The sequence below is a fragment of the Scomber scombrus genome, chromosome 20 (assembly GCF_963691925.1).
Source record: "Scomber scombrus chromosome 20, fScoSco1.1, whole genome shotgun sequence".
Classification (NCBI taxonomy): Eukaryota; Metazoa; Chordata; class Actinopteri; order Scombriformes; family Scombridae; genus Scomber; species Scomber scombrus.
The window spans coordinates 11,417,433-11,477,526 of NC_084989.1; the positions used below are offsets into that span (position 1 = coordinate 11,417,433).

General features: G+C 40.2%; 1 protein-coding gene across 1 annotated transcript; it reads right to left on the reverse strand.

The window, feature by feature from the left end:
• Positions 1–7,130: 7,130 nt before the first annotated feature.
• On the reverse strand, positions 7,131–55,219 carry mllt10 (MLLT10 histone lysine methyltransferase DOT1L cofactor). Its single transcript, XM_062441357.1, is given in 21 exon segments — positions 7,131–7,934; positions 8,309–8,399; positions 8,744–8,767; positions 9,100–9,401; positions 9,603–9,658; positions 9,997–10,146; positions 10,791–10,984; positions 12,238–12,328; positions 14,692–14,809; positions 18,768–18,896; positions 18,898–18,929; positions 25,183–25,680; positions 26,465–26,683; positions 27,501–27,837; positions 28,139–28,234; positions 37,095–37,188; positions 37,629–37,732; positions 37,850–37,959; positions 40,265–40,319; positions 43,408–43,487; positions 54,861–55,219. Coding segments are annotated over 21 exon segments (3,228 nt in total). The 5' UTR covers positions 55,024–55,219; the 3' UTR covers positions 7,131–7,649.
• Between the last annotated feature and the right edge of the window lie 4,875 nt (positions 55,220–60,094).

The following is a 60,094-nucleotide window of genomic DNA, read 5'->3' on the forward strand; positions in this document are numbered from 1 at the left end:
CAAAGAAAAAATGGTTTTTCTAGATGAGTTTAATTGAATTTATACATAATTTAGTGCATTTCTGTTTGGGTCATGTGGCTTCCCTGCAGTTTGCCCTCCTGGTCGATGGACTTCAAAACAACAGACTGCAGGTCTCCACAACAGACAGAGGCTATACATTTTACAAAGACATCACAGCAAAACTAGAAAGGAATTGATAACTTATGGAGATTCAGTGAGCTATCATTATAATATGTTGTAGAATTAATTTAATAAATTTAAACAAGGTTGCCAGAACCTCACAATAAGATCAGTTTATGAATATTATAAAATATTAGATTAGAAAAACATAAATTGACTGATTATTTTTAAGTAGCCTATAATTCAGTATATCCTGACTATACATGTCACATTATAGAAAAATATGATGCTGACTGATTATTTTTAAGTAGCCTATAATTCAGTATATCCTGACTATACATGTCACATTATAGAAAAATATGATGCTATATTCTTAATACAAGCTCCTCACAAAAGGAAAATATCACTTTATACGATACTGTCAATTAATTCTGATATAACCGTATTTTTTTGCTCGGGTTAGTAGGTGAAAATTACGTTTATTTTCAGCCTTTTCCAAGATTTGAAACAATTTTAGATTTGCAGAAATTCTTTTAACACGAGTCACCATGACCAGTGTGCGTCAGATAGAAACAAACAGCGGGGCTATTGCAGCTGACTCTCCGCTGCAGAGCTGCAGAGCTGCATTTCCCCTTTCAAAGGGGAATAGCAGACAACAGAAAATCACGTATTCAAATCCCCCTCCCTTTACCGCTGAATTAATATGCTCATTAGCGCGCAGTGGAGTCTTCCTCCCCGCTCGTGTGTGGGGTTTTTTCGGGGCTCCTTTATTCTCGCCGGTAGTAGAAGCCGCAGGCAGCGGGGCGGGGACAGCTCGCTGCCCGCGCAGTGCTTCACTACACCCGGCAGGCGAGCGACAGAGCGCCGCTGAATATTAGAGAGACGCTGCTGGGCGCGGGGAGAAGAAGGAAGTGGTTGTAGTCTACTGAAACCATTTACTGTGAACCATTTTTCTACTTGTGGCGTACAGACAACACCATTTAAATCAATGGCCTACAAGTTATTCATATATACAAGCACACTTTTATTTTTTATTGTAGGATGTCTTTGTTTATCCAATTGTTGTGTAGGCGACTAAGCCTTTAAGCCTTTATTTAAAAAAAAAAAAAAAATGTAAATATAGACATAAGTAATGGAGTTACTTTTATGTAGTCTACTCAACGTAAGCCTATTTATTTCATATTTATTTCTTTTTTTAGACTACTAGGCGACTACATAACAAAAAGGATAGATAGATAGATAGATAGATAGATAGATAGATAGATAGATAGATAGATAGATAGATAGATAGATAGATAGATAGATAGATAGATAGATAGATAGATAGATAGATAGATAGATAGGAACTAGGAACTGTGTGGTGTCAGCGGTTGCTGAAGAAAAAGAAGGTTTGAAGGTTTTTCTGAGCCACAAACTTCTTCATCATCCAAACGGTCCAAATATTTATTCTAACTGCACTCATTTGTTCTTCAAAGCCTATATCAGTTTCCTCTTATTTACACATTTGTGTTGTTTTCAGCTTTGCAAATATTTATTCCTTAAACTACAAACTGTATTATATTAATTTATATCAAATGTGATATAATTCTAACATTGTTTTTTGCCCCACAATTGTCTACTGTTTTATATACTGTAGTAGTAGCTTGTTTTTTTTTTTCTTCTCGCTGCTGCTGTTGTTCATCACATCCTAAACTGTATGGTTTCCTGTGTATTCTGGGTGTTTCAGTGTGAATGTTGATTGTAAAACAGTTTGAATTGTGTGATTTAACATGAAAGTCGTATATTTTTAAGTAAACGACATCCTGTTGGGGAGTTTTCCTTATCCAAATGGATTGTTGTAAAGCCCTCGAGGAATAAAAACAAAATTGGGCCACATAAATAAAATTGGCTTGTATGTGTGTGTGTGTATTTGTGACGTCAAGGTTTAAGGAGAGAGAGAGAGAGAGAGAGAGAGAGAGAGAGGAGAGAGAGAGAGAGAGAGAGAGAGAAGAGAGAGAGAGAGAGAGAGAGAGAGAGAGAGGGTCTTGGGATGGGATTTGTGTGTGTGTGTGTGTGTGTGACAGAGGAGTGTCACTTAGCAGAAGAATACGAGCTGTCTGGGAATGAAGAGGGATGAGGCTGAATCTGCTGCTTCTCCTCACCACCATTATCCTACAGGAGGGAGACCTGTGGGGGGGCAAACACACACACACACATCCACACAAACACACACACAGTCAGAACTACATACCCTGGGAATCTCCTCAGCTGTCCCCCCCCCCCTACCCTTTTCTTCTTCGTCCTGCCCCGGCCCTAAACACCTCTGTTTTGCCGGATCTGGTTCCACTCGGCACCGGATCAGGGCCCCTGGCAGCTGACTGCAGGTTTCTGGCCAGGATTAAGCCTCCTAATGGCAGCCACTCTGTGATGATTTACACTGCATTACTGTACACGCCAGCGGTTGCCTCCTCCTGCTAATGGTTTATTACACCTCTCTCTCAGGTTTATTGCTCTTTGCTCTCTCTCTTTGAGGCTGAGGTCTAATTAAATAATTTAACTGAATTACCAAACATATGCCCAAACCTGTGTAGGAATTACTCATGGAACTTGGTTAACTCGTTTTATGGTTTTGCTTTCATTTCTTGCTTTGCTGGAGTGAAAATAAATGTATTTCAAAATGTAATTGGATGGATTTTGGGCTTGTGATTGTGGTTCTACTGTAAACTTGTACAAGTGGGTTCTGTCTCATAGCACAAATGAACAGAGTTTTAATGTTGTCCTCTAAATGCTCCTTTTTTTGTGCCAGACTTGTAGAGCAACTAATTCTCATGGTTTTTTTTTAAATCAGAATTTTTCCCCCTACTATTTGTTTCATTTAAATAAATTGTTTATTTACTCGAACTGAAACAATATTACAAGTAAGATCATTCTGTCTTTTAGCAAAACTTCATTTTAACTACCCACATAAACTGGATGTTTTACTTAAATAGTCAATAGTAATTTGTGTGTGTACTGCACAACTGTCAAACCTCTGGAGTCAAATCGTTTCAAGCTGTGTTGTTGAACTTTAACGGACGCAATCAGGAAAAATACAAATATAAGACTGATTGGGTCCCAGAGTCAAATTAAGCTGTACTTTAAATCAAGTTTCACTCTGCTTCAAGCGTTCTTGATTGCAGTTTTGCTCTGCTCCAGCTTTGTCTGCTTAGTCCTAAAAAATGCAAAACAATTAAAATGCATTAAAAAAAAAAATGTTGAAGAAAATACTGGAAAGCAGTAACTCAAACGTACTGAGGCTGCTCAGTCAGACGCAGGTATCTGTGTTGCTGCAAAGCATTCTTCAGTGACAGCAGCTCAGCTCGCCTCTGAAGCCACAGATATCTGCCCTACATTTGTCTAATCATCCAGGGCTTAACCCTCCTGCTGGCCCGCTATCTGCTCTCACCTCTCTCCGTGTGTGTGTGTGTGTGTGTGTGTGTGTGTGTGTGTGTGTGTGTGTGTGTGTGTGTGTGTGTGTGTGTGTGTGTGTGTGTGTGTGTGTGTGTGAGGGAGAGAGAGGGAAAAGGCGGGGTGGGATCTCCTGTATCCTTACACCAGGGCTTAGTAATGTTTTGACTTTGTGATCAGGCACCTGGTCGGCAGCACACAGGGGTCCTCCATCAGCTGGTAAGCACCCCCCCCACCCCCCCACACCCCCGGGGAGGGTTTCTGGGTGAATGTGATCGATGATGGACACAGCGGCTCTGCTCTGTGTGTGTGTGTGTGTGGCAGTGGTGCTGCTATTACGGGAGTGGAGGGGAGGCAGCTCTGATGGTGGAGGCTTATGAAAGAGAGGGTCCTGGGTGGTTGTGGAAGTGGTGTTGGTGGTATGAGGAGGAGGGGGGGTGTATGCTGTTTAAACAGCCTGGCTTTGAGTGACAGGGCTGATAGTGAGTGGAGGGGAGGGTGGGGGCATGGTTAGGGATATTTAGGGGTGGGAGGGGAGAGTGAGCAAGTGCTCGGTAAAGAGAGGAGAAAGGGGGGGGGGGGGGTTATGTGTTGTTGAATGCAGGTTAGATTATGTGTGTGTGTTTGTGTGTGTGTGTGTGTGGGTTGAAAACTCCTGAAGTGGGTGAGGGGGATTGTATTTTTGGGGGAGCAGGGGCGCAGGAGGAAAGTGAGCTTTTAATTACCAGGGCAGAAGCAGATGTAGCAGAGTGGTGCCCCCACCTCTAAACACACACACACACATACACTGGTGTTTCTTGGCAGCTGGAAGTCATCAGCTTTGGGGGATGTGTGTGCATATTTGTTAGGACAGGAGCCTTGAAGCACATTGTTTAAATTTAAAGATGTTCAGCCTCTATTGGCACTTCTTAGCTCGATGATTATTCATTTTCCTCCCCCTTGTTTCGGAATAAATCCAATTTTCACTGCACATTGTTGCTGCTGCCATCACTTCCATGATTTCCAGTGTAATTAATGCCATCTAATACAAGCCCTGTTAGTCATCTCACCATACTTTATAATGTGGTCTACAGCATTGTCAGATGCTTTTAAAGAAAACACTGCTTACACCTTTAGATCTTAAAACTGACATCACTAGAAAAAGCCACTTAACTGCTACGTTTTTTTTTGTACATTTAAATATTTTTATAGATGAACCCTCATCTTATCAGAACAAAACGTTTTTTATTAGATGAATCCATATATGTAGTTTTAAAAAACATTTTATTTGTAGTTCATGCAGTCATATTTTCTATAACATTGTGAAATTTTAACATTTTTTAGGTGAAGGCTTCAAATAAGTCCACTTAGGTTTTCTGGCTCTCCCTGTACTGTATTTTATTTATTTGTAAGTTTTTGTGTAATTTTTTAATTTTGCAAAAATAAAATAAACTAAAAAAACTAAGCACTCTATGTAATGTATTATTTATTGGTGGATGCTGATTTCAAAATTTGTGTCATTTTTAGGGTATTTTTAACATCTGGTCAGGGACAACAGATACATTCTGGCTCATTTACAGTTTAAAAAAACCCCATAACAATAAATGTATAGAGCATATATGCATGTCTATTACTATATAGTAGGATTTTAGATCAATATAATCATTATTCCTGTAATTAATAGAATTCAGACTTTGTCAGCAATAAACATTATTTTTGAAAATAGTTATACTACAGGTATTACATTGTTCTAAAAATGTTTGCATTACTGTATTAAAAACATAACATTGTGTGTACTTTATGTGTAACCTTTACAAACAACACAGTGTAATGTCAACAAGAGAGAATGCTTCTGTTACTTTATCCAGAGTGTTTCTTTAATTTGGTGTTTTGGATACAATGACAGATCCCCCCACCTCCCCTCATTATTTTCCACTTGTACAAAATTGATCCAAACAAATGTGTGCACAGATGAAAAAACGGTGCCCCCCCCCCCCCACCCCCAAGTATAAAATGAGTTCTCATCAAGAAAAATGGTGCAAAACTTAAAAGAAACACAATGTCCCTGCACATATAAAAATAAATTAATACTTTGTGTGTCCAGTCACTGTCAACCTTTTTTTTTGTCTGGTCCTATAGATTCACACACACAAACTGAGGCTTCATTGGCTTTCCTTCACACCAGCACGGCCAATCACAATCACTTATGTACACCAACGGCCAATGAGAAAGGTCTATGTACACTTGACGAGGTAAAAACTGTGCCACCGAACACCCCTGACACTCCCCTCAGACCCCTTACAAACAGCTATATACAGCCATAACCCCCCCCCCCCCCCTCCCCCCATCAGCCAACTATCAAGAAGTTTCTAGCTTTCAAACACATGACACAGAATAGAAGTCATTAAAAGGGTTTTACAGCAAGATTCAACTGTATGGAGAAAAACAAAAAACTTTACACAGTAGTACAAAATGATGTTAAATTGCAACACCAGTGGGCTTTTAAAATATATCATCTTATGCCCATTACACAAACAAACTCCAAATAAATAAAAAGCACAATACAAAGTTGGCTTCGATATTTGAGAATGCAGCAGAATAAGATTTCCTGGTTTTATTAAAGAGACGGCACGTCCACCTGACGTTACCGAGTGTTTTGTAATCTGTTGCCTTAGCAACGCAGCTTAATTACCAGTAGCGTTGTGAGTGACAGGGACACAGGTAAAAAGTTAAATAAATCCTGCCTCCCCCCTTGGCCTCAGGCACTTGGGTTTGGACCCTGATTGGCCAGTCCTGACTGCTGTGGGTTTTTAGTGGGCCGCTGCTGTCGGCCCTTTAGGTCCTGATAGGCTGGTCCTGCTCGAGAGGTAGGTGCAGCAAGAGGCTCAATCAGGAAGATGAAACGTAATGACAACCGACTACATTGTTTCTTTTTGTGAGTCGGTGCCGTGGGAATTAAAGGCATGGCTCTGTTTATTTTTTTTCTCTTCCTTATTTCACATTTCACTTCCCTGAGTGAGCCCCCTGTATCTGGCCCAGAGAAGAGACAGTCGAAAGCAAGGCTTCTGCAGTGACCGTACCAGGCTTGGCTCACTGACATTAATGGATCTACACAAACGGAGTGAAAGAGACACGAGGAGAGAGGCAACAGTGATAACATGTGGGGTATTTGCACAAGCCTCTAACCCAATATTTCCCTTGGGACCGCTGTGAGATAGATGTCAAACATACATCTGTTACTGTTAAGTCCTGTGGTAGGGAATTGTAGTTCTTTAATATATATATTTATATACGTATATATTTATGTTATTTCTGCATTTTTTTCTTTTTATGTTTGTAGTTCTGTGTGTGCTAGCTTGTGTGCTGAGTGCACAACTCGGATTAGCTGAGACCCCTGAGAGAGTGAAACAGCAGATAGACCAGACGGAGAGGGATAGGAGTGTGGAGGATGAAGCAGCTATGAGATGAGAGACACGTGGAGACAAACGGAGAGAGCAAAAGACATGACACAGCGACAAGAGAAACGAGGACACGGAGAGGGGGAAAAAAAGGTAAAGAAGCGTAAGAATGAAGGGATAAGAGAAGAAAATATTGAGCGACACTGATTAAAGAAAAGGTTTCTGGGGAGCTGACTTGTTGGTCAACTCACCTGTTGAGAGAAGAGCAGGGAAACATCATGTGTCTGATGCTACATACTGACACTAACATACCTTAAACTGCTACCAGTGATATTAAATGAAAAACATAACCTCAACTGTGACAAAAAGATTTTAAAGCAGCACTAAAACTAAAAACTCATCTAAAATTGGATGGAAATAAACTATTACTAATTTCACAAATATTGAAATATTGAAAAATTGAAATTTTGCAAAAATAAAGCTTACTTTGTTGCAGTTAGTGACTGCAAAAGACAAAAAAACCTATACATATATATAGTATTATTTTTGTCTTCTGCTATTACATCTGCTATAAATCACTGGAAAGAATAATCTACAAGGGACACAGATTTTTCTGCTGCCAATGTTCTCATCACTGAATTGCTAAGTTGACCAACAGGCTGATCCCAAAAACTCTGCATATTTATTCAAAAAATAACAACCAAAAAAACAAATAAACAACTGCCGTCATGTCTTCTCCTGCCCTGCGACGCCCACGGCCTTCTCAGCTAGCCGCGGCTTCTGCGCCCCTGAGGCATGTGTGTCAGTGTGTGCGTGCTGTAGCGCCAGAAAGGGGTTGGCGGTGATGGTGCCTTGGCCCTGGTTCTGGGCGCCGGGCAGCAGGTTGTTGATGGGCAGCTGAGCGGAGGAGAGCGGGATGGAGGGAATCTGGCCGGAGGAGGAGAGGGACTGCAGCTGCTGGAGGTCCTGATGCTGCTGCATCAGATGGTAGAGCAACATCTGCTGCTGCTCCTGGAGAGATGGATAGAGGAGGAAATCAAGAGAGGGAAAGAGAGGAGAGAATGAGGAGCAAGAAGAAAATGCGGGTGAAAAAAATGAGGATAAAGTGAAGGTTTCGGACAAGAGGAAGAGAAAGATTAGATGGAGAGATAAAGAAGGGACGGAGTCAGTAAAAGTGATAAGAAGAGTGACAGCAAGGACGAAAAGGGAGGAGGAAAAAAAAGAGAAGAGTTAATATGTTTGGTGATTTAGGCCATTGTCCAAAGGAAAATTGTAGCTCACTGTCTTTGTGTGTGTTTAACTATGTGATAGCAGTAAAGGCAGTGATTAGCTGCAAGCCTGCCAGTGTGTGTGTGTGTGTGTGTGTGTGTATATGTGTGTCGTACCGCTGAAGGCTGTGAGGACAGCAGCTGCTGTAGCTGATGCTGCTGCAGGAGGAGTTTCTGTTGCTCCGACAGCAGGCCGAGCCGCGCAGTGCTGATGAGACAAAACACAACTCGCAGTCAGACAAACACAATAAACACTCTGTCCTCACACTATCATTCCTCAGCACAACATGTTTTAATACACCTACTCAAAACATCGGAGGTTTATACGGAGCGGGACATTTAAGAACTACTGACTCTGTAACCCAAGTTAAGTACAGGTAGTGGTTTAAAGCTTCCTTAAATAAATGTCTTAACCATTGCACTTTTAAACAAAGCACAAAAAATGTCTCATTGCTATGAATTCACACAAGTAAACACACACAAAAACATTTCAGGGGCATGAAGGAGACGGAGCTACAGGTTGCTGTAATGTTGTACCGACTTCAGTCTCACCTGTTCTTACTAGTTGCTGAGCTGCTACAATCCAACACGCAAGCAAAAGGAAACAAGAAACAGAGGACCCAATCAAATTCACATTCAAAGACAACTTAAGAAATCTAGAAACAAAGTTACCAGACAAGCATGTTACCAGACATTTTGAATGATTTAGATGTTTTCAATATGTTAAGTGAAGGAAATCTGGCCTCAAATCCACTGAGAGTAACCTGCTTTTTGGAAGAGGGTGATATGATCTGCTCCTGTCATTCGGCATTCAGAGCTCCTACAGTCTGGTCTCACTTGTTTACATAATATTTATCCAACAGGAAATGTTTATTAGCTTGAAAAAGACAGAACACGTTGGTCAGTACCTGTTATTGACGGGCAGTGTGACGGCTGTAGCTGCTCCAGTAGTGTGTGTGTGTGGGCTGGCGGTGCCCCCCGGTGTCTGGATCACCCCGTTCAGGGCCCCGACGATTCCCCCCATGCCCAGAGCGCTCCCTGCACCGAGAGCGCCCATCAGTCCTGCCACTCCACCCAGCCCGGCCGGGTTTGTCCCCACGGCGGCGACCCCGTTGAGCTGCGGCTGGGGCGGGCTCTGGGAGACCGAGGGAGGGGTCGAGAGAGAGGAGGTGGAGCCACCGCTGCTGTGGCCGCCACATGAAGCACTGTCCTGAGAGAGAGAAACAGAAACATGAACATCTTTAATGACCATTATCTCTTTTAATTCTACATTTAACATAAACTATGTAGATTTTTGGTGTATATTTTACTTGTAAAATTTTGTTGCTGATACAAATAACTTTTATTATGTGTAATAATATAGTTATTACATGAACAATGAATGAGTCATACCATCTTGTCTGTGTCTTACCTGAGCTGCCACAGGTAAAGATGAGTCAGTGGCTCCGAGCTGGGCTCCCTTCACATCTACAACACAAATTACAGACAGGTTTAGATTTTCTCTTTATCTATTTATATTTTATGTCTTAATTAGCCCCGCCCCCGAGTTCATTCATTCATTAATCAGAGAATATTTAAAATGTGATAAATTACTTTTTCAAGTTCTGAAATGCCAAAGTGACATCAAATATCTTGTTTTGTTGGATACTCAGTTTTAAATTGTAAATAACAGAAAATCACTGCATCTTTACGTTTAAAAAGCTGAAACAAGATAATATTTATGTTTATATTAAATAAAGATATCACCAGCATTAAGTGCCCTCACTACAAATCATTTATCTTGAGTTCTAAGTATGTGTGTGTACCTGAGGATGCCGTGGTGGGGGTGAAAGGCACTGATAGCTGAGCGCTGAGAAGTTGCAGTCTCTCTTTCTTCATGGTCAGAGTTTTGATCTGCTCTTCCAGCCTCCTGTTCTCCTCCTGCAGCTGATGGAGAGACTTCAACATGCCCACCACTGACAAGAGGGAGAGAGAGAGAACAGACACATTTGATTGACTGATCAGAGTATAAGAGAGTTTAGTCACAGCAATTTCTGCTCTTAATAGTAATTGCTTTGATCTGAGTTTTTGATATTTCCCTCTCGTGAAAGAAAACTACTTCAAATTGGCTCTGATACAATTAAAATAATCATCTGTCACAGTGTGAGATCGTGATTCTGAGGTGGAGCGACCTCGAAGCAGGCAAGAACATAGAACTCAGACTTTCTGCAACTCTGCTCAGCCTCCACGCCTTTCCGCTCATATACCCAGTGACTCATTACACAGAAATACTCCACAGAGAGGTCAGAGGTCAAGATCAGCTACAGAACAGTGACCCTTGTGGAGTTGTCCAGGTGAAGGAAAAACTTTGTAACAACCGGGCAGCCATCCACCTTTTCATTTTCACTCTGTTTATCTCTGAAAGTATGTTCAGGTAACCAGATAACTAACACACATCTTTATTAGTACAAAATTAAGTTTTTCCCAGAACTTTTATACTTGAGACATTGGAAGTGAAAGTCAGGTATCAAATCATCTTTAGAATTGAAAAATTTCATGATTTCCAAACCTGAGTGTGTGTGTGTCTTTGGGTGTGTTTATTTCATGTGTGTCCTCTCACCATCTCCCTGTGCTCCCTGCTGCAGCAGGAAGCTCTGCCCCTCGTTCCACTGCCTCTCCAGGAGCTGCTCTATGCTGGTGGCCACCGGGGGCAGCGTCTCACTGCCGCCTCCCCCCGCCCCTAGCAACCCCAGCCCTGGCCCCGGCAACGACCCCGAGGAGTCATAGCGGATCTGCAAGCCACCAATGGGAGAGCTGAATAGGGGAAGAGAGAGAGAGAGAGAGAGAGGGAGAGAGAGAGAGAGGGGGAGAGAGAGAGCATGGATAGAAAAGGAAAGATAGAGAGGTCAATAGGGAGATTAATGACCCAACATAAACGTCAGACAAACATAGACACTGCTGGCTATAAAACTACATCAATTTGTTGTTACAGTGGCCTCTAATGAAAAGGGGCCAGGCTTTCTGTGTGTGTGTGTGTGTGAGTGAGAGAAAGAGAGATAGAAAAAGGGGAAGAGAGAGCAAGAAGGAGGACATGCAAGTGAGAGAGAGAGAGACGGAAAGAGGGAAGTGGACTGTCTTGATGCGATAAATCTTGGTGTGTGTGCTGAGACAGTCTGCAGAGTGTGAGATAGGGGAAATGAGGGACAGAAGGAGAGGGTAGAGGACAGAGAGATGGGTGCATGATGTTGGGGGGAAAGAAAAGTTAAAAAAGAAGTGATACATTTCGCTAGTTTTAGGTCACATAATTTTATGAGCACCAATGTAAATACACTCCTTTTAAATGTTACAGAATCATCCAAAAAATGTGAAATTTGATGCATTAAATGTACAAAAAAATGTTAAAAGTTTCAGTGGAAATTGTTCAGGTTTTTAAATACCACAGAAATCTAACATTTTCTGTCACTGTGTTTTTGTATTAAAATATTTGGTTTTAAAAGCCATTCCCATATAAATTAAGTAAAAAAAACATGAAAAATACAGGTGCAGCATTTAAATATAAATGCTGAAATTGGATGAAAATGTAACCAACCTCATCAAGTGAAATTATCCATCCCACAAAGTAGTAGAAACAAACAAAAATACATCTGTATCATCAATATTCCCATCTCGAGAGATCCGTGCAAACATTCCCAAATGGAAAAGATGCAGAAAATCATCAGGCTGATCGTCCATGTGTGATTAAAACGAGAGAGAGAGAGAGAAAAAAAAATCCAAACTGCAGATGAAGGATGGTTACCACCTTCAAAAACACAAGTTATCGTTGGCTGAGAGAGCGAGGATTGCCTGTAGGGGTAGGAGCGAAAGGGAGAGTGTGCTTGTGTGTGTATGAGGAGTGAGAGGAAGAGAGAGGAGACGAGGGGGCCAGCGGAGGGAAAAGCAGAGAGAGAGAGAGAGAAAGAGAGAGAGAGAGAGAGGGGGGGGTGGAGGGGGTCAGTGAGGAATGTAAATGGAGAACGGAGGGAGGGGGGAGCATCTGTGTGTGTGTGTGTGTGTGTGTGTGTACTCACCGCGGGGTGGTCTTGGGAGAAGCTCTTATGGAGAAGCCCTGAGCTCCGCCGCCGCCGCTGTTGCTGCTGCTGCCGTCTCCCGCCTCCTGATCTACACACACACAGAAAATCGATCGGACACTTTAAAAGTGTGTCCGCACTGAGCTGCATGAATTTAAAAAAAGCACTGTTTATATGTGACGACGATGTGGGTCAGCAAGTGTTTTCAGCTCATTTTCATAAAAATCTTTCCACACTAAAACCATAAACCCTCTTCTTCTGTGAAACTGTACATCACAGCAAACATCTGGTGAAGAAGTGGGACTAACGGTACATTCACACTGGTTTAAACTCACTATTTAGTTTTTTTGTTCCTGCTGTCAGAAAACAGAACATTTGAAATCACGGCTCATATCAATTACCTGTTAATCAGGCGAACGGTGCTGAGATGCAAATGAGCTTAATGACAACACCTGCATCGTGTGATCAAGATTTAAAACGCGCGATGACAGCTGGTGCGGGTGACCAAAAGTTCTTAACTTTACAGCTACAAAACCCCCCCAAAAAACAACCCTCAAACCAGACTTATGTGATCATTTTTCAAATCAACTCTGTAGTCCATGTCCACAATAAAAACACACCGCCATCGTTTTCAGATTAGTCCAATCAGCAGCTCAGATTTAGGTGAGAGTGACGTTGGCTGAGTGTGGATAGAAAACCAAAACAAAAAGAGAAAAATGTGGATTTTCAAGTGAAGTTGGTGTAGTGTGGACGTACTGTAATACTTGTACAAACTCTGTCTCTCTTCCTTTGTATCTCTTTCACACACAAGCCTTCATTCAAACTGCTTGTGCATTTCTCTCTCTTCCTCTCCTGTCAGTCTCTCTCTCTCACTCACTCTCTCTCTCTCTACCCCGTCCTCCCTCTGGGCCCCTGGCCAGACGCTTCTTTTCATTTTCCTCAGTGAGAGTAATGAATCACACATGCACACACACGCAAATGCACACTTTTGCATTTACACACTCACACAAACTCCCCTCTACTTAAGACAGTCAATCCCAGCTTTTACCCCCACCGGGTCACCACTCTAGTCCCTCGCTCGCCTTCTTTTTCAAAGTCGCTTTCCCCTTCGTAACCCTTTCCGTCCTGGCACCTCCCTCTAGACACTCGAAAGCAAAGAGAAGCGGCTGCCAAAGTAAACAGGCTACATGCATACAAACACGCACACACCTTGCACGTTTGCGCTCACATGACCCCTAAAAAAACAAAAAAACACAACTTCACGCTTGTGTAGCTGTTAATTACACTTTAAACATTTTCTGTGAGAATTTGCTGCTTTTTTCTGTTTGATAGAATTGTAAACAATGTATTTGTGTTTAAGACTGCTGGCTCAACATTTGGAAATATTGTTCTGGGCTGTGAGAAATGTTCTCTATTTTCTCACACAGAAAAAAAGATCAATCAAGAATATAACTGGCTGATTAAACGATAATGAAAATAATCAATAGTGGCAGCCTTATTATTGATGAAACTATCATTTTATTACCTAATTACGTTCAATTTTAAATGATATGAAAGTAGAATAGCAGAAAATCCTCATATCTGAAATGCTGGAATCACAAATGTGGACATCTGGGTTTAATAAATACAGATGAATGATGCTGATTATCAAAAAAATCAAATATCAAACAAGCAATGAATATTTTAATAATTTCACCACTGATTTTCATGGTATAATAAAAAAAATGTTTTGTCATTAAATCTAATATTTCCTTAATAAAGTGAAAAGGTAGAAACCACAGTGTGACTATTTCCAATGCCACAAAGTTTTGCTCTCACACAAATTACACACAAATTGATTTTATCTTCTAACACAGAACCGTTCGCGTCTGTATCTGTTGCACACACACACAGCTCTGTGTCTCCCTGTCATTCAGGCTGATTAGTGAATTGACCTGCAGGTCAGAGTGGATCTGGCTCTGATGACTGCTGATCGGCAGCAGGAACTACCTACCTTCCTCCTCCGCGCTCTTAACTCTCTCCCTTCTTTTCTCTTCCACGTTCAACCAGATGTCTTGGATCAGGAAGTGGCTACTCTGATTACTAACGCCACCTCTTTCTCCCTCATCGGCTCCTCTGCACCGGACAGACAACAAACCACCTCTTTCTGCTCCTCTTTCACATCACTACCTCCAAAGCTTAGTGTGTAAACAGTATATATACAATGTGTGTTCATTTGACTGTGTGTGTATATATGTGTGTGTGTAAGAGAGAGAGAGAGCGAGAGAGCGGGTGACCGATCAAGGCGTGTAACTGGAGCTGAGTGGGAGGAGCTTGAAAATAGCACGAGGGCTGACCTTTAACCTCTCCGTGGGACCATGGGGCCGTGACCTATCCATTATCTCCCTCTCTTTCTCTCTGTCACACACACATACTTTTGTCACATGAGCGCGCACACACACACGTTCCACGTACCTGCTGGTGAGGCCTCTGACTGGGCAATGAGTGCCGCCATGGCCGAGTTGGGGTTCAGCCTGTTGCCAAACATGTGGGAGGGGGCCAGGTTGAAGACGGACCCTGGCAGACCGCTCACCTGAAGACAGGAGACACAGAGATACCCAGGAATGAGTCACAAGATTCACATTGAATTTAGAATCAATTCTATTCACTTTGCACTGTGTTAAAAAGGCTGTTCAGCTCTTCTAAAATCAACACAACTTGGTGCCTAACATGATCAGCTGCTTCTATAAAACCAACATGTGTTTAAATAAAAAGAGAGAAACAAGCCAAAAACATTTTATTTAATTAAACTATTTTAGGGCTATACATTTAGGATAATTGTAATTGTAGGATATTTTCATGATTCATTTTTTTTAAAGATCCATTTTCATTGTCAATTTATCTGGTTTTTTTTTAAAGAGAAATTAATTATTCAGTCTATAAAATATACATATTATATATTAAAATAATGGTATTTTTGAATGTATATTTAACTAAAACCATATTTTAAAAAAATTCTCACATTTCAGAACTAGGAAACAGCAAATTAGGTATTTGTGCTTGACCTGATATCAATTATGTCATCAGATCACTATTAACATCCATTAAAAGAGTGGGTTCATGTCCTTTTTGATTAATTAAAAAAAAAACCTCCAATATATTTACTTCTGGAAAAGTAACAACTGCAAGTGATTGTGGTCTCTATGGTGGTGTTATCTATAGGTGAGAAGGGATTTTAGCTTTTTAGTTTAGTTTATTTATTTATTTAAAAAGGGACAGTGTACATTCATGAACATTTCAAATTAAAATGTAAATGCACCGGAATTAGCTAAAATAGCTGGGTTTCATCCGTTGTCCCGTTTTAGCACCTCATCAGATGTTCATGTTCACACAGTATTTATTTTACAGTTTTTGGGGGCTCTGACTGTCTGATCACATATAATTTCACGGTAATAACAAAAATACCTGAATGTGAATTTTACAGTGCTAAAATATTATTTTATTCCACAGCTCAACACACACACACACACACACACACACACACACACACACACACACACACACACACACACACACACACACACACACACACACACACACACACACACACACACACACACACACACACACACACACACACACACACACACACACACACACACACACACACACACACACACACACGGCCTAAAGTGCCTCGGCACCCCAACAGTACGCTGACATGCTGACAAAGTGTTTCTGATGCATAGAGTTTAATCCAATTAAGGCATTTCCCAAATAAGGACCGTGGAGTGAAGGGTGGGGCAGGGTGAGAGCAAGGAGAGCATCAGGACGGGAATCAGATCCAACTAAAGGAACAAAATGGCTGACTGTTTTGGTTGCTTCAGACTAAAAGAAAAGGCAGAAACTGATTGAAGTCGCTGGAAGTTGTTTTTTTGGGGGTTTTTACAATTTATTTGAAATTTTGGAGAGTTTTTATATTAGGCGCCAAGCTGAAAGCGTCAAACCACATTTTCTAATTATCTGATGGGTTAGATTTGTTTAAAAGTTTAAAACAGTCTGGTTTCCAACACTTAATGCATTTGACGGAGCAGAGTTCTGATCAGGAGGATGAGCAGAAAACTCAATATATTTCTGAATATCCAACAAACAAAGCTTCAGTCAGTAAAAACAAATCCTGCATTCATGGAGCTTAGCCTGCATATCTGTCCCATCTTTTGCTTGCAGAGACATTTCTACCCACTTGCTAAAAATTTCGGGTGTGCGCTCTGGGAAAAAAAAAATCAATAATCTCTTATTACAAATTCATGGAAGTCTAAAATAACAAAAATCTGGAAAACATCCTGGAAATTCCCATCCCCTGTTAAATGTTAAATTCAAAGAAGGCACCTGTACCCTCTGTCCATTTTTCCCCTCACTGAAATGACTTCAGATTTTTTTCTAGGACCCCCCCCCCCCTCCTCCACATCCTCCTCCTCTCCTCTGTGCCATAATCCTGCCCCCTTTCCCATCAACATTCATTTTTAATTTTTCATTCAAAGTCTCTCTCGCACTCCCTTTCTCTGTCCTGGGCTGATAGCCAATAACAGTAGGCTGAGAGTCTGCTAGCGGACTGAAAATAGCAAATGGTCTCTGACACACACACACACACACACACACACACACACACACACACACACACACACACACACACACACACACACACACACACACACACACACACACACACACACACACACACACACACACACACACACACACACACACACACACACACACACACACACACACACACACAGTGAGGGAAGACTGTTGTTGGCATCCTCCTATAGTTGCGTAATTTCTGCAGACTCCATTCGGAGTGTGTGTGTGTGTCCCAGATGCCCAGAGGCGTACATCACACTTTACAAACTAACACGCACGTTTTTAACAATCTGGAGCGACAAGATGAAGGTAAAAAAACAAACCCTCTATATTTAACTTTTGCTTTCTGCTGCACTCTCTCTGTTCCAACCTCCTCTATACATGCTGTAAACAGGCGTGATATCCTATGCTTCCCAAGGCGTCCTGTCCTGTATAATACGCGCTAAACAGAGAGGAACTGGCCGAGATGAAGGCCAGTCCAGTGAATTCAAGAGTGCAACCACACACACACAAACGCACACTTGCCCCGACCTCCCCTCCTTCCCACCATCCCTACTGTGGTGCTTGTCAGATGTCATTACATCACAGGACAACGGAGGGAGAAAGAGAAATGGATGGGGACAGAGAGAGGGAAGGTCGAGGGTGAAAGAAAGTGTGTATATGTGAAAGATAGAGAGACAGAGACAGAGAGAGAGACAGAGAGAGAGAGAGAGAGAGAGAGAGAGGTGGTAAGTGGACACAGGAGAAAATGGTGTTGGGTGGGCAGAGACAGAACGTGGTCTTTGGGGAGGTTTGAAAGGACGGACACTGGGGTCAGTGATTGAAGATGAGTTTTTTTTTTCTTTTTAGGAGACGGGTGCAGTGATTACTGCGGGGGGGGGGGGTTTGTGCTGAACAAGATAAAGTCAACGCCCTCATTTCTGATTATAAGCATTAAAACTAGTGGAACACACCACAAACAATTATAGAAATGCAATATAATTCATTTTGATCTTAATGAACGTGATAAACTGCTTCTACATCAAAGATTTAAATGTGAATAACTTTTAAAATGGTATAAGACATGGTGAAACTATTTATTGTCTGTAAACATTTCCAGACTTTGTAGATTAGTTCTAAATAGGAGGGATTTTCCCAAAGTATGCAGCCTGGAATCTGATGTATAGTGAATAAGCACTTCCCCCATTTTCCACACTGTGGGACAGGATGGGCATTATGACCATGAGTGTGTATTTAAATTATTTGTAGCTTTGGTGGTTTTCTCAGAATATCATTATTTGGCATTGAATTTCTTTTTTCTAAAAGGAAGATGATGATTTTCCATCTTTTTCCTGTGTGTCAGCATCCTGATCACATCACCACACATTACTGTACATTTGTAATAATAATTATGCATCATTTTATGTTATAATAATACAGACCGCATTCGTTAAGGTCAGTGGTTATTTAATTTGTTATTTAGGTTGGAAAATCAGATGGACAGACAAAGGATGAGCATATTTTTTTTTTGGGTGCTCTGAATAAACCTGGAAAACTTGCTGCAGGTGCACCGTGCCGTCAGCTGTACAATAACTCCCTGAGAAAACATGATTCACACAAGGTCAGGACACACACATTTCCCACATAATTAGCGTGCAGTGGATTAATAATAATAGTGATGAGCGATTTGGTGAGGAAGATGTTTAATTAGTGCGCCGTGGTTTATTTGCGTTCCCACAGTTTACTTCATTGCATTTCAGCTCAAAAGATGCCAGGGGATGTAGGTGAACTGACATATGTAGATGCTGTTGGATGGTGTGTGTGTGTGTGTGTGAGAGAAAGACAAACTTAGAGTCTCACAGTGTGTTTAACAGCATGTATGTGAGTTTTTTTTTTTTTTTAAGCAAAGGTTGTACGTTTGGACTCACGTGTGTGGAGGCTGTGCTGGTTAGCGGTGCAGTGGCAGTGAATGGAGAGGGAGGGGCTAGGGAAGGTGTGGGCTGCTGTTGCTGTGACAACTCGGAGCTGGCTCCACCCACGGCGACAGCCGCTGTCCCCTGCCGATGACCCATCAGCACCAGAGAAAACACCTGTGGACAGTCAGAGTTAGAAGGCTTTAATGGTGTATCATCCACTATTACATCATGAATTTACAGGAATATGGATCAACAGTTGATGCTATAGTGAAATAGAAAAGCCGCCAAAAGCTGCCAATATTGTATCTACACACTCAAAAGTCTTAGCAGCTCTTTATTTTTGACATTTTTTGGGGGAAAACTCTAAGAAAGTAGTTGTTGCTGTACCAAAAAAAACTGTCATAAAAGTTTAATTAAACACACTTTAATTGGATAATAACAACCTGTCATTTTAAATGTATGCACAGTGATAAAACAACCATTTCCTCCATTGACTCTGTTTCTTGGGTCTTTTAATTGTCATGATTAGAGAAATAAAATACCCAGCTTAACTGCGACATTTGACTTACACACAAAGATGAAGAAACACTTAAAATTAGTTTTTTTTTTTACTCATGCAGCAGATCAGTTGACTTGAACAATTTAATGCATGGTTGAGTGTGTGGGCTTGTCTGTAAGCCGTCATGCTGTTTGTTTTCTCTATGATCAGAAAAACTCAGCCAATTATGATAAAGTCAGTTTTAAATGTGCAGAAACACAAACACTGAGCTGGTGGTGAAAATCTGACGCTACAAATTATTCCCGTTAAACTTTTACAAGGCAGGAAGAAAAAAAAACAAACAGTTGCATGTGCAATTTTTTTGCGTCATATTAAAAATGAAGATAACACAATATAAGCTATTTTTTGAAATCACCCATACATATATATTGCTCCATTTTCCATTCTCTTATCTCTTTTTGCCCCCCCACCCCCCACCCCACCGTGCTCGCCCACTAACCAGGGATAAGCCCTGCCCCTGCCCCCCTTTGACCCCAGCAGAGGAAGGGGTGGGGGGTGGTGGGGAAGAGGGCCCCTCAGCCCCACAAAAGCCTGAATGGCTCAGGGCAGCGCACATTCACTAGGGGAACAAGAGATCTTTGTGCCAGGAGGGGAGGTGGTGGGGGGGAAGAGAGAGAGAGAGAGAGAGAGAGAGAGAGAGAGAGAGAGAGAGAGAGAGAGAGAGAGAGAGAGAGAGAGAGAGAGAGAGAGAGAGAGAGAGAGAGAGAGAGAGAGAGAGAGAGAAATACTCCATGGGCCTACCTACTATTTATAATGCTTTGTAATATGCACCAGAAAAATTGATACCCAAAGCAGGGCTGCCGTCGCTCAGAGGGTATGAGCTCCTGCAAGACTTTTAGCAGATGGATTAGAGGCCAAACCAACAGTTTATCAGTTCAGCTCATGTCACTGACCAAATGCTTTCAACACAAAGAGATGCAGCAAAACATTGAACAATACACATTATATATTAGCTTTATCATATAAAAATAAAGAGGTTTATTAACGTCCCTTAACTGAATATCAGCTAGTATGTGGACTATTTTGATGCTCCATAAGGAAGAGTTTAATAAAATCCCTTTTAAAATCTTACATTTATAGTAGTTTTTCTAAATGTTTTAAAATGTAACGACTAGTTTTCAGATTTCTTTATGCAAGTGGAAAATCAAAGTGAAATACATTTGATTAACAATGCTATACTTTGTCACACTTACGTTTAACTGCATTATATTTATCACTAATTTCTTTTAAATGTTGTCGTTTTTAAAAAAGGTAAAAAACCTTTTAGCTCCAAATCTGGTGATTTTCAGGCTTTCACTGAAAAGCATTAAATGACAAGCTCCAGCATGAGCTCAAAATAAATAAATAAATAAATCTGTAACTGCATCAATAAAACTTTTTCTAAACAAATTAAACTTAGAAATGTTTATTAGTCTCATTAACAACGAGGCTGTTTTTCTTGGATCCAGAAGAGCCGTTATACAGGTTTTATTTTTTCACATTAATTGCTGCCAACTCTGTCAAGAACAATTTGAAATATGACAAAGGTTGTATTATTTAAACATACTGATTATTATCCCATTGCAGCTCTTGAAGGGAATTAAAACCTGCTCTTTATAAGACAGAGAATAAACACACGTCTTCACACACAAGCTCGGACTTTTAAAACTTACAACCTATCTGTGTGATCAATAACGTTTAGCCCCTGAAGCACAACTGCCTCCATCGGCCAACCTTCCTGTTCTTTTTCCTTTCCTGCTCGGTACGTCTGTAAGCTGCAAAAATATCCACCTTGATTAGTTCAAGCTGGTATTATCTCGAGAGGAAATCTACGTTGTCTGTTTACGGAGGGTTAAGTCCAATCTAAAACCAAGTCAGTGGCGTCATATTTTATTATTTAACAGCAGAAGCAGCATTTTCAAACTCACTTCAAACTGTGTTTAAGGAGAACATTTCTTTATAAATAGCACAGCCATGATAAATTCAGGGGCCCTGTAGCTTGTTTTTAAAAAACACTACAGACAGTCATTTAATCATGGTTTAAACATGGAATGTAGAGACAAACCCTGAATACCACATGGCAACAGGGAGACATTTGTTATTCTGAGAATTTTCTACCACCAAAGATAAACAGAAATGTATTTAAACATCACAGCAAAGTGTAGAGGGAGCAGAGCTACATTGGGGGCAGTAAATGTGTGTGTGTGTGTGTGTGTATACGTACATCACAAAATGTATGCGGGTTTACGACAGGCAGATAAAACCATGTTGGCTTGAGAGTCAACAACAGTTTAGACTAACAGCTAAATTCAAAAGTAACAGCAATTATGTACATTCAGGTTTCACACTGAGGGTTGATGGAGCTAAATTCTACTAAACACTCTTTATTTTATTGTACACTTAGTCAGCAGTAGATTGTTTACTGTTTAGACAAAACACACATTTCTAATGTCACTTTGCTTCCAATTTTCAGATGTGTGTTGTTTGTTAGAGGTTTTCTGCGTGTTTATGTGTGTCCTTGTTTTTCTTTCCTGTTTAAAGTCACCAAAAATATTTTAAGCACTATCAGCCACAGTGCTCCACACACACACACACACACACACACACACACACACACACACACACACACACACACACACACACACACACACACACACACACACACACACACACACACACACACACACACACACACACACACACACACACACACACACACACACACACACACACACACACACACACACACACACACACACACTTCAAGAAAAGAGGGGGGAAAAGAAGTTAAAAGAAAAAATTAATAGATCCAAATTGTTAAGCACAATTTTAAAGGGTCCCAAAATATTTCCATTCATGAATTTCCACAAATGTTCTTCAATGTAGAAATGTGTTTTACTGGCACACAACAATGTGTTTTATCTACTAACTTAACCAATAAGGACAGAAGAGAGAACTTGCAAATGCAGGCTTCGGATTTTACCAATAAGACTTAATTTAGTATATAAATAAAAATCTGGCTCACTGAACATTTTGCTGATTTTTACAACTTCCCCTCCTCCCATGTGTTCAGAGAGAGTAAAACCAGACTGATGGTAATTATGAAGGGCAGAAGAAAAAAACCAAAACCGTACAGCTCAATAAATCTAAAAATGAAAGGTAAGCAAATAAATACATAAATAAACAATAATGAACATGCTTTTTTCCGATTTTTTCACTCTTACACACACACAGTCCTTCTGGCCTGAATAAATTCATGTCCACCCAACATCTTTCCTCCCCCACACAGTGCTCTACAAGCTCGTCCGTCCCATCAGTGACCCCACTGCCGTCAAACATTAACCTAGCCAAAATCTAACCCCTTGCCTCTCCCCACCCACCAACACATATCTATCAAGCTAACTATCTATCCATCAGCACAGTGGAGTCAGGAGACAGGATTGGGGGGCGGTGGGTGGTGGGGTGGGGGTGGTGTTGGATAAACGGCAAGATCCTCCCCATTGCTGCCCTGCATTAACCCTCAGCTAAATATTTACAGTAGGAAGAAGAACACATGATTCTCACACACGTAGAATGCACGGCCATACAGGTTTTTCCCCTATCTTCTTTCAGCAGCTGTGGTCAGAAATGCAGTCTGTGCTGCAGGGAAATGCACAAGCACCCAATACTGAAATGGACGTGGAATCACAAACTAAATTATCCTCAACCACCAGCACTGCAAAAAATTTAATTCAGAAGGCAAACAGAGCCAGTCTGACTCACTCCCTCCTACTCACTCAAAGCTTCTTAAATATAAAGTATTCACTGGGAAACCTTTGAAAGCTTAACTCAATATCAATATTTAGGGAAAAACTACTTGTGCTTGTAGTAGCAGCTCACCTGGCAGTCAATCTGACAACAGTCTCAACGTAAAAGACAGCCAAAAGTCTAATTGTTGTATTTGATGTTTAATATGATATCATGTGATTCTTCTCCCTAACAAATATAAAAATTGATAAAAATATATATGTAATAACAGATATTAGTAAATAATATCAGTCAATCAACCCCATTTAAACAGGGTAATGGCAGGTACCTGAGATAAAGGTGTAATATATCTACAAAATTACTAAATCATCATCAATCAAAAATTATTCCAACACACACTTCACAATATGCACAAAGCAAAATATAAAATTCCAAAAAACAAATGTTTTAATTACAATCAGCATAAAGTTGAACTGCAACTAAGAATGATATTGTTTCATTGATGATCTGCCTTATTTTCTCTATTAATTGTTTAACATAAAAATTAACAATTCAGGTAGCCTAAGGTGACATCATCAATTGTCTAATTTTGTCCAAATGACACTAAAAAGCCTAAAAGATGTTCTGCTCTTTATCAAACGAGACAAAGAAAAGCAGCAAGTCCTCACAACTGAGAAACACATCACTTCAACAATTAGTTGATTATCAATACAGTTATTTTCTGTCAATCGACTAATCAATAGAATAATTGTTAAATTAAACTCCAGCACTTACAGCCACGTCATTTTTCCTACAACAGGCTGAAGAAAAAACCTGGCTGATCCAGTCAGTCTGCTGTTGCACATATTCAATACAGATGTTGAAGGTTGAAGACATCATCCCAATGAAACACAATTCAACAATGTTATGAATAACTCTGAAATTATTAGTGTTGTTAAAAATATACTAATATTTTAGAATTAAAGTTAATCAGAAATCAATGATAGTATGAGCAAAAGACAAAGAGACACAAGGATCCTTTATGTCAGAGCTTCATGTGAAAATGTTTACAAAAGGTACTGAATCTGCGGTCAGTATTTGATCAGCTGATCCTGATGATCACTGATGATCACTGATGGATACTAGCCTGATCAGAGTATCTTTCATGGTTTTTATCAATTTGCATTTGGGTTTGAGACACACACACACACACACACACACACACACACACACACACACACACACACACACACACACACACACACACACACACACACACACACACACACACACACACACACACACACACACACACACACACACACACACACACTTGAGACTATGCAAACACTCTTAAACGTCAACTGCATAAAGCATCAACAGGTGAGGCGAGGTTCGGAGGAATGAGCAGAATGCAGGTAACAGAGAAGTGGCTGAGAGGCGGCACGGAGAAACAAAAGGGTGGTAATTCTGGAAGAAAGGGGAGATGTGGGATGTGTGGGCTGTACGGAGCCATTTCCATCAGCAGAGGGGAACTCCAAAGCATAAAGACAGTTGCCAAGCAACTGAACACGATGAGAAAAAAAAAAAGAAAGAAAAACATTCAGACCACTTCCACGTGTGTGAGCAAATAACACACACACACACACACACACACACACACACACACACACACACACACACACACACACACACACACACACGCACTCTGACATGTGCGCACACGCACAGACGGAGCCAATTACAAAGGTGTGTAAAATCTTTGCCATTTGTGATCAGTAATGTTGATTTCTTTTTCTACGATGGCAATTCAGATGTTTCTGTTTAATTCTTCAACATTAAGCAGCAAAGGAGTTGGATGTGAAGACAATGTAGCAGTGACAACACATATTTTCCTTGGATTGTTTGAATGAAAAGGTGAGCACGCTCTTTGTCTCACAGGCAGATAAATCTTGAACTAAACCAGGCCATGTCACTCTACCTGCCAACAACCATTTCTATCTACTCGCTACAGGTTAAACTTTATCAGTGTTTAACTAGTGGCTGAAGATAATTTCCTAAGTGGGACCTGAATTTATTTAGGTTGCTGTTTCCAGCAAACATGATGGCAGATCTGACTTGTGACATGGTTTGTTTTGTGCATTTACTTTGTGTCCTCCTCACCTGAACCAGTGGTTGTGGAGCTGCTGTTGCTTTGCAGGCTCCCATTCCTGAGGAGTGACGGGGACTTCTGAATCCCACCGCTGACACCCATGACCCCAAGCCCCCTCTCCCCTCCTACTCCCACTCCCACTCCCACTCCCACTCCTAATCCACTGCTGGAGACTAAGCCCGGCCGGCCTGAGAGTGCCGAGGATGAAGAGGACGAAGGGGAGGCGGTGGAGGAGGAGGAGGAGGTGTTGGCCGTGGAGGAGGTGGGGAGAGTCAGGGAGGGCGCTGGCTCTGAGGGCTTCACGTCTGTGGTGAAGCAAGGTCCGAATCTGTTTCGCCAGTTGCCTTTTTTTTTCTTCTTCACCCCGTCTTCCCCTCCTCCCGCCACTGCCGCTCCGATCACCGGTCCTGAGCTGGAGGGCTGGGGCCGTTTGTAGCCGGCGGACACACCGAGGCTTGTCGTCTCGCTGGCTGTGAGACTGTGGGAATTCTCATACAGCTTCCCGCCCACTGAAATAACAAGAAAGCAGAACTAAATATATTTAAGCATAAAGACTGTGGTTCTTTGGTGTTCTGTCGGCCTTAAAGCCGTCAGAGAACCGAGTGACGGAGCAAAGCACATCTTGCGACATGTCCGTTCTTTAGAAAAAAATAAGGATCTGCAACTAAGAATTACTTTCATTTATCTTCATAATCGCAATTTCCCAACCAAAAGCTCACATATTTTACTTGTTAATTTTGTCAAAGAGATAACAATATCAAAGTTCCTCATTTTATTAACATAAGAGTGCTATGAAAAAAAAGACATGCTCACAATTCAGAAGGTAAAACCAGAAAACTTTTGGCACTGGTATTTAAAAAGGACTGTTATTAATTTCCTGCTATCGACTATTCAATTAATTGACTAATCATTTCAGCTCTCTAGTACATGTCGGGTAATTAAATATGATAAATAAATACACAATATACAACTGCTAACTTGCTGACATTCTTTTCTTACAATCATGAGATGTCCTGATTTTTGGAGCTCCCATAATGCAACTTTAAAATGTTTCTTGGTATAAACGCTCACTGCATGGTAAATGTCCACAACTTTCAAACTCCTCAAATACAGTTTGTAACGCAGGCCTTGTAGTAGAAGTTTCCTCAGAACCGTAGAAGACTAAACCAACTGTTTTTGTTTTTATATTCAAACTTTGTAGTGTCCCTTTAACAATTCAACTTTCAGTCTGAAAACATAATTAATTCCAACAACTGTACATAACATAAGTCATAAATGATAAATGTCAGTCACCTGCGGAAGCTGTAGTGGCGGACACAAGAGAACCAAACAGTGTCGTAGTTCCTTCTGAAACTCCGCCCTCCGAGCTAGGTTTCACAAGGCAGCTGCTAAAAGACGGCGGGGAGGAGAAGGTGGTCCCACCCCCAGGACGCAACGATGAATCGGAGAAACTTAGAAAATCTGAGGACGAAGGAGCAGAGGGCGTCTTGCTGGCACTGGTCAACAGCAGGCCTGGGGAAAAAAAGGGAAGACAGAGACAAGAGGAAAAGAGAGAAAGTAATAAACATGAGATGAAGAAGCAAGAGAGGATATATATATATATATATTAAACAGAGCGAGAGAGCGACAGTGCAAGAGAGACAGAGAGAGAGAAACAGACATCAACACTGTGAAAGTTTCCATACTGCTCTCCTTTCCATCATCATGGGAGCAGCAGAAACAAGATAACCAAAATAAGCATTTAATCTGCGCTCTATCTGCTGCACAGTCAGGCCTCCTTCATCATGCAGTCCTCCCGTATGACAGAGCACACAAATTAATGAATCCACACGCACACGGACGCCATTTTCCCACTTGACACGCACAAACAAACACACACCTGACGAGCGCTTCAAGGTTCTGAAAACATGGGAGCTCAGTGTGAGCATGTAGACTCCTTTCAGGTCCTGACCTCCCCACATGTTCTTTCTGTCTGTGTTTGTGTGTGCTGGTCTTTTCCCAGACAGGGCCCCAGATTACAGGAGCCAGAGGCCGGTCGAGACGAAACACTGTTATCACGGCCACACACACAAAAGTCTGGTGTCTGGCCAAAATCCAGCCGCACAACGCACACACATAAAAACACATGAATCACACTCTTACTTGGGTTTTAATAAGGTTGCAGTAATTTCAGTTGTGCTGCACTTGCAGTTTTGTTTTTTTTTCCCGGGTGGGTGGGCAGAGCAGTAACACATGATTTGTCAATGCGTTTTTATTTTTCTAACTGCGGGGTTAATTCCCAGTTGAGGGAAAAATTAACATACGGGACCATTTGCAATCATTAATTCACCTTGGTGGAAAGGCCCTGTGGAAGCAGAGGCAGATGTGGAGGAGGTTGCCATGGTGACCACGGCAGAGGGGAGGGGTTTCCCTGAGGAGGTGAGGGACTTGCGGCCGCCCCTCGTTCCCACCACGTGACTTCCGCCGCTGTTCTTCTTGTTCTTCGCCTCAGACGCCGCCTTCCCAGCGTCCGCAGCCAGGCCGTCCTTGGAGCTCCCGACGGAGAGAGCGGACGACACTTCCTGAAAGTTTGCGGTGGTGAAGCGAGCGCTGCCGTCGTCCAGTCGCTTCTGTGAGGATGTGGGAAGAGAGGGGACCCCTGGCCCTGAGCTGCTGCTGTTATAGGCCTGGAGGAGGAAGGTGAAAAGGGAGGAACAATGTTGAAAAAAAAATGTGTTGGTTGAAAGGAAAGGGGAGGACCGGAACAAGGAAAAAAATTATCGAAACAAGCCTATTGAGAAAGGGAGGACCGGAAATACGAGATAGGTCAACAGGAGGACAGGCAGTGTGAGGGACACATAAAAACGAACAACACAGGTAAAACAAGGTAAAAAAAAACACACGTCTGACACTGTAGCTTTAATATTTAACCAGCTCTGTCACAAATGACCAAAAACAGTGGAGTGCTGAGTGGAGGACTGCCCTCACCTTGTCTGGGACCATGATGTTCGGAAGGACGAGGGAGGGTGACATGTCCATGGTCTTCTTGTGTTTCGGTTTGTGCCTGTCTCGTTCCTTGTGTTTCTGAGTATGGAGAGTAGAAAAAAAAAAAGAAAAAGAAAAGAGAAACAGATGGGTTAGGCTGCCCGAGACATGAGTGCAGGGAGGAGAGAAATAAAGACAAACACAGAGAGGAAAACAGACCTCCTACAACCCGTGTGTTATAACCCTCTGCATTTCAGGAACATTGAGAAAACGGTCAACATGGCAACAGAAAAAAAAATGGATGTGCATATGAACTACTGGATTATATATGCAAGTGTTCTGGGGAAGATTAGAGCCAAAGAGATGGCAAAAATAAAAATAAACAAAGGTATGAAATAGGATATAAGAACAGAGGAGGAGTGTGTGCATGTGTGTTTGAGTGAGAGAAAGAGGGAACATTGCATTTCAAAGGCTCAGTCTGAGATGAAAGCTTGGAGATCTACAAACACAAAGAGAGTGATGGAAGAGATAAAAATAAAAAGGGGCAGGAAGCAACAGGAATTCAGCACGCTGCAGTTTAGAGCAGTGTGTCTAAGTGCCTCGTGCCGAAACGCACAAGGTCTCATCATTTCATCCAATCATATCCTCCTTCTTGGACCATCACAGCTCAATTTACACCCTCTCTCACACACACGCCCCGCCACCCTCCTCTCGCACCCCTGAGGTGGCGACTGGGTGCCGGCGCATTTACACCTCACATGAACGCCCCACACCCTGACACCTCTCTGCACGTGTGTGTGCAGGCAGACAGGTGCACGTACACTAACACAGACTTTTTACACGGACACTTGCATGCATGCAGGCGCGCGTGCGCACACACACGCACGCACACGCTCAAAGAAAGGCAGTGAGAATATGCAGCGATCCTGAGAGACAACATGGGACTCAACATCCTCGTGATGCTCTGTGTCATGACAACTCTGAACCACTAGAAACCGCCCCTCCCCCCTCGCCCTCCCCAGGGGTTTCGTTGAGAAATGATTGCATGGCGGCTGGTGACAGTTTAGCCAGACTTCCTCTACGAGTGGCAGTTAACAGACATCACCAGCCAAATCAGGAGATACCAGCTCCACTGTAGACCTGCCTGCATGCTGGCTTCCGCTAATGCTAATGCTTTTATGTATTGGTGGATACAACTTTAAACTAGAGCAGCATGTAACCATTTTCATTAGCTTATAATGACTTAACATAGTTTCCCCCTTTATTTACCTTTAAGTAGTAAGTAATAAAAGTTAAAATATTTTTCACACTGTGTATCAACTGTTTTTTTTTTTTTTAATCATTCCATTAAATAGAAATATTATAAATGTCTCATGCATTATTTTATAGAAATGTCTACTAAATTTAGATGATTTCATTAGTTTCTTTGGAAGCATAGAACAAAGTTCAGCTGCACAGTAACAGTTTGTGATGACTGACCTTCCATCAGGCCGCTGTGTGTTATCATTTTGAGTCATCAAGTACCGGTTATTCATTAAAAGTATAAAATGTCAGAAAATGGTGAAAGATGGCAAACAGTCATAATTTTCCAGAGGCCAAGGTGGTGTCTTTAAATGGCTTGTTTTGTCTAAAAAAAAGTTAAATTTTAATGACACAAATAAAGAAAAGCTATAAAGCCTCACATTTAAGAAGCTGGAACCTGCAAATGTTTTCCAATTTTGCTTATAAAATACCTTAAAATTGTTGGTTTATTTTCCTGTTCATCAATTAAGAAATTGCTTTAACACTTTGTTTTAACAGCAGTGCCTACTTGAGATAAAGGCTACAAAAAGCTGATAACCCAAGACAAACACAAGATAGCGAGGGGGGATTTTACAAAGCGACCAATACAATTTGACAACACCTCAAAAACAAAGTTAAAATGATACCAGAGAAATAGAGAGGGTGAGTGAGAGAGACAGAGAGGTAAATTCTTTGGGATTCCCTTGTTGGTTTTCATTAACATTCCAGAGGTATGTGTTGATGGACAGCGGCTGAGCTGAGAGGGTCGGATCACACACACACACACACACACACACACACACACACACACACACACACACACACACACACACACACACACACACACACACACACACACACACACACACACACACACACACACACACACACACACACACACACACACACACACACACACACACACACACTCTCTGAAGGACCCAAAGCACTGGGCGTGGGAAACATAACACGCACACAATGTACCCCTGACACACCCTTATCAATCAGGTCAATTGATTATACAGGCAGAGACAAAGACTTTTAGCGTGTCCTCTCCCTTCTTTCTGTGCTGCTGACCATTTGCAGCACCATCATTTGACATGTCCAAGTGCTCTTTGAGACTGTGTGAGGTAAATATGAGTGGTGGCAGAGGATGAGGTCCACGTCTATTTATCAAGTAAGACCCGAACAATGAGTGATACAACAGTGGGTTGAAATCCTCTCTGTCTATGTCGAATACAGATCATGAGGACCATTACAAGAGAAACAAGATTCCTCTACGCCGGCCCACCAAATATGCGCCCGGCCATTTTCCCAGCTTCTGAACACATCTGTATCGTGATCGTTGCATTTGTTTTTAATAAAACTTAATGGCTGGGTTCATTTAGGTATCAATTAATCTGCCAATTTTGTCAATAACATTGTTGAAATTAGGGGATAAATTAAAACCCCAAAACATTTCACTTATAAAAACAGAGAAAAGCAGCAACCACATTCACGAAGCTGCAACCACAGAATGTTTCAACATTTTTGATTGATCGATGACGTAATTCATAAATGATCTATGCAGCAGCTGAATAATTCTCATGATGTTCCCTTCATGTAACTTTAATATATGAGCAATTTCAAAATTCAGACACATTTATAAAACCCTCAAATGTAGCCAACAGTGCAAACTGATCAATTAATCTGACATTTTTTTCTAAATTGTTTTGTCTATGAAATGTCAGCAAATATTGAAATATGTCTGTTATAATTTCCCACAGCACGAGTTGATGTCCTCAAATGTCACTTCATCATGTTTGAAAAAGAAAAACATCAAATTATCACATTTGAGAAGCTGGAACCAGCAAATATTTGTTTTCATTTTTTGTTTATTAGTTGTTTTTTACGACAATTTGTTTATAAAAACAGATGCTAGTTAATATTCAAACCGTAATAATCTATTAATAACTCAAATAAAAAAATATGTACCGATGATGGACAATGTATTGCCTGTTAATTTGATAAAGAATGTATTATTAACACTATATAATTCAACACAATGGCCTCAGGAGGAAGAGGAGAGGGTGAAGACAGAGGAGAGAGCGAGGGAAGACGGGGAGAGGAACAGGAAGTAAGGGGGAAAATAATCCGCCCTGGCCTGGCAGGAATTCCCCTGTGCAGTTTCCTGCAGGATCTCTGACCAGCCATTGTGTATGTATGGATGTGTGTGTGTGTATGTGTGCGTTTCCTGCGGGCCTTTTCCAAGCGGTCGGAGTCGGGGATCTTTTAGCCCCTGCTGTAGTTTGACTGCAGGGTCTAATATGAGGTGGGTATACATCTGAGCCTCCGAACCACATAATAAATGCATGTGTGGACGGACACACACACACACACACAATCCACATTCCAGGGTCAGAGATCAGTGGGCACAGATGTGTGTGTGTGTGTGTGTGTGTGTGTGTGTGTGTGTGTGTGTGTGTGTGTGTCGGGGGGTGGGGGAATTAGGCAGTATTAACAAAAGCCAGGGCAGTTGGTTTGAATAGTATGTGGACAAATACCCACACAATCATCCTGAAGCTGGCACAGTCACACACAATGACCAACCAGACTGATAAAATGTCCTACAACAGGCTAAATTCTCAATTTGGATTCCACTAATTACTTTTGTAAATGAAAACAATGAAAAATGTATTGTGTTCTTTCATGCCTCTATCGCCCTGCAAAAAGAAAACAATTAACTAACTGCAACTGCAAAAAAAGACCCCAAAAAAGAGCGGGAAAAGACTCAAAGCATCAAAAGGCTTTTTGGCACAGCATCATTAACAAAATCTCGACTGAGCTGTCTGCATAAACAGAGGTTTTAAAAATAAACACAACATCTCATTAGAATATGAGCACCTCATTCAGTGGAAGTGGAGCAATTACTTGTTACGCCATTAAGCTGACACAAACAAACTTGATAGAAAAGGAGCTGACTTCCTCTCATTTTATAATGGCGGAGCCGACTTCAGAGACACTTTCAAAAAGCATCCTTTCAATCTTCCTTCCTCGTTCTTAGAAGCTAACAAAATGTCACGCTGCACCCCCAAAATCATTCATCAATTAAACATCTTATTTATTGCACTATGGTATTATTTTATACTCATAATGATTAAAACAAATTATTTAGCAGATGTCAGAGATGTGTGATGGTAACATGCAGCCCAGTCAAAGCCCATCTTTGCTTTATTTTAACTGCCATCAACACTGTTAGTTGTTCTACTGATGTGCTATAAACAGATTTTAGCCAAAACTTGTGGAAATAAAGCATGTGTTGAAAACATGCTGCCAATATACTTCTAGTGTTGAATTTTTTTTTTAGCTAAAAAATAACAGAGCCAGCTTTACTACTTCAAATTCAATTCCAAAGAACTATGACTGTATTTGTTACTTTTTTAAAATCAAATATATCCTTTCTAAATTAAACTGGATTTTTTTCAAACACTGATTCTACTGTGATTCACCTTCAATGAACAACAGTAGAAAGTTGTTTGTTAATAAAGAGGAAAATGTCCCTTGACTGTAACATTTTCACACAGTTTCACACATGTAGACAAACAAAAGCACTGCTGCACATGTCTGAGTATGTTACATTCTTGCTGTAGCGCATTTTATCGAATGAGCGTCCTTTGTTTGCTGTAATGCACTTTGTGACAACCCTGTTTGTTATTATAAGTGCTCCATTAAACTGACTTCACAAAGATATTTAGATCTTCTTCAGTGGTCTCTACCCCCTGAAAGAGAGTGAAGTTGGATGCATTTTCAGAGCGGTCTAAAAAGGACACATTGTTGGGAAGTCTGGTGGAGAGAATCAATGACAGTGAACAGAAAACTACACACTCTCTACAACAGCTCGACTGTAAAGGGACAGTTGTATGTGTTTAATTTAGCACATTACGTCCAGCTATGTTGTGTTGAATATCTGTTACAAACCTACAGAGGAATCAGAGGCAGCATCAACCATCAGAAACATTCATGACTAATGGAACATCGTTTTTTTTTTTTTTTGGAGAATCATACGTTTAATTCAACCGTGTACTTCGGGGCAAATTCAGTTTGCTCTCTGCCCTCTGTTCTGAAAAACAAAAAGTGGAACAGATGACTTGACACCGCCTGTAAATTCTGATTTTACGCAGCCTGTGATTACATGTTCTGCAAACAGGCGTGACTGATTAACTCACACTAATGTAGCATTCATTAGAGGCTGCGATTGCTGGTGGGTGTAGGTGGGCTGCAGTCATATTAGCTGCTAAAAGCCAATCCAAATACTGCTGGGTCTATGAAATACAATTTCAGCACACACTTGGACATCACATTTAAGGACTTCTGTGATTTTCAATGCCTTGTTACAGGAAATTAAAGAAAATATTGTATTTATACTACCAACTTTGGCAGGATATTAGTCATATTTTATACTTTAAAAACTGCTCCTCATTCTGAAGTCCACAGAAAAGAGGCTAAAATTAGACCCAAAAATAACTTTTTTTTAAAAAATCAAACAAACTTAATAAACTAAAATGAGCTGACTGAACTCAAAGACAACTCAAAATTAAAAAAACAGTCAAAAGACATTGTCATGAGCATTGGTTACAAAAAATGGTGATTATAGGAATAAACTTTAGGGTCAGAAATGTGTGGTGGTTCAAACTATTATCAAAAGTAACCACTAAGTGAACGCAGGTGTGTTTAAACCATTAATATACTACACAAAAGGTAAAAATAAAGACACCCACAACAAGAAGTTGTTTTTTAAACTGCTTTGCCAAAACTAAGATCTACAGAGGCATCCTGGGACAGTTTCGAGGGGCCTTAGCAATCGATCTCAGCCAGAGCCAGCTTGCACTTGCTCATAGTGCACGTAGCCATGGTGATAAACAACTACATCCTCAAATTACAGCCAGATTACCTCCAGGCATAGATCAAGGCCTGTGTTTATCCAGCCTGTATTCAAAAGTACAGATTTAAGACCAGAGGCTGTTTGTTTTGGCATTTTATGTAAAACTGACTCCCAGAGGCAGCATGGCACACCGGGGGATAAATACTCCTCTTAACGTCTTTTGGACTTTGGCCTCACATAAAGTCATAGAGCTCTTTGAAGGAAAAAAAAAAAATCTAAATTGGGATTTAAATATGAGTTTATAATTTACTATTCATACTGATGTGCACAGGAAATGTCTTTGTAACATTTGGATTATTATTCCAATTTACCAAAAAATATAGATTATGGTTAACTTGTAGCACTATAAAAGTCTCAACATCTGGGTTCCTTATCTACGAAACTATTTTTGTAGGATAGATTCCAATGCTATTGTTATGCAACAAGTTTTGCTAAGCATTGTCACAGATGATGCTCCAAACCAGACGTCGCTGTGTGCAACAAACACCGATTAGAAAAGCATTTACACTTCTCAGAAATAAGGGGAAAATTATTCATACATATAATAGATTAAATCTATAGTCTAAGAGAAATTTCACTGTAGTCCAGACGACACAACAATCTAAGTTTAAAATTACATTTGGCAACTGACTGAGTCCAGTCAAATACCATTACATGGCGTAAACATCCATCAAGTGGTGTTTGTATGAAACCCACTCTGCTAACAACATGCTTTTTTCATATCATTGATTCCCTCTCGTACATTCCTGTCATCCATACAATCCCGGCTTAATGACATTATGCCCCAGCATCCAAAGCCATTCATACACGATCAATATGACAGCATGAGTCTTTCCATCAGCGTTTGTTAACATTGCAAAATGTCATCGGTGTGTGCGTTTTCACCATAAAGCCTGCCCTGTCTCTCCATCCTACCACTGCTACAGAAATCAGTCTGTCACGTTCTTGGCTTTCATATTTACGTCCTTCCCCGTACTGATGCTGTGTGTGTACACGCATTGATGTATTAAAGGTTGTTAACCAGAGGTGGAACAAAACCTGGAGCACAACAGGAGGTCTCTTCAGTCAATGTATGAAAACATATCTCCTCTGTATCTCCAGGAGATGTGCTGTGTGTTTGTGTCCACCTTTCACATTCCTATCTTATCTGACTGAATTCTGCTTGACAGTAGTCATTTATCTACCTTTCAAGTTTGCTTTATCAAAGATTAAAGCACGGCCAGATTTGTAAACCTGAGAAGTTGTCCAGGAGGAAATGTGTACATTGAACATATTATATGTATGTAAAATCACTGTCTGAAATCAGTGATGCCTGAGAACTTTATGCCCCGCTTCATGCTAATTGTATCGTCAGAGCAGGTGGTGTAACGCACTGTGATCATGGATGAGAAAGCAGTAATCTTTCATTTAGGCGTGAACGTCTACTGTATATCAAAAAATAACAATACAAAAAAAGATTGATTTTCTCTCTTTTTTTTGTTAATATTTATATTTTCCAATTCATAATTATTGCTCTACTTTATAGCTCTATACTATCTTGAAAAAGGGTCGAAAAAGCAAATATCTGATTATTATTTAAACCATATGTTCAGTTTAACTACTACACCTGCTGACCAAACATTCAAAAAGGTTAACTAACAGGTCAGTTGGAAACTTAAGAAACAAATCATTGCAATTGTATTTTTCAAAGAATTTGAAACACATAAATAATGATTAGCCCTGTTTGACCTTGCAGAGAAAACCAGACTCAAAGGACCCCGTTCAGCACCTGCAAACACAACCCCAAGTACCCAGTCTGGGTTTAGGACCAATACATGAGGGAGAAAAGGGGAAGATGAGCCACTGTCTGAGAGATTAAAGGGATCAGGAAGGGAGGAAGAATAAGAGGGGTAGATGCAGGGTAAAGTACAGGTGGAAGAGAGTCAAGAAGTGGGGTGATGAATGGATTGGTCCAGTGAAAGAGGAAGCAGATGGGAGAGAAAGATAGATGGAGGGAGAGAGGGCAAGGGCCAAACAGAGAGAGGAAGTTGACTGACAGAGGGAGAGGGCTGAGTAGGAAAGAGGAACGGTTTGGGGAAAAAGACAGAGGAGGATGAGAGGAGGGAGAGCGAGAGAGAAGAGATATTGAGGGGAAGAATGGGGATGAAGGGAGGAAGAGAGAGAGAGGAAAGGGAAGAGATGAACAATGGTGAGTCATCTATCAGAGGCAAAACATTTTTACAAGATGCACAGTGTTTCTTACTGTGTTACAGGTAAATCAATATGTGAGTGTTACACATAAATCCTTTTCCAAATTGTTAACAGTCACGCCTCCTTCATGCATACAGTCACATGCAGCAAACACTGTAGCTACTACAAGCCCTCGATGCACACACAGCAGTCTGAGTGACTTTGACTAAACAAAACTGAGATTAGTGCTCAATTCCACAGACAGTGACAGACAGTGTATACATGAGCCCAATACGAGTTAGTGAGAGAGACCTGTCAAGTGCTAGGAACAAAATAATAAACATATGTATTCAAAGTAATTACAAAAACACAAGCTGTCTCCTTCATAAACTACCGGAGTCAATGATTAATCACTTTAAACAAATCAAAACACAAACCTAATCAAATTTGTTCAGAAAAAGGTTGAGACCATTTTTTCCCCCAGTTAAGATTAATTACAGTCTAGTGGTGTGTGAAGTTGTAGTTTTGAACGCCTTAAGGCAGGTTATGTGTAGAGTATAAGTATAACTCATTTAAGGGGACACTTACCAGTTTGCTGTGGTGGTATTTGCAATATCCACAGTACTTTACATTGTCTGCATCCGATCCTTGTTCCTCACATAACAGCCCTGCAAACTGGGCACTGTGGCCGAGAGTGGCGGACAGAACAATTAAAGGGATGTGAAAAGAAAGAAAAAAGAAAAAAAGAGAGAGAGAACATTAATTGTACCACTACAAGCATCATGCTACCAAGAAGTGCTGATTATAAAATTATTTGATTGGAAACCATGGAAGGAAGGAGGAGCTGTGCTATTAGACAAACAGTCACAGAAAACTCATGATCACATAACATCCTGACAGTATTAATAAGTGAAAAAGGTTATTATTCTATAACTGTAAGTGATTAAATCACTGTAAGACACGAGAATCTTAGTATTCAAGGTAGCTCAGTAAGTAGTTTGGCTGTTATAATTCTCGACAGTGTGTCAAATCTACAAGTCTTTACATGAGTGTGAATGAACGAGTGAAGAAATTCTCTCCTGCTTTGTGCAGTGAAGGGAAAGTGATGTGAACAGGTCTCACCATGTGACATGGAAGGCCTGCCTGCAGCCATGTTTGTTGCAGGTCATACATGCTCCAGTGGCTGCTTTACTCTCTCTGCCCTGGTCCTCACAGATATAACATGTCTACACACACACACACACACACACACACAGGAAAACACATTTTAATTAGTAACCACACAATACAACGTCTAAGTAATTTTGTAGCATGTCTAAATGTGCAGATGTAGAGTTTGTTACCTTGTTATACCGCTCGTGTGGTACAGACTGAAGTACTATGGGCTCCATAGTCGACACGTTAGCGAACTCCACTTCAGGTATATAAAGGGCACAAACTACATGGGCCCAGCCTGCAACATCACACAGAGCACAACCATCAGCCTTGGTTCACAAAACATAAACATCACCCACATCTAGTCATGCCTCTACAATAACTCCATATAAGTGTACTGTAACTCATTTTGGTGTGCCTCTGTGTTTCGTGGACCAAACAACCAAAACTAGACAGCTAATCATGGTACCCACTTCACACATCATATCGCACTCGATACATTTCCAGTCCAGTCTAATTAAGTACAGTTTTGATATCATATTCAGATATTTCCTACTGAGCTTCACGAGCCATGTGTGACCATTAGTGAAGATAAAATAAAGCCTTCAGACTCAATGAAGTGCAGCAAAAGTCGATTTCAGTCAGTGAGACAAGTCAAGTATGTCAGTGTGAACCCAAAATGGACCAGAACTAAAACGCGATAATGCAGCATTTTATTGGTCAAAACCCAGAGAACTAAACGTAATCTGGACCCATCACTAATATGCCAAATTGTACTTTGTGTTATATTCACACAAACAAAATAAAAAAATAAAAAAAGAGAGCAACGAATCCTAAATATTTAATTTGTAAATTGGTGGTTAATCTGTCTAAGCAGCTGTTTATTGACACACACACACACACACACACACACACACACACACACACACACACACACACACACACACACACACACACACACACACACACACACACACACACACACACACACACACACACACACACACACACACACACACACACACACACACACACACACACACACACACACACACACACACACACGTCAGCGAAGACAAACTAGGGGCTGTAGAATGACAGCAGGCCACAGTGGAGTGGCAGCAGAATTGACGAGGAGCTGAGGAGGAGCTGAAGGAGGTGAACGGGAGGTCAAATGGAGGTGGGAGTCTCTTGCCACGCTGGAGGTGTCTGTTTTTCCCCATAGCGGAAACAAAAACAGGCTTAAACTTACAGTTGAACCCCTGACCTGCCTTTGACCTGGGGAGCGGGACATGGGGAGGAGGGCAGAGGGCGGGACAGAGAGAAGGCAGCGGGTGTGAAATGGGGGCATGTTGTTGTTTTGAAGTCCCTCCAAGAATCTGGAAGAGGCCTATAAAACAGGACTATAAAAGTGGCACAGCTTTCCTCCTCTAACTGAGCATTCAACGTTTTTTTACCCCCCAAAACACTCAACAAAGCAGCCCCTTTACGAACTTCCCCAGCTCTGCGAGTCCAGTGTGTCGAGACAATGAACTTAAATTTTGCTTATAAATTTGTGGTGTGTTACAAATTCGAATAAACAGTGAAAGAGGGGAAAAAAAAGGGGGTTGTCAAGTTGTTGATAATGGCTTTATGGGCTTCTGTGATAAACCACGTTAAAACCATGACAACACCACCAGGTAAAAAAAACCTAACAAACAGATTTAGCTTCATATCCTCCTCACACCTCTGCAACATATTTAATACTTCTTGGTGTTTACTTTTGTGCAGTGAACCTGTTGCTTATCTTCAAAATATATAGATGTATTAGATGATGTCTGAAACCTTTCGGTGTGTTTTGTATGTCATAATGTTTTAACTAATGAGAGCACCAAAATGTACTTGCTATTTTTTATTAGAGTCTCTCTGTGTCTTTTCTTCCTTCTCTGACTATTATATGTCGAAAAGTTGGATCAGATACTTATTTAAGACCATTCCCTTTGCTCTGCTTTATTACTGTCCCACCTGAAATAACAGCAATTACCATGCAGATCAACAAGTGAAGAGGAACTGACAAGAGCAAAGAAACCAAAGTGGAGAGGAGGGGAAAAAGATGGTGAGAGAAAAACGGGAGGAAAAAGAGGAGGGAGAGAGAGAAAGAGAGAGAGTGGGGTCATGGGAAGGGTAAAATAAAAGAGAAAGTAGTAAAACGGTGTGTGTTAGTGTTGTCATGATGCCTCCCTGCAGGCCTGGACACAATCCCACAGCTGTGCCTCTCTCTCTCTGACTGACTCAACACACACACACACACACACAATATTTACAGTCTCCTCCAAGCTGACCTCCCAATGAACCCAGAGAGGAGACTCCTCACAGGCCATGCACTATACCCATCCTGGCCCGCCCCCTCATAAACATACACACACACTCACACACACTCATAAAACATGGACTGGCAAGGACGGTACAGAGAGGCAGCACACACAACAAACAGCAACATAACTCTCCCAGCACGCTCACACCCCTTAAACTTGCCGGTGACATAACAAAATACACAAGAGGCTAACCGCAGATGTGTGTGTGTGTGTGTGTGTGTGTGTGTGCACAGCTGAGAGGGATTCTACCTCCGTTGTCTGTCCTTTTGAGGGCTCCATCTTTGTGGGGACACAGCTCACATCTCTGTGGGTAAAGAGCAAACAGTCGGTGAGGAACGTCAGGTCAACATGATCTACTTACGGTGAGGTCAACACAAAGGTATCAAAAAATATGCCAACATGTGAGATACACTGACAACTGGTGGTGACTTGGGCTCAAGGCCAGAAACTCTTCAGGAAAACACCCTCACTATCCACCATCTAAGGTTGTTTCTTTCTTTGTGTGTGTGTGTGTGTATGTGTGTGTGTGTGTGTGTGTGTGTGTGTGTGTGTGTGTGTGTGTTTGTATGTATGTATGTATCAGCAAACACAGGCCCTCGAGTGATTGTTTCTGCTGCTCTCAGTCTGGCTGTCCCACTCACGTGTGTGTAATCTGTAAACCTGCATGAACACAAAGACATTCATGTTTCGGATTTCTTTCTTTCTCTTCCCACTACTATTTTTCTGTTCCATGTCAAACTTCACATCTCGCCAACAAGAAAGTTAGAATGCTTCTACTCCACATTCATAACTTAAAATCCATCTTTCTGTTTTCAAATATCCTTACATCAGTGGCAGCCCACCAGGCCAACAAATACCTTTCTTTTGATGCCATAAATAACACCAAATAACCATTCATTCGGAAACCAACAGCGCTCAGGAGCCTCTGTACAGCGCTATTATAAAACATGAGTCAACCTCTGTATCATTGCCTGGGAAAGTCTTGGTAGTGTAGCTTCTGTAAGGAGTAGGGCAGTGTGTAATATGTGTGCGTAGCTAGTGTAAAAGGGCGAGCAGCTGAAAAATGATGATAAATGTGAGCGCAGCAGAAGAAAAAAGGTGAGTAGTAAGTTGTCAGTCTGGCAGTAAGCGTACATACAAACTACAGTGTGCCAGTTAATAAATGCTACTGTTTGTGTAGACCAAGAAACGTCTCATCTGTTGTGTCCCAAACTGCTGGAAGTGTGAAGGGAGTTAACCCTGATGTTAGCGACAATGGGTAAATCTAACCTGACCAGGCTCACTAAAGGTGGACTGATGTTTAAGGTGGACCACTTATTTTCAGTTTAGTGCGAATCCTTAGGGAAACACTGTTTATACTATTACTGTAACTATATTATTGACTTTAGAGTTCTGTTAAATATTCATAACATTCTTTTTTTTTTTACTCTTCACAATCTGTCTTTCGAACCATAGAGATGACAAACGTTCATTTACTTCTTAATCTCAAAGACGCTCCAACATCAGTTTTAAATATGCCTACGTAAAAAAATTTAAAAACAAACTCAAACAAAACAGAGTAATTGGAGACAAACTCCATAGGTTAAAGTGCAACTAGTGATTGTTTTCTGTTTTTTCCCCCTTATATGCAGATTATTCTCTCGATTAATTTATCAATCATTTTGCCTCCAAAATGTCAGAATATAGAGGAATAGCTGTTATGGACCATGGTGACCATCTTCAAATATCTTTTCTGTCTGATCAACAGTCCAAACTCCAAAGTTATTCAGTTTGCAATCAAGCATGACAGAAAAGCATTAAATCCCTTTATTTGAGAAGGCGAAATCTGCAAATTTTCAGCAACAAACAAAAAACCCTCAAACAATTACTCAAATATCAAAATAGCTGCATATCTTCTGTCAAGTTACTGTTGCAGCTCTAATTCAGACCACTGAATTCAGGTAAAGCAATGATGGTCTTATTTGGAAATGCACCATCTTCACCAGTTCATCTTCAAGTCATCTTTGTACATAATGTAACTCTTTGCCAGTTCATACACATACATAAATACCAGCTCCTTTAAACACTTTTGTATGTGTGTATTTCTCTTATATTTTTTTAAAGGAACATCTCACCCAACATCTGTTTCAGTCTGTTGCACAGCCTGCCTGGCTGAACAAACAAGTTTGTACACACATTCCTTCACAGAGAAAGAAACTTGGCCGTTTAATACTTTACTCAGATTCAACGAAAGTAAAGATTTTGCACTCAATGGCTTAACGTGTACTTAATGTGCCTTTTTCGATTTTTTACCCTAAACTAACTTAATTGTCACGAAAACAAGAAACCTGGTTTCCTTCATCAGGTTAAGAGGTTAGTAAAAAGTGATCCAGCTTCAGCACTGCAGGAGAAGCGTTGCCCCGCGTGCACACACACATAAATACAGCAAGAAGGCAGGTCATACCAAACACCTGTATCAACAGCTACATCAAGTTAATCTTGCGCTGACAAAATCTAGACAGGTCTTTATGAGTTTGCTGAGGTCATATTAAGTTGAAACTCAGCAAGCCATACCATCTTGTAGCTCCACAGAGGGGATACATAAAATATGGAGGTTTCTTTGCCCAATTCCAGTCCTAAGTGACATGATTAACATGTCTGTGCAGAGCAGGTCAGCCCACAGGTCCTGCAGCAATTGCTTGAAATTCAGGGCTTTCCTAGGCTACATTCCTGCATGGACAGTCACATTTTACTGTGCTGTTATGGTGGAGAATGGATAGAATGTTTATCACACACAACTGGTGTTTACCATTTACCATTAATTATCCTCACTCAAACAGCAGTTACAATAATCTTCTATAGAGCTTTTCAATCAGGATTAAAAAGATCATTTGGTGAAATGTGATGGTAACGGGTAGAAAAGACAGATTGTGGACAGACAGGCTCTGGGCAAAGGACAGCAGGAGATGGCACATGTTACAGAAAATCCTGCAGGTGCGGGCAGCTGCTCCACAAAAAGTGTCAGGCGGGACAGCAGACCCCTAACATGAATCCTGTAGCTACATTTCTTTGATACTGCAGCTTCTGCAAAGCTGTATAGATATTTAGAATGAGAAATGAACTGACTTAGTATGGGTATCATTTTTTATAATATATAGCAAACAGTTTGATTGCCAGAAGTGGCTCTTCAGATAATGTCTTCAACAACTATTGTATTATTTGGAGAAAACTAATTTGTTCAAAGTCCTTTTACCATCACACACTGATGATACAACACCATTTTCTTGGCGGATTTTAGAATAACAGTGCTGTTTAAAAGCATGGGGTCCGTCATCTTTGGCAGACCGTCTGTCCCAGACTTGTTATTCCAGAGTTTACTCATAAATGATGAATGGATGGACTGTGTGACTCACCACACGGGCTGCTCTCTCCTGAGATTCACACTTTCTGCAGAACCATGGACCAGTGGGCACCTGCACGATTCCATAACAGGCTGCAGAGAGAGGGAGGGGCAATGGAAGAGGGTAATAAAGCAGGGTCAGTCACTGCAACCACAACAAAAGGCTGCATTTTATTCCACACAACAGTGTCCGAAATTAACTTTTTGACTCACCTGCCAAGTGGACTGGAAAAATCCACCAGCCAAGCATATTTTTTTACCAGCCAAAATAATAAATTGCCCTCTTATGTCACAAAATCCGTTTCAGTACATTTCTTTGAGACAATAAGGTATTATGTTGAAAACAAACTTAAAGAAGAGGCCAAAGTAAAAGTTCCATAAAATAGCCCAATAAACATTAATTATCAAAGCACGCAAGTACAGTCCAATATTTTACATTTAATCAATGTGCTACAATCTTGTACAAATACGTTTTGTTTTTGGTATAAAAAAAGATTTCAGAATGCCAAAATAAGCAACATCTGCTGATCCAGACTTCCTTTTTGCCAATCTGTATAATTACAGAAAATGCAATATGCAAGACAGTTTTATATCTTAGAGGTGAATCAAGAAAGTTAGCCAAAAACAAATGTCTACAATGATTGGAGTTATCCATCACTATGAAGGACTTCTGTCATTTTGACTGAGAGAAAGAGAGGCAGAGAAAAACAGTGTGCATGTCTATATTGTATATGGACAAAAAATTAGTAATATCCTCTGAAACTCCATTGTGCCAGATATTTTATTACATGACTATTTTCTTACAAACATTTACCCGTCATTGTGGCAGACAACCTTCTGAGATTTACTCACCAAACAGAAAACCGACCCGTGTTTGGCACTTGGTGGGTGTTAATTTCAGATCCTGGCACAGAATCATTCACACAGTGACAATAAAACCTTGCTGACACCAAACTGACTACACCTGATAACATCTTTACAAACAGCACTTTATCTACTCCCCACTACTCTTTACACATGCAAGAAGACCAACTTGTGACTGAACCTGTTTGGATGCAGTGTTATAATCGGATTATTGACCACACTGCTATTGTTTTGGATTTTTGATCACTCCACTACCGCAAAACATAGTTTCCTATGCTGCAAGTATTTTAAACTCACAGGACAGCCACAAAAAAACTGGTAATGCATTGTTAATATCAACAAACGTGGCATCAACAGGGTTTCTCATACATGCATTCATTTATTCGTGGTGGCCAGCCACATATTGATTTTTTTTATTTTTGGAATGATGTTACACACTCTAGTACAGTGAGCGGTGACATACACATTTAATGTTGGTTTGCAGGCCATCAGCCTGGGGAGGACATAAATTTAAATTTGGAATGAAGCTGGGACAAAAGTTGGGGGGAAAAAGTGTGCAAAAGCCAAATAATTCCAACTCTGGCCTTTTGTTAGCCTGTGTGCGTGTGTGCATGAGTGTGTTGACAGTAAGTTTAGTTATTAGTTAATTACACCAGCTACCACCACAATTAAATCTAATTCTGGGATGAATAATAATTGTTTGCTTTACATTAATGTTGCCAAGCTTGTTGCACTGTTCAAAAAGAAGCTGTAATTAAATAGAGCACAATCATTACTGATTTCCCCAACATAGTAATATGGAAAAGGTAAAAAGTAAAATGTTGCAGAAACAGCTGGGTTTGACGGTGGAATAATATATAAAGACACCCATGGCTGTGTGGATGGCACGTGGACAGAGCCACAGAGGACTAAACAGAACTTAGTTAGTCTGTGAGTTGCCTGAAAACGTCACAGCTGAGTTAATCTCTGACAGAGCTGAACAGTTTCCTGGTAAGGTTTTAAATACGTTAAAAACATTTGTGTGTTAAATACGTAACTTGAATGATAGTAAACCATGCCACCTTTTTGTAAGACCTAAATAAGCTGAAAACTGTGTTAAAATAGCAGAGGGGGCAACATTGGTGAGGCATGTTGTTTAAGGTACCGGTGAGGCAATGAGATGCATTTAAAGACTTATCTGATTCCAAAACACTGCACAACACTGGAAAGTTATCATGGCAGCAACTATTTTAACTTTAGCCAAGACAATCGCAAGATAAAACAGTATAAAAATACAGAATTGCTGACAAACTTGATTTTACATTTATATGGGGAAAAATAAGGAAATGACAGTGACAATAACAGTAAACAATGAACATCTGATGATACAGCATTATTACATATTTTTTAAACCCTAAAATATAAAAATCACCATCTACCTGAAAAATCCAGTCAGGCTCTATTTATAACCAGATTTCACTGATGCTTACAAGACTCAGGCTTGAAGTTGCTCTTCCCTAAATAGCTCACCTCTACACATTTTCAGATTATCTCTGATCTGACCCGAGCCCATAATCCAATGGAATAAACAGCTATAATCCAGATTCCTGGGAACAAAACACCCATAGGTCACTGAGGAAACTGAGGAAACTGGTAACCAGACTTGCAGTAACAAAAAAAGGAAGAAAAATACAGAAAACGAGGAAATTAATTTAATTATTACGCACACACTGTAAACCAGATTGACTTTCCTAATAAAGGCTACTATAAAGCGTGCAATTTTTATATAATGCTGTGCAAACTGATGCCAAATACAGCATGTGAATACCTTACTGTTATTTTAAGTTTGGCTCTAAGACTCAAAGGAGTATTAAAACACAGGAGACATGTTTTAATTCAACATAAATGTGTAAACATACATAAGCTATGCCCCAGTTGTATACTATTCATTATAACCATGTTTAATGGAAATACTATTAAATGGGGCTGTAACTGTACATATATTTGTCCCAAATAATTCAGTAGAGGATGTTTGGTTCGGTGTTTCCTTAGTTCTGTATACTCTGTGACCCAAACAATTACTGTCAAAATAGTGTAATAATCCATTTATAAAGATGTGCCGGACAATCATTTACGCAAATAGAGGCTGTAGTAGTGGGGTGCATTATATTAAATGGTGTTACTAATAAAATATTGATTAAAAACAGAGGAAGGTTAAGTTTTAAGGGTGTAGGCGTGAGACGAAAACGTGATGATATTTCTCGTCAAAGTGAATTTTGTCTCGCGAAGCTATAATTAAGGGGCGCACCAAAAAAAAAAAAGACTATCGGTTTTCTATCGCTCATTCGCACGTCATGTCTTCTTTTTATAATGTCACGTGTGGATCATTAACCTTGTTGCAGCTTCTACCTGCTGAGAAGATCTCAGTCAGCAGTAGGAGATGAGGAGAGGAGCAGTGGTAAGTTGACCTCAGTTCTCTACACTGAAAGCCTGAGGTAGGACGAGCAGGGAATCTAGCGCATCTATGGAAGCCTAATGATGCAATAAGTAAAATGAGTCACATTACCAAATTATAACACAATTTATATGTTGTTCTACTTGTGTATTTATGTGATACAGGATTTGTGCAATTTACTTTTATTTATGTTTTTTTATTAGCAATATATTATAATTTTTGATAATTGGATAGTTTATTTAATTTATATTTATATATTAGAATTTTTTTCTACTCTTTATAATTTACTTTCTAGTATTTGATTATATCTAACTTTTGTATTTATGGTTGTTATTTCCATAAATACAAAAATTATCCATCTATAAATTTATCTATATGGGGAAACCTTTTACAGTGCTGCATACTGCATATGATAATTATATATTTAGAAAGTAGAACTAAAGTGATTCATTACAAGATGATAAGTTAAAACATTTCAATTCAATTTCCATTTTGTGAATTTCAAATAAAAGAACAGTAATGTATTTCCTCATTGAAGTTTTCTTAAAAATATAGTTAAAATATCGTCTTGTCTCGATCTCGTGAACCCAATATCGTGTCTCGTCTCGTGAGCTGAGTGTATCGTCACACCCCTATTAAGTTTACAATAAAAATGTTTAAATTGAATATTCTTTTCCCCTGGTCCTTTTTTTTTTTTTAAGACGTATTTTTGGGCTTTTTATGCCTTTATTCAGACGGTAGCTGGCAGAGAAACCGACCGGAAACAGGAGAGAGAGAGAAAGAGAGAGAGAGAGAGAGAGAGAGAGAGAGAGAGAGAGAGAGAGAGAGAGAGAGAGAGAGAGAGAGAGAGAGAGAGAGAGAGAGAGAGAGAGAGAGAGAGAGAGAGAGAGAGAGAGAGAGAGAGAGAGAGAGAGAGAGAGAGAGAGAGAGAGAGAGAGAGAGAGAGAGAGAGAGAGAGAGAGAGAGAGAGAGAGAGGAATGACCTGCAGCATAGGTCCCTGGCTGGATTTGAACCGGGGACACTGCGATTATGTGGCATGCGCTCTAACCACTTGACAACCAGGGCACTCCTCCCCTGGTCCTTATTTTAAATAGGTCATTAAAAAAAATCAATAATTATCGATAGCCTGATATGAAACAATTTTAGCGTTATAGTTTTCAGCCACATCGCCCAGCCCTAGCAGCAACTAAACTGTGTCCGTAATAGTTTCTGCAGCAACTAAACTATTGGCGCTTTTCCACTATACAGTTCTAGCACTACTCGACTCGGGTCTTTTTGCGTTTCCATTAGGGATAGTACCTGGTACCTGGTACTTTTTTAGTACCTGCTCTGCCGAGGTTCCAAACGAGCCGAGTAGATACCAAATGTGACGTCAACAGACTGCCGGCCACTGATTGGTCAGAGAGTCGTCAGTGGAAGAGTCATGAGCTGTCCCACACAAGAATCAAACCCGGCATTTTTAAATACCGGCAACAGCGTTACAGCCATACGGCTCAATTTTCTTACTTTGTGTGGGACAAAAAGCCACATACAGCAGCAAGTACACCATCGCCTCCATTGTTTATGTGTTTGTGTCGCATATAAAACGAAGTCACGGCAGTTTCGCGCAGCCATGCTATGACGACCCCGCCCACGTTGAGTAGGTACTATAATAATGGAAAAGGTTGTTCCTGGTAACGTACCGAGTCGAGTCGGGCAGTGCTAGAACTGTATAGTGGAAAAGCACCATATGTCAGTAATAGTTTCCAGTGCAGCAACTAAACTATGTCAGTAATAGTTTCCAGTGCAGCACAACTAAACTTTGTTAATAAAAGTTTCCACTAGAGATGGGCATTTGAATACATTTCCTTGATCTATCATTAGGAAATTTAACGATCAATTATCAATAAATAATTATTTTTTTTATCTTAAAAATGCCATGAATATACAAAATACATGTTTCTCCTCAATGAAATATTTAGTCCAACAACAATCCTCTTAGACAAGGCAGTTTAAGTTCAACTGTTTAACAAAAAATATACGTGGTGTCAGTAATAGTTTCCACTGCAGCACAACTAAACTGTGTCATTAATTGTTTCCACTGCAGAAACTACACTTTGTCAATAACAGTTTCCACTAGTGTTGTCACGATACCAAAATTAATACCCACGATACTATACAAGCCAAAGTATCACGGGTCCGGGTAGTATCACGATACCACAGCCTTTTTTATTATTATTTTTATGAATGTGCAATATATTTACACAAGTTAGAATTACTTAATATTGGTTGGTGCAAGATAAACATACATTTAATGCATTACATTGTAACTGTAACTGAAACCAATATTTATATGAATAACATTTATTAAAGTTTGAATTGAAACAACAAAAACCCACTAGCCTGTTGTTGTGTGTGCAAAAGTTTCAAACTTCAAAGAATTTTTTTGCAAACGTTTCCTGAGAAAGGAAATATCTTGAACATCTTTGTTAGATCTCAAAGACAAACACAATGGTGAGTAACACTGAATGTAAGCATAACTTTGTGTCATCTCAAACAAAGCCATATTTTTTTTAAGCTGTTATCAGTCTATTTGACAAATAAAAATAAAATTATCACCTTTTCACACCGATCTTTTCTGAGTGGCTAGATATTGCAGTGTACATAAAAAAAAAAACTTGTGGACCAGAATAATCAGCACAGTCCAACTTCTACTTTGCTGCTACTGCTGTAAACATCGTCGAAATTTTGCGGGATCTCCGGCAATAGATTTCGTGCTCTGTGCGGGATCCCGCGAGATTTCGACGATGTTTCCAGCAGTAGCAGCAGAGTAGAAGCCATCAGGTAAGTGTTATTTTAATAAACTCCTGGTGTACTTACAAACTTTCCAATGCATTGATTTAAGAGTAAAGACCATATGTGTACTACTGTAGAAGTTTGATAACAATCCAGGCATTATTTGTGGGGTAATTTATGAGATACACTGTTGGTCCCATTAGCGCCTGTACTATTTGTGAGTGACTGCAGCTGCAGAGATGAGATGTGGCGGGAGCGCCACTGCGCAGGAGCGCGGGACAATGCAGCTGTGCTCACAAGCCAGATTTGTTTTTACAGAAACTATGGGTCCCACTGGCACCGTGTTCAACGGTAGAACCGTTGTGTAGAAATTATGGTATAGTAGGCTTGATTAATTGCCCAGCCCTACACCGTGGTATACCGTGGGTACCGGTAGACCGTGCAACACTAGTTTCCACTGCTGCAACTAAACTATGTCGGTAATAGTTTCCACTGCAGCAACTAAACTATGTCGGTAATAATTTCCACTGCTGCAACTAAACTATGTCGGTAATAGTTTCCACTGCTGCAACTAAACTATGTCAGTAATAATTTCCACTGCAGCAACTAAACTATGTCGGTAATAGTTTCCACTGCTGCAACTAAACTATGTCAGTAATAGTTTCCACTGCTGCAACTAAACTATGTCAGTAATAGTTTCCACTGCAGCACAACTAAACTTTGTCAGTAATAGTCTACACTGCAGTAACTGTGTCAGTAATAGTTTAGCCTCCAGCAACTAAACTTTGTCAGTAATAGTTTCCACTGCAGCACAACTAAACTTTGTCAGTAATAGTCTACACTGCAGTAACTGTGTCAGTAATAGTTTAGCCTCCAGCAACTAAACTTTGTCAGTAATAGTTTCCACTGCAGTAACTGTGTCAGTAATAGTTTAGCCTCCAGCAACTAAACTTTGTAAAAAATAGGTTCCACTGCAGCCACTAACTTGAGTCAGTTATAGTCTCCACTGCAGCAACTAAACTTGCCAGTAATAGTTTCCACTGCAGCAACTAACCCGTGTCAGTAATAGTTTCGCAGCCAGCAACTAAACGTTGTCAAAAATAAGTTCCACTGTAGCAACTAACCTGTGTCAGTAATAGTTTTGCCGCCAGCAACTAAACGTTGTCAAAAATAGTTTCCACTGCAGCAACTAAGCTGAGTCAGTAATAGTTTCCTCTGCAGAAACTAAACTTTGTCAATAATAGTATCCACTGCCACAGCTAAACTTTGTCAATAATAGTTTCCACTGCAGCAACTAAACTATATCAGTAATAGTTTCCACTGCAGCACAACTAAACTTTGTCAAAAATAGGTTCCACTGCAGCCACTAACTTGAGTCAGTTATAGTCTCCACTGCAGCAACTAAACTTGCCAGTAATAGTTTCCTCTGCAGCAACTAACCCGTGTCAGTAATAGTTTCCTCTGCAGAAACTAACCTGTGTGAGTAATAGTTTCCACTGCAGCAACTAACCCGTGTCAGTAATAGTTTTGCCGCCAGCAACTAAACGTTGTCAAAAATAGTTTCCACTGCAGCAACTAAGCTGAGTCAGTAATAGTTTCCTCTGCAGAAATTAAACTGCGTCAGTAATAGTTTCCACTGCAGAAACTAAACTTTGTCAATAATAGTATCCACTGCCACAGCTAAACTTTGTCAATAATAGTTTCCACTGCAGCAACTAAACTATGTCAGTAATAGTTTCCACTGCAGCACAACTAAACTTTGTCAAAAATAGGTTCCACTGCAGCCACTAACTTGAGTCAGTTATAGTCTCCACTGCAGCAACTAAACTTGCCAGTAATAGTTTCCTCTGCAGCAACTAACCCGTGTCAGTAATAGTTTCCTCTGCAGAAACTAACCTGTGTGAGTAATAGTTTCCACTGCAGCAACTAACCCGTGTCAGTAATAGTTTCCTCTGCAGAAACTAACCTGTGTGAGTAATAGTTTTGCAGCCAGCAACTAAACGTTGTCAAAAATAAGTTCCACTGTAGCAACTAACCTGTGTCAGTAATAGTCTACACTGCAGTAACTGTGTCAGTAATAGTCTACACTGCAGTAACTGTGTCAGTAATAGTTTAGCCTCCAGCAACTAAACTTTGTCAGTAATAATTTCCACTGCAGCAACTAAACTATGTCGGTAATAGTTTCCACTGCTGCAACTAAACTATGTCGGTAATAGTTTCCACTGCTGCAACTAAACTATGTCAGTAATAGTTTCCACTGCTGCAACTAAACTATGTCAGTAATAGTTTCCACTGCAGCACAACTAAACTTTGTCAGTAATAGTCTACACTGCAGTAACTGTGTCAGTAATAGTTTAGCCTCCAGCAACTAAACTTTGTCAAAAATAGGTTCCACTGCAGCCACTAACTTGAGTCAGTTATAGTCTCCACTGCAGCAACTAAACTTGCCAGTAATAGTTTCCTCTGCAGAAACTAACCTGTGTGAGTAATAGTTTCGCAGCCAGCAACTAAACGTTGTCAAAAATAAGTTCCACTGTAGCAACTAACCTGTGTCAGTAATAGTTTTGCCGCCAGCAACTAAACGTTGTCAAAAATAGTTTCCACTGCAGCAACTAAGCTGAGTCAGTAATAGTTTCCTCTGCAGAAATTAAACTGTGTCAGTAATAGTTTCCACTGCAGAAACTAAACTTTGTCAATAATAGTATCCACTGCCACAGCTAAACTTTGTCAATAATAGTTTCCACTGCAGCAACTAAACTATGTCAGTAATAGTTTCCACTGCAGCACAACTAAACTTTGTCAGTAATAGTCTACACTGCAGTAACTGTGTCAGTAATAGTTTAGCCTCCAGCAACTAAACTTTGTCAGTAATAGTTTCCACTGCAGCAACTAACCTGTGTCAGTAATAGTTTAGCTCCAGCAACTAAACTTTGTCAGTAATAGTTTCCACTGCAGTAACTGTGTCAGTAATAGTTTCAACTGCAGCAACTAACCTGTGTCAGTAATAGTTTAGCTCCAGCAACTAAACTTTGTCAGTAATAGTTTCCACTGCAGTAACTGTGTCAGTAATAGTTTCAACTGCAGCAACTAACCTGTGTCAGTAATAGTTTCCACTGCAGCACAACTAAACTTTGTCAGTAATACTTTCCAATGAGCCATTGTTGGGGGTTTACATTATTTAAATAAAAAAAGACGAAAATATTTTCTATCTTTTTTTTCTGCTGCATCAAAAACGTACTGAGCCACAACCCCAAATTTGGGGTACATACCAAACCGTGAATTTTATGCACCTTTATGCCCCTACGATTAAATGTCATGATTCACACAAAAACATTTTGAGTGTGTCACTGCTGCACTTTTTCCTTCCTTCCTTCTTTTTCCTGTTGCCTTTTGCAACATCTCAGAGAATGAAAAATAAATACAACTCTTGGTGCGCAGTATGTTGCACTAACTTTAACTTTAATTAATATTTGCACAGAGTTTTCCACAGTTGTAATGTGCGGCACGACATCTGGACACTTTGACAGTCTATGTGACATTCACATTGTTTAACATCGATAAGCAGGCAGCGAGTTTCATTAATACTGTATTAAACAAATGCTAATGTTCTAATTTGTTAATAAAAATACAAAAGATCCAACAGATCAATGTGTGCTGATAGCATGTGAAGAAATGAACTACTCAGACATAGTTGAACGTTTGCGGTTGAATGTTATGTGGCAGTCATATCTGATTAAAACAGAAGCTGGTAGAAATGTGGTTAAGGGTCAGGTGCATGATAACGAGGAAAATGACAACACTACGGCACATCTGAAGAAAAACTCTGCTATTCCCAATGAATACAGCTTTCTCTTACCACCAATACCTCACTACAACAGTTGTGTCAGGTCACTGGATGTTAAACAGTGATTTCACTATCTGATCCTTTAAAATATTTAGAATTTATTTTGTCAGTTTGCAAATAAAAACCCTAACTTTATTGAGGACAGACCTTGTATTAATAGAATATCATATAAAAAGTTTGATGCAGTACATTTAATATTCACAGTATCACAAAGCACTAAAAACAACCCTTCTATTTAGTGCTCACACTAGTTTCAAAATACACCTAATATAAAACAAACTGAGGATCATGACTCACAATGTTTGACAGGCTGAGACTGGTATAATATGATGCAACCTCAGTGTGATAAAATACTAAAGGGTATGGCACTACCTAGCTTGAGTTTCTGCAACTTTATACAGACAAATAGAGACAAATGGGTCAAATATAACTATTTAAGATTAATCCAGAATACAGTGACACTTGACTTAATCTGAGTCCTGCCCACAGTCTATGGTCCTGACACATTTGTGACAGTTATACTGTTAGTGAATATGCAGGCATGATCCAATCAAACAGGCCTATTTAACATTCAAACAATGTCACAAATGGTGAAAAACAAAACCATGTTACTAAAAAACGTAGTCGATTGATAATCATTAATCATAGGAGTCTGTGTTTGTTTGTTTGGTTTTGTTTAAGAAGAAAATGCCCAAATGTGGATATTATCTGGTTTCTTTAGTCTTTTATGACAATAAACTGAATATCTTTTTGTTGTGGACTCTTGGTTGGGAAAAAACAAAACCACTCAGATAACGTTAGGCTTTTGAAAACAGTGATCAACATCCATCACCATTTTCTGACACTGTCATGGACCAAACAGCTGATCCATTAATTAAGAAAATAATCAACAGAATAATCGATAATGACAATAATCGTCAGTAGCAGCCCTCCTGTAAATACACTGACATGCATCTGCATGTCCTCAGAGTTGCAGACACTGCAAATTGTTTTCAGCTTCAAACAGTGTTTGCCTAAAGGACACATGGCCAGCCGCTTCATTTGTAAACACAGGGCTTCATCATCATCATCATCATCATCATCATCTGGGTGAACTTGAGGTAAGCACTGGCTTGGCGGCACTGCATCACTATACAGCCATGTGTGTATAAAATGTGCTTTGCTGCTTGAACTGTGTACATTTTACCTTTTTATTTGTGTGGATATCACATTATAAAGCTAAGTTGCCTTCCATATTCAATATAGTTTGCAATGCTATTAGTTTACATATTTTGACAGTAAAATAGTTTTACACCTCTTCATAACTCACATGACAGCTTTTGACAGGGATGGAGAAATTAGCACGACCCTGAGCCAGAAATGTGTGCATAAACAGCAATTTAAACATGCCAAGTTATGTGCCGGGCTCCCCCAGTGGAGCCTGACCTCAGCCTGGCCTTGCTGAGGGCAGGCAGAGGAGGAGGAGGAGGAGGAGGCTCCATAACCTTGCAACAAGACGACGCTAACTAGCCTGTGAGCTAACCGCTAACTCCAAACACCAGCGCTTACCTTGATGCACGGCGACGTTGCAGCCGTGTCCGTCGCAGTACACCAGCGGGTTTTCCGCCCAGCCTCTCTCGTCTGAGCAAACACAGCAACCCCCAATCATCTCCTTCATGTTATTCGTCGAGAACTCGTCGTCCACCGCCAGACAACGCTCGCCGGAGACCATCTACGGAGAAAGCGGACATGCGGAGGAATACAGACGGACAGATAACCCGAAACCTTAACTGAAAACGCCCTCGGTTGCCTTTGCTGCAACCCTTTAAGTCCCACACGGTCGAAATGTCATGTTTTAAACGTGTGTAAGTCCCTTTTCGACGCGGTATTTGTTCACCAAAACATCCACTTCACTGCGCGGTGGTGAGGAGAAGAGGGGGGGGGGGGGGGACTTCATAGAGAACAGGAAATGCGTCATGACGCAAGGCGCGTATATGTGCGTGCCCTGTGACAATGTTCCATTTTGGCTCCACATGGCCGAGATGGTTTGAAACTTTGTAACAATGAGACTTCACTTGATTTTACAAGTTTCAGTGTCAACACTATAACAACATGGAGGTAGGCAAAGATGTGACGTCAGCCGCTGTACTGAAAGCGACCCACTAAACTGGTGTGTGTGTGTGTGTGTGTGTGTGTGTGTGTGTGTGTGTGTGTGCGTGTGCGTGTGTGTGTGGTGGGGGGTTAAAAATGTGTTCACAGAAAGCACTGAAACTCTTGATCTGCTGGTTGGACCAATACCTATGTAGTATAGACCTATGTATGTTAATACATACAATTTGTTCTCAGTAACTGTCAGTGAACATATAGGCTAAGATTAAAGACATTTTTTGTCACATGCATGGCAACATTGAGGACAGTGAAAGTTGTCTTCTTCAAGCTTTAGATCCAATTACAGTATGAAATGAAATGAGAAAGGAGAAGAAAATAGAGAATAATTAAGATATAAACAAACATTATATTGCACATTGGTGTGCAGGTGTAGCATTGCACTATTGTATAAAATATGTTGTACAGCATGATACAGACACTGAAATACTAAAGAAAAATATGTTTGGTTTTATAAAAAATAGGTGAATTTGCAGAGGAAGTCAGTCAGTCATCGATTTATGTAGTTTTAATTGACTATAAGTTTGATGGTTTTGGAAGTTTTCAAATAAAAATGTGACAATTTGCTGCTTTTCCCTGTATATATATAATTATAAACTGAATACTTTTGGTTCTCTGACTGTTGGTTGGACAAAACAAGACATGTAAATATGTAAACTCAAATGTCAATGGGCATCTTTCAATATTTTCGGATATTTATTCAAATTAAAATAAAGGTAAGCAGAGTGATCCCTTACTTTATTGGTCTGATATTTTGACTGAATGAATAATCAAAAAACTGATGGCCAGAATAACTGATAATAAAATAATCCTTAGTTGCAGATAAATTGTGTCCTCAGTCCTACAGAAAACCTTTTTGGTTCAGATGGTTCAACACAGCATACACACTTATTCATGTAAGTTGTAATACATTTTGGACAGATGCTGCATTTCCTTTAGCATGGGTTTTTTCTACATTTACAGTTTGTATCCTGTGGAAGTCAACTGGTGCACCGCTGTATCACTTTACTATTAGGCTCAATTAGGCTTCAGTTTTAAAGGTGCAATAGAGTATTTTTGTATGATGTAATTTACATTTGTACACATACACTTATTCATCATTAAAAGTCAGGCTTAGGTGTGTTATTGCATTTTACTAAACTCTGTCAAAACAACATGACAACAATTGTTATATGGAAAAAAATGTACTTACAACATCCATTACGCAACAATGTCCACCACAGTACAAAGTGCAAAAAATGCAAGTAAGATTTTTTTTTTTCACACTTTTAAAGACTGACATCTACAGGGTTCTGTGGAATTTTAAGATATTTTCTTTATAGTAGTTTGTTTGTATTCATATGCATTTGAATAGTTTATATGTGTATGTCCTCTTTGGACAGTAACAGTATAATTTTCAAATAACTGAAATATTTTATGTTTCACATAATGCCATTTCATTGTGATTAGGAATGGTAACAATGAGAAAGGTTGCAGGCCCTTTGAGCATATGGTCGGTGCATTTTGAAAAGCTTTTCAAAGTAAGAATGAATATATTTTCTTCTTTCAAAAAATATTAAATGGACTGAAAAATCTTATATCAGCCTACATATCTGACCTGTCAATATGCAGTTTTGTTTTGACAGCATCCCCATGCTGTTGCCAAGGATGCTCCAGAACACACACATACACACACACACACACACACACAGGCTTTTCCAAGCACTCAGCTGCTGCTTGCATCACCGATTCCTCTGAGCGAGCTCCCGCTCTCGGTTTCCAGAGAAACGTAATGACTTGCCAATAATGCGCAAGAGCACACGAGCGTCCTCCGTGTAATATGGTGAGCGAGAGGTCCCTGGGAGTGCCTGCCCATTGTTTGCTTTAATTTCAAATTGCTCAAATGCTCCAGTCGACACTGGGCACTGCACTAAAAGGGGGTGTGGGGGGGGGGGGGGGGATGGGGAGCTGGGGGGAAAAGGGAAAAAAAGTGAATTGTGTGTGGCAGGGGAAAACCTATTAGAGCTGGAGAGAACAAAGGGAGGCAAAGGAGGGGGCAGCGGTTGTGGAGGGGCCCATATAGCTACTGAAACACTGAAAATGGCAAATGATTTTTACAACTTGCACTTGATTAAGTCGAAGTCTGCACGAATCGTGTATAATGTTCCTCAGGTTGTCAGAGGAGAGCTTTCTCCGAGACACAAAATTGCAGCAAAACTGTCTGCTCCAAACAACTATTGGGGACCTTAAACTACATATAGCACTTAGAGCTTTTATATAATTTAAGGTATTCTGTGATTATAACCAAACAGTCCTTTTAGATGATATATGTTAGAGCTCTGTTCTTCTGTGAAGTGTGTATGGATGAGGATTTCTCAATCCATTGTAACAGCATTTCGGCTATACACCCTGTTTGTCTGTTTGGACAAATAACTTCTCACCACTGTGTTTTGCCACATAAACAGAGAATTTTTTTAGAGAAATATTTAAGTTTTGTGGTCTCTTTCTACAGAATAAGGAGTGTGTATAATGCATAGAGTTGTAAAGATAACACTGGGACACTCTGAAATTGTGTAAAATCATTGGATACACAAATGGAGGACACACTTAATTTAATGTCAATCATGTATTCTGTCTGATGTTGCCCTATAGTTTAGGAGCGTATTTGCTTCATTGACATTTATAAATTGCAAAAAAAAAAAAAGATCCATGACGTGTGTGTGTGTGTGTGTGTGTGTGTGTGTGTGTGTGTGTGTGTGCGTGCGCGTGCGTGTGCGTGTGCGTTGCAGGGAGAACTGCAGAAAACTAAAGTAGTCTGGCAGGAATGTTTTCACAGACTGACCTCATAAGCTTCAACAAATGACTACTGACAGCTAAGTGTAGGACTTTTATTCGAAGCTATTCTCAAACACACGCCATATGCTTGTTCTCAAATCAGTTTATTAATGAGTAGTAGATTTTTTTTTTTCACGGCTGTTAGGTAGTCTTAAAGAATATAAGCTATCTGTAGCCTATTAGACCTTGTTAGAGAAATATGATCAAAGTCAAATAAATAAACATTTTTAAACAATCTCGGCTGCTATATAGATTTAGCAAAATATCAATTTAGCTTATTGAAACTATGAAAACACAGACAAAGCGGTGAGTTAGCAGCACACACAAGCACGTGTTGTTTTTCCTTTTTTGTGCCTTCAATTGTGTGTATTTAAATCGGTGTGTAATAAGTGATCAGCCTCCGATGTATAGTTACTCTGTCTGCCTGTTGCATTATTACAGCTACTAGTTTTTAGTGCAGACCCAACACATGCACCATTACATTTTATACCAGACTTTATAGATATCTAAACACTCAGGCTGATTATGCATGTCTTCTTGGTGGTGTGTGTCAGCATAAATGTAGTATATTTTTTTATTTGGGTTGTGATGGACCATGCATTCCCATCTGTAGGCCTATTCTGGTATATGATTTATTGATTTATTTTTAACAAAAGTATTACATGATATGTTGGGTGCAATGAGAAGAATAAACTATCTTTTGAATCCAATCAGCTGTTTAAATGTGAATTGCAGGCTTTTTTATTTATTTATCTGCAGCTGAATTATGTTGCCAGTTTCAGAAAACGTTTGAAAAAGTTGGATACACTGAAATGACCTGGACCCTGATGGTCCTTTCTTGGTTGCACCACGCTCGGACCCATCACTTCGCAGCCCCCGGGGTCTCCGCTCTGGTCGACGAGTAGCACAGGGGCCTAGGAAAAAATACAAACAGTTCCAACACGACGGGGTGAAAGGTGAAGGGAGCCCTCCCCCCACCACTGTCCGCACACACTTCAGGCTCGGATTGCATGTAAAATCACATTCTCCCGGGGTGGTGGGGGGTGGAGAGGAATTCATTGTTTTGGCATGGGGCAGTGGGTTTGTGTCATAAAAAGTCTATGCTCTTACAAGTGCCTGCGCCTCCTTGACCAAGTGTCTCCATAAAACTCCCTGCAAAACAAATGACTAGAGGCTGAAGGAGCCTCGAAACTCTTGCAGTTTTCTGCTGTTCTGAAGGTTTTTTTTTCTTCTTCTTTAAAAAAAAAAAATAGCCAGTTGGCTCATAAAAATGTATGCAATTCATCAGATGAACCAGTAATGAGCTGGTTTCCACACCAAGACAGCAGGGAGTGTTTAGACTTACTATGTAGTTTGCAAATCTGTGAAAGAGAAATTAACGACTTTAATTCATATTTTTTGTTACGTGAATGTTACCATCTTACTCAACCATTGAAGTTTTCATTCCAGTTAAAATGTAAAAAGCCATAACACATTGGGTTAGGCTTTATATCCCCATTAACCTCGATCTTCCACTGTGATGTCGTGGAAAATGTTTAAAAGTTGGTATAAACCTCTACAGTGGTCAGGAATTGCTGTGAGTTGAACTCCTGCGATATTTCTAATAAAAAACTAAAGTTAACTTATTTATGTTTATTTTCTTAATTGATTTATATTTCATGGTGTACGTGTTTGATTATTATTTCTTACTATGGATCATTATATATCATATAATAGCAAATGCTTTACTCCATTCGCTTTGAGTCTACAGATTAAAGTGACATTTGGTTGTTACCCTTATAGGCGACAACATCTCCTGCCATGCCAAAAACATGACAGTCCTA